The following is a 72,089-nucleotide window of genomic DNA, read 5'->3' as shown; positions in this document are numbered from 1 at the left end:
TTCCACTTGTGCTGTATACCTGGGTGACTCCTGCATTCCTCTCGTGCTAGACACAGGAGCAAAGGTGTCGCTCCTCAACATGGCTACCTACGAGCAGTTCTTGTCCCATCTGCCGCTCCATCCATCCTAGCCTGTACGGATATGGGCGCTCAGTGCTTGATATCGTCAGCTTTATACACTCACCTGTGCAGTATGGCAACAAGGCCCTCACTCAGTTCCCCTTCCACATCACATGGCAGGGCACTAATATCTTAGGTCTAGACCTGTTCACCAGCCTGGGGTTCTCTCTGTTGGACAACAGTGGCTCAACAATCCTGCACGTCGCCTCCCCATGGCAAGAGCAATGGCTCACCCTCTTCAACGGCGTAGGTGCCATGACCGTGTTCACACATAAGCCCCTCTTCGACCCTACTCTAACTCCAGTCATTCAACCTCTACTCTGTATTCCGCTGACTTTACGCGAGGAGGTAACTAAGGATCTACACAAGCAGCTGGAGGATGGATTCATTGAGCCGGTGGATGCCTCCCATGGGGTGCAAATACAATGCAAATAGTCTGGGTAGCCATTATTAGCTGTTCAGGAGTCTTATGGCATGGGGGTAGAAGCTGTTAAGAAGCCTTTTGGACCTAGATTTGGTGCTCCGGTACCGCTTGCCGTGCGGTAGCAGAGAGAACAGTCTATGACTAGGGTGGCTGGAGTCTTTGACAACATTTAGGGCCTTCCTCTGACACCGCCTGGGACAGAGGTCCTGGATGGCAGGAAGCTTGGCCCCAGCGATGTACTGGGCCGTACGCACTACCCTCTGTAGTGCTTTGTGGTCGGCGGCCGAGCAGTTGCCATACCAGGCGGTGATGCAACCAGTCAGGATGCTCTCGATGGTGCAGCTGTAGAACCTTTAGAGGATCTGAGGACCCATGCCAAATCTTTTCAGTTTCCTGAGGGGGAATAGGCTTTGTCATGCCCTCTTCACGACTGTCTTGGTGTGTTTGGACCATGATAGTTTGTTGGTGATGTGGACATCAAGGAACTTGAAGCTCTCAACCTGTTCCATTACAGCCCCGTCGATGAGAATGGGGGCGTGCTCAGTCCTCTTTTTTCCCCTGTAGTCCACAATCATCTCCTTTGTCTTGATCACGTTGAGGGAGAGGTTGTTATCCTGGCACCACACGGCCAGGTCTCTGACCTCCTCCCTATAGGCTGTCTCATCGTTGTCGGTGATCAGGCCTACCACTGTTGTGTCGTCTGCAAACTTGATGATGGTGTTGGAGTCGTGCCTGGCCATGCAGTCATGGGTGAACAGGGAGTACAGGAGGGGACTGAGCATGCACCCCTGAGGGCCCCTGTGTTGAGGATTTTTATGGCAGATGTGTTGTTACCTACCCTTACCACCTGGGAGCGGCCCGTCAGGAAGTCCAAGATCCAGTTGCAGAGGGAGGTGTTTAGTCCCAGGGTCCTTAGCTTAGTGATGAACTTTGAGGGCACTATGGTGTTGAACGCTGAGCTGTAGTCAATGAATATCATTCTCACATAGGTGTTCCTCTTGTCCAGGTGGGAAAGGGCAGTGTGGAGTGCAATAGAGATTGCATCATCTGTGGATCTGTTGGGGCGGTATGCAAATTGGAGTGTGTCTAGGGTTTCTGGGATAATGGTGTTGATGTGAGCCATGACCAGCCTTTCAAAGCATTTCATGGCTACAGATTTGAGTGCTACGGGGCGGTAGTCATTTAGGCAGGTTATCTTAGTGTTCTTGGGCACAGGGCCTATGGTGGTCTGCTTGAAACATGTTGGTATTACAGACTCAGTCAGGGACATGTTGAAAATTTCAGTGAAGACACTTGCCAGTTGGTCAGCGCATGCTCGGAGTACACGTCCTGGTAATCCGTCTGGCCCTGCGGCCTTGTGAATGTTGACCTGCTTAAAAGTCTTACTCACATTGGCTACGGAGAGCGTGATCACATAGTCATCCGGAACAGCTGATGCTCTCATGCATGCTTCAGTGTTGCTTGCCTCGAAGCAAGCATAAAAGTGATTTAGCTCATCTGGTAGGCTCGTGTCATTGGGCAGCTCGCGTCTGTGCTTCCCTTTGTAGTCTGTATTAGTTTGCAAGCCCTGCCACATCCGACGAGCATCGGAGCCGGTGTAGTACGATTCAATCTTAGTCCTGTATTGACTTTTTGCCTGTTTGATGGTTTGTTGGAGGGCATAGCAGGATTTCTAATAAGCGTCCGGATTAGTGTCCCGCTGCTTGAAAGCGGCAGCTCTAGCCTTTAGCTCAGTGTGGATGTTGCCTGTAATCCATGGCTTCTGGTTGGTGTATGTACGTATGGTCACTGTGGGGACGACGTCATCGATGCACTTATTGATGAAGCCAGTGACTGAGGTGGTGTACTCCTCAATGTCATCGGAAGAATCCCGAACATATTCCAGTCTGTGCTAGCAAAACAGTCCTGTAGCTTAGCATCTGCGTCATCTGACCACTTCCTTATTAACCTAGTCACTCATACTCCCCGTTTGAGTTTTTGCTTGTAAGCAGGAATCTGGAGGATAGAGTTATGGTCAGATTTGCCAAATGGAGGGCGAGCTTTGTATGAGTTTCTGTGTGTGGTATAAAGGTGATCTAGAGTTTTTTTTTATCTAGTTGCACATGTGACATGCTGGTAGAAACAAGGTCAAACAGATTTCAGTTTTCCTGCATTAAAGTCCCCGGCCACTAGGAGCGCCGCCTCTGGATGAGCATTTTGTTGTTTGCTTATGGCCTTATACAGCTCGCTGAGTGTGGTCTTAGTGCCAGCATCAGTTTGTGGTGGTAAATAGACAGCTACGAAGAATATAGATGAAAATCTCTTGGTAAATAGTGTGGTCTACAGCTTATCATGAGGTACTCTAACTCAGGCGAGCAAAACCTTGAGAATAATAATATTAGAGATTGTGCACCAGGTGTTGTTGGCAAAGAGACACACAACATCCCCCGATCTTACCGGAGGCTGCTGTTCTGTCCTGCCGATGCACGGAAAACCCAGCTAACTGTATATGATCCATGTCCTTGTTCAGCCACGACTCGGTGAAATATAGGATATTACAGTTGTTTCATTGTCTGTGTATCAAGTTTACAAACTATCACTGTGGTCAACAGAAGCGCTGGCGGTTTCTGAAGGCAATGTGGCATGTTGAATTTATTTTCTTCCTATGTATTTGGCTCTAGCATTTGAACCATTTTAGCTATAAACTATTATGACCCCATTCCTGAAAGCTAAGACTCTCTGGAATATGGATATGCCTTCTGTTCGCCTCTATGATGATCACAGGCCTCGTTAGAAGGGAGTGACACAAAAACAACAATTTGGCCAAGATAAGAATATATACTGAACAAAAACAGTAACGCAACATGTGTTGGTCCGATGTTTCATGAGCTGAAATAAAAGATCCCAGAATTTTTTCATACGCACAAAAAACTTTTCTCTCAAATTTTGTGCACAAATTTGTTTACATCCCTGTTAGTGAACATTTCACCTTTGCCAAGATAATCCATCCACCTGACAGGTGTGGCATATCAATAAGCTGATTAAATAGCATGATCATTATACAGGTGCACTTTGTGCTGGGGACATTAAAAGGCCACTCTAAAATGTGCAGTTTTGTCACACAACACAACGCCACAGATGTCTCAAGTTTTGAGGGAGCGTGCAATTGGCATGCTGACTGCAGGAATGTGCACCAGAGTTGTTGCCAGAGAATTGAATGTCGTTTTAGAGAATTTGGCAGTACGTCCAACAGGCCTCACAACCACAGACCATGTGTAACCACGCCAGCCCAGGACCTCCACATCCAGCTTCTTCACCTGCAGGATCACCAGCCACACGGTCAGCTGATAACACTGTGGGTTTGCACAACCAAATAATTAATGCACAAACTGTCAGAAACCGTCTCAGGGAAGCTCATCTGCATGCTCATTGTCCTCACCAGGGTCTTGACTTGACTGCAGTTCGGTGTCGTAACCGACTTCAGTGGGCAAATGCTCACGTTTGATGGCCACTGGCACGCTGGAGAAGTGTGCTCTTCAGGAATGAATCCCGGTTTCAACTGTACTGGGCAGACGGTGTGTATGGCGTCGTGTGGGCGAGCGGTTTGCTGATGTCAACATTGTGAACAGAGTGCAGCCATTATAATGACCCCTCATCCTATAGCTCCTCCTAACAGCCTCCATTGGAATATAGGCAGAAACTGCTTCTTCAATAGAAATCCATGATCATGCTTGTAGGCGATGTCATGGCGACGTTGGCTAGCTAAGCACTTGCGCAGAAACACGTCATCGGGTCTAACGGTCGTCTCGTGCCGAAGTGCGCATGTGCAGGCGTCAAATCAAAAGCACTCCTTCGACAAAGTGTTTGATGAAAATGAAAACGTGCCAATTTGTCACTTTCACGAAGTTGGAGTAATAACATGTTCAACTACTTAAGGTTGTGGCTTTAGATTTCGAGAAAATTACGGAATCATTTTTCACTTCTCTCATTGACTTCTAAAACCCCAAACCCCGGCCTGGTCTGGTTGGTCTGTTTTGCAAGCGTTCCCAGAAGTCTTATAATGTTGCACCTCTGGGTTTAGAAATGTTGCACCTCTGGGTGGCTAAATGGGAAATGAAGGTTATATACAGTGCATTCGGAAAGTATTCTGACCCCTTTACTTTTTCCATATTTTGTTACATTACAGCTGTATTCTAAAATTGATTAAATTGTTTCCCCCCCTCCCCCCCATCAATCTACACACAATTCCCCATAATGACAAAGCAAAAACAGGTTTTCAAAATTTTTTGCAAATGTATTTAAAAAAAACGGAAATATCACATTTACGTAAGTATTCAGACCCGTTACTCAGTACTTTGTTGAAGCACCTTTAGCTTTAACTGAAGCAGCGATTACAGCCTCGAGTCTTCTTGGGTATGACGCTACAAGCTTGGCACACCTGTATTTGGGGAGTTTCTCCCATTCTTCTCTGCAGATCCTCTCAAGCTCTGTCAGGTTGGATGGGGAGCATCGCTGCACAGCTATTTTCAGGTCTCTCCAGAGATGTTCCATCGGGTTCAAGTCCGGGCTCTGGCTGGGCCACTCAAGGACATTCAGAGACTTGTCCCGAAGCCACTCCTGCGTTGTCTTGGCTGTGTGTTTAGGGTCGTTGTCTTGTTGGAAGGTGAACCTTTGTCCCAGTCTGAGGTCCTGAGCGCTCTGGAGCAGGTTTTCATAAAGGATCTCTCTGTACTTTGCTCCGTTCATCTTTCCCTCGATCCTGACTAGTCGCCCAGTCCCTGCTGCTGTAAAACATCCCCACAGCATGATGCTGACACCACCATGTTTCACCGTAGGGATGATACCAGGTTTCCTCCAGACGTGACGCTTGGCATTCAGGCCAAAGAGTTCAATCTTGGTTTCATCAGACCAGAGAATCTTGTTTCTCATGGTCTGAGAGTCCTTTAGGTGCCTTTTGGCAAACTCCAAGTGGCTTCCGTCTGGCCACTCTACCATAAAGGCCTGATTGGTGGAGTGCTGCAGTGATGGTTGTTCTTCTGGAAGTTTTTCCCATCTCCACAGAGGAACTCTGGAGCTCTGTCAGAGTGACCATCGGGTTCTTGGTCACCTCCCTGACCAAGGCCCTTCTCCCCCGATTGCTCAATTTGGCCGGCGGCCAGCTCTAGGAAGAGTCTTGGTGGTTCCAAACTTCTTCCATTTAAGAATGATGGAGGCCACTGTGTTCTTGGGGACCTTCAATGCTACAGAAATGTTTTGGTACCCTTCCCCAGAACTGTTCCTCGACACAATCCTGTCTCTGAGCTCTACGGACAATTCCTTCGACCTCATGGCTTGGTTTTTGCTCTAACATGCACTGTCAACTGTGGTACCTTATATAGACAGGTGTGTGCCTTTCCAAATCATGTCCAATCAATTTAATTTACCACAGGTGGACTCCAATCTAAGTTGTAGAAACATCTCAAGGATGATCAATGGAAACATGATGCACCTGAGCTCAATTTTGAGTCTCATAGCAAAGGGTCTGAATACTTATGTAAATAAGGTATTTCAGTTTTTTATTTTTAATAAATTAGTCCCGTGTACCGGGTAGTGCTGCGGCTGACCCCCTTAAATAGCTGCCACCGCACTACTCCCACCTCTTGTCCTTTTCGAGGCGCCATAGATCACCGACAAGAGGATTGGAGTGATCCATCAGCTCAAATAACCATGGTTACATACGTAACCTTCGTTATGTAGACCTAAACTCAGCAAAAAAAAGAAACATCCCTTTTTCAGGACCCTGTCTTTCAAAGATAATTCGTAAAAATCCAAATAACTTCACAGATCTTCATTGTAAAGGGTTTAAACACTGTTTCCCATGCGTGTTCATTGAACCATAAACAATTAATGAACATGCACCTGTGGAACGGTCATTAAGACACTAACAGCTTACAGACGGTAGGCAATTAAGGTCACAGTTATGAAAACTTAGGACACTAAAGAGGCCTTTCTACTGACTCTGAAAAACACCAAAAGAAAGATGCCCAGGGTTCCTGCTCATCTGCGTGACCGTGCCTTAGGCATACTGCAAGGAGGCATGAGGACTACAGATGTGGCCAGGGCAATAAATTGCAATGTCCGTACTGTGAGACGCCTAAGACAGCACTACAGGGAGACAGGACGGACAGTTGATCGTCCTCGCAGTGGCAGACCACGTGTAACAACACTTGCACAGGATCGGTACATCCGAACATCACACCTGCGGGACAGGTACAGGATGGCAACAACTAATGCCCGAGTTACACCAGGAACGCACAATCCCTCCATCAGTGCTCATACTGTCCGCAATAGGCTGAGAGAGGTTGGACTGAGGGCTTGTAGGCCTGTTGTAAGGCAGGTCCTCACCAGACATCACTGGCAACAATGTCGCCTATTGGCACAAACCCACCGTCGCTGGATCAGACAGGACTGGCAAAAAGTGCTCTTCACTGACGAGTTGCGATTTTGTCTCACCAGGGGTGATGGTCGGATTCGCGTTTATCATCAAAGGAATGAGTGTTACACCGAGGCCTGTACTCTGGAGCGGGATCGATTTGGAGGTGGATGGTCCGTCATGGTCTGGGGCGGTGTGTCACAGCATCATCGGACTGAGCTTGTTGTCATCTCAACGATCTGCGTTACAGGGAAGACATCCTCCTCCCTCATGTGGTACCCTTCCTGCAAACTCACTGTAAAGTCCATGGAGAATAAGAGCACTTCCTCCCAGCTGCCCACTGCACTGAGGCTAGGAAACACTATCACCACCGATAAATCTACAATAATCGAGAATTTCAACAAGCATTTTGCTACAGCTGGCCATGCTTTCCATCTGGCTACCACTAACCCGGCCACCAACTCTGCACCCTCTGCTGCAACTTGCCCATGCCCCCCCCGCTTCTCCTTCACACAAATTCAGACAGCTGATGTTTTGAAAGCGCTGCAAAATCTGGACCCCTACAAATCAGCTGGGCTAGACAATCTGGACCCTTTCTTTCTAAAACTAGCCGCCGAAATTGTCGCAACCCCTATTACTAGTCTGTTCAACCTCTCTTTCATAACGTCTGAGATCCCCAGAGATTGGAAAGCTGCCGCGGTCATCCCCCTCTTCAAAGGGGGTGACACTCTAGATCCAAACTGCTACAGACCTATATCCATCCTGCCCTGCCTTTCGAAAGTATTCGAAAGCCAAGTTAACAAACAGATCATCGACCATTTCGAATACCACCGTACCTTCTCCGCTATGCAATCCGGTTTCCGAGCTGGTCACGGGTGCACTTCAGCCACGCTCAAGGTCCTAAACGATATTATAACCGCGATTGATAATAGACAGTACTGTGCAGCCGTCTTCATCGACCTGGCCAAGGCTTTCGACTCTGTCAACCACCGCATTCTTATTGGCAGACTAAATAGGCTTGGTTTCTCAAATGACTGCCTCGCCTGGTTCACCAACTACTTCTCAGATAGAGTTCAGTGTGTCAAATCGGAGGGCCTGTTGTCTGGACCTATGGCAGTCTCTATGGGGGTGCCACAGGGTTCAATTCTTGGGCCGACACTTTTCTCCGTGTATATCAATGATGTCGCTCTTGCTGCTGGTGACTCTCAGATCCACCTCTACGCAGACGACACCATTTTGTATACATCTGGCCCTTCATTGGACACTGTGTTAACAAACCTCCAAACGAGCTTCAATGCCATACAACAATCCTTCGGTAGCCTTCAACTGCTCTTAAACACTAGTAAAACTAAATGCATGCTTTTCAATCGAACGCTGCTAGCACCCGCCCACCCGACTAGAATCACCACTCTCGACGGGTCTGAACTAGAGTATGTGGACAACTACAAATATCTAGGTGTCTGGTTAGACTGTAAACTCAACTTCCAGACTCACATAAAGAATCTCCAATCCAAAGTTAAATCTAGAATCGGCTTCCTATTTCGCAACAAAGCCTCCTTCACTCATGCTGCCAAACATGCCCTCGTAAAACTGACTATCCTACCGATCCTTGACTTCGGCGATGTTATTTACAAAATAGCCTCCAACACTCTACTCAGCAAATTGGATGTAGTCTATCACAGTGCCATCCGTTTTGTCTCCAAAGCCCCATACACTACCCACCACTGTGACCTGTACGCTCTTGTTGGCTGGCCCTCACTACATGTTCGTCGTCAAACCCACTGGCTCCAGGCCATCTATAAATCACTGCTAGGCAAATCCCCGCCTTATCTTAGCTCATTGGTCACCATAGCAGCACCCACCCGTAGTCTGCGCTCCAGCAGGTATACCTCTCTGGTCATTCCCAAAGCCAACACCTCCTTTGGCCGCCATTCCTTCCAGTTCTCTGCTGCCAATGACTGGAACGAATTGCAAAAATCTCTGAAGCTGGAGACTCTTATCTCCCTCAATAACTTTAAGCATCAGTTGTCAGAGCACCTTACCGATCACTGCACCTGTACACAGCCCATCTGAAATTAGCCCACCCAACTACCTCATCCCTATATTGTTATTTATTTTGCTCTTTTGCACCCCAGTATCTCTATTTGCACATAATCTCTTGCACATCTAGCATTCCAGTGTTAATACTATTGTAATTATTCTGCACTATAGCCTATTTATTGCCTTACCTCCATAACTTGCTACATTTGCACACACTGTATATATATTTTCTGTTGTATTTCTGACTTTATGTTTTTTTACCCCATATGTAACTCTGTGTTGTTTTTATTGCACTACTTTGCTTTATCTTGGCCAGGTCGCAGTTGTAAATGAGAACCTGTTCTCAACTGGCTTACCTGGTTAAATAAAGCTGAAATAAAAAAATAAAAAATAAAATAAAAACTCATCCTGACATGACCAACCAGCATGACAATGCCACCAGCCATACTGCTCGTTCTGTGCTTGACTTTCTGCAAGACAGGAATGTCAGTGTTCTGCCATGGCCAGTGAAGAGCCCGGATCTCAATCCCATTGAGCACATCTGGGACCTGTTGGATCGGAGGGTGAGGGCTATGGCCATTCCCCCCAGAAATGTCCGGGAACTTGCAGGTGCCTTGGTGGAAGAGTGGGGTAACATCTCACAGCAAGAACTGGCAAATCTGGTGCAGTCCATGAGGAGGTGTTGCACTGCAGTACTTAATGCAGCTGGTGGCCACACCAGATACTGACTGTTACTTTTGATTTTGATCCCCACTTTGTTCAGGGACACATTATTCAATTTCTGTTAGTCACATGTCTGTGGAACTTGTTCAGTTTATGTCTCAGTTGTTGAATCTTGTTATGTTCATACAAATATTTACACATGTTAAGTTTGCTGAAAATAAACGCAGTTGACAGTGAGAGGACGTTTCATTTTTTGCTGAGCTTATATTGGATCACTCCAATATGGTATCACAATACCAGATTAATCGGTCAACTAGGCATGGCCACACAAGAGCAAAATCCAGTAGGACTGAGCTCAGGGCAATCATGGTTGCTGTGTCCCTCCATCCCCCTCCAGGGAAGTGGACGCAACACCCAACACGGCCGTCCCGACCTGGTTGACGGCAGCAACATTGACTCGATAGTACCTAGCAAAAGTGCTAGACGACGCCTAACTGGCCGAGGCGCAAATTTCACCAAGGGGAACTCCTCGGAGCAGGGCCCACGATGTAGTTACTCCTCTAGTAGAATGCACTACCACAGCTAACGGCAAAGGCCGGCCAGCCAGCTGATATGCTGTAGTAATAGTGTCCACAATCCAATGTGAGAGTCTCTGTTTAGATAGGCTCTTCCCCAGAACTCTCTGTCCATAACCCACAAACTGCTGATCCGACTGTCGTATTGTCTTAGTCCGTGTAACGTAAGTGTCTCGTGCCCTCACCGGGCACAGCACACTTGGGGAAAAACCCAGCCCACTCTCAGCCATGGGAGGTGCGTATGCGGACAAATGTAAGGGCCGGTTCACATGTCTGTCAGACAGGACCTTCGGCAAGAAAGAGGGGTTAGGCCTGAGGATAACACTCCCCTTGTCTGCACCCATTCGGAAACATTCAGCGCTCACTGAAAGAGCATGAGGTTCGCTAACCATCTTAGTAGAGGTAATAGCCAACAGCTATTCCACCTTCATGGATAGGTGCTTCAAAGACGCTAACACCAGGGGCTGGAAGGGTGGCCTAGCAAGTGTTGACAGCACCACGTCAAGGTTCTAGTTTGGCACAGAACGGGCCTTCACTGGACGCAGACGTCTAACTCCCTTCATAAACTTGGAGAGCAATTGTCCTAATGCCTAGACTTGCCCGTTGACGCCTCTCAGGGGCCAAGCCCAAAGCTAGAGGCAGCGTGGGTCCGGATGCCAGAGCGTCTCCCGAGCATGAGAGAGCAGGGCGGGTCTCAGCGGCAGCTGCCATGGGGTCCCAGAGAGGAGGGACAACAGGAGGCTGAACCATGGTCGTCTAGGCCAGTATGGGGCTATTAGGAGCAGCAGGTGGCTCTTCAAACTGACCCTGTTTAGCGTAGCTGTGATCAGGGGAAATGGTGGGAACACATAAAGTGTTGTTGCCAGCCAACCGTGGTGTTGTCTGATCTGACCAGGACATGCTTCCCCTCCAAGTAGGGCAGGAACTGTTGGAGTGCCAGGCGAACCGCCCTGCGCTCCAGCACATTGATGTGCTTGCCACTCCATGGGGGGCTCCAGCATCTGCTCGCTGCCATGCCTCTGAACACTGCCCCCCAACCCGCTAGCGAGCCATCGGTGCACACTAGCTCCCTGCGGTGGACTCTGTTCAGTATCACTCCCTCCAACAGGAAGGAGTGAGAGTGCCATTTCAACAGAGTCCTCACACATGCGTTTGTCACCGATAGCTGACGATGTCTGTGTTATCTCTGGTGTAGATGGTGAGAGTTGAACCATTGCTGGAGTGGCCTGAGGTGAAGAAGGCCCAGCGGAATCAACAGAGAAGCCGACGTGAGTAACTTCTGGCACTCTAATACGGACACAGCTCGTCTAAGCCGGAAACGGTCTAGGTAGGCCTGTATCTTCTCTGATCTCACCCGAGGGAGACGTGCCCTTATAAGAGTTGAGTCGATCAACATTCCCAGGAAGACCACCGGCTGTGAGGGAGTCAGGCTGCTCTTCTCCATGTTTAGGGTGAGGCCCAGGTCTTTAATGTGCTTCAAGATGATCCTTGCGCTCTTGATTGAGCACACACCAGCCAGTCGTCCAGGTAGTTCAGCACTAGAAAGCACACCCAAAGAGTCCAACGGGGTGCTGCCGCGACGATGCATCACCCCAGAGGGGGGAATACGGTCATCAGATGGGGAGGACTGTACTGTGGCCCTCATACCCTCCAGGCGTGCTAAGCGCATGCGTTCTCCAAAGGCGGGGCAGGCCAAACAACTATTGGGTTCTCTAACTGCTCTCTGTGCGTGATCTAACCCAAGACAGGTCATGCAGGCAGAATGTGCATCCCCTGTAGGCAGGGGTACCTCGCATCTCTCGCAATGAAACACCATAATAGTTATGTAGTTTCTCTGTGAAAGTAAAGCCAACAGTGTGATATTACTATGTGCCTATAGTATACACTGCGCAATACTGTAATAGTCAGATACTACAGTCCTACAGTACCAGCCTTAGTCTCATATACTATCTGAAGGAGAAGAGACATGAACTGGGTGTGAACTACCTGATCGTGGGGGAGGGGCAGAGCACACAAACTCACACACAGGTTGGCTCAATCTTTGCTTATATGTGTGGGTCGGCTGTAACTCACTCCAGGTTAAAGTTTATTCTACTATACGTGGGGGTGTTGGCAGGATGTAAGGAGTGTGCCTAGACCTGCAGTGGTCTGCTCTTGTTAAGCTAGCTACTGCATAGCTCATTTACCGTGGAACACACAAGAGTCTAGGCAAGATGGCTGCGCCCTGTGAGAGATAAGCGTGGTGCACCTAGCAACACGTGACTCACTCTCAGAGTAGAACTGCAAGCCCGCCGGAGCGAAACATACACAGACTCCCGATCTTGCGGGGTTAGGCTGTCACAAGTAATTAAATACAAGGACAAAACCCAAACGAGATGGCACAAGCCAAACAGAGTGGGAGGACAGCAGAACACCCAGGTGGAGAGGCTAGCTAGCTAGCTGCTCCAAGCTATTGAATAGCTGCGGGTATATTTCTGCGCTTATACATAGAGCTCTTACCAATCGAATCCTCTATGGAATGTGTTATATCTAGCCTAGTTGTAGAAGAACGGACATCTGCACAGTTTCACATTGAACATCACTCTGTCGATTAATGACATGTGCCACGCATTCTGACAACCCATTCATCCGTAACGCAGCACACTGTCGTAAACCATAACAACGTACAGTACGACGTACAGCACGTCGTACCATACATAACATTTCCCCCCCCTTTCCAAAACCAGGGACTGGTACCATATATAAAATGTCCATAGGGCAAGAACCTAGAGTGATACCTGTAAGAAATAAACATTAACCCTTAAACGGATGGACTCTCCAAACTAGCCAGTTCAGTCCATTAACCTGGAGGTTGACTAAGACACCTAACGGAGCCTAAGAATGAAAAGAGGTTAAGTAGTCCCCCAGATAAGCAGGGCGAGTTCGTGCCCGCATAGGCCTTTCTTCCACCGCCACCGCTTGTGGCTCTGGCCCTTGGGGAACCCACAGAGGCTGGGGCTCAGGTGGTAGTGGTGGAGGAGGTCCATCCGGTGGCGTCTCTGGCCTGCATGTCTGTTTTGTGTGCCTTCGTGTTCCTTGAGGGGCAGGGACTTTTCTGAGGCGGCTGGCGTGCCAGCGTGATCCATTGCTCATCATGAATGTGGCGGGCCCCAGTTGTCGACTGACCTGCAAGGGGTCCGACCAGAATGAGGCCATTTTGTTGCACCACTGAGGCCGTCGGGCTCGGACCCAGTCTGACACTTGAATGATCGACTTCTTCACTCTGTGTGCCTTGTCAAAACGCTGTTTCATTGCTCTTTGGTGCCTGGTCACTGCCTGCTGTTCTTGGGTGCGCCTAGTCGCCGGTTCTGCTACTCTCTGTGTTCTGAGTCTGTCCAGTGGCAGTTCCATCTCACGACCTAGCATGAGGGATGCCGGGGAGACCTGTGTTGATGTGTGTTTGCTTGCTCTGTAGTGCATTAGCGTTTGATTCAAAGCAGTTTGGAACGTGCACCCCTGGACCAGGTGCGCTCTGATGCCGTTCTTCAGCGTTTGGTTGAAGCGTTCCACCCCTCCGTTAGCTTGTGGGTTGTAGTAGGCCGTGCGGATGTGTTTGATTCCCTTGTTGCTGAGATATGAGGAGAACTCGGCAGAGGTTAGCTGGGGCCCATTGTCCGTGGTAAGGGTGAGGGGTAGGCCCCACCTTGTGAACAGGCTGTCTAGGATGTCCACGATGGCCTGTGCTGTGACAGTTCCGACAGGAACCACTTCTGGCCACTTAGAGTGGAGGTCATACACCACCACCAGGAAGCGCTGATGGTGAGGGACTGCGTGTCCATGGATCTCGCCACAGATGTCCAGTTGGATGTGCTCCCAAGGGTGGGACGGCCATGCGAGAGGCTGCAGGGGGGGTGGGGCGGACTGTCCTGTTTTCCCACTGAGGAGGCATGCAGCACAATCCCTGACCAGGGCTTCAATGTCGTGGTCGATGCCTGGCCACCACACAAGGTCTCGACATCGCTGTTTGACCTTGACTATGCCCAAGTGACCCTCGTGCGCCATGGATAGAACACGCGCACGCAGGCCACTCGGGACCACAGTGCAAAACCCTCGAGAGACACAGACTTCTTCCCAGCAAGAAAGTTCGTGCTTCACTCTGGCGAAAGTCGCCAGCTCTTCCGGCACATGTGCTGGCCATCCAGTGCGTATGTAGGTGCGCAGGGTAGACAGTGTGGGATCCTGTTCCGATGCTTGCTTCAGCTCCTCCAGTGAGACGACTGACTGAAGAGGAGCGTAGAGCATTTGTACAAGCTCTGTTTCGTTGTCGTCTGGCAAGACGGTCGGAGTAGGAGCGTCAAAGGAGCGTGAGAGGAGGTCTGCCACCACGTTATCCCTCCCCGGAGTGAACTTCAGCTGATAGTCATACTGTCTGAGGCGGTCGGCCCATCTGTGCAGCCGAAGTGGCTTGTGGCCAGTTCCTGATGCTGACAGTAGCGTTGTGAGGGACTGGTGGTCGGTTCGGAGTGTGAACAGACGGCCATATAGGTAGAGGTGCCACATTTCGCACGCCCAGACACAGGCCAGTGCTTCTCGTTCGCCCACAGAGTACCGTTGTTCTGTGGGGCTCAGGGCCCTTGAGGCGAAGGCGACGGGCCTCTCAATGCCATTCTGCAGCTGTGAGAGGACAGCTCCTAGTGCTCCAGCTGAGGCGTCACATGTGACAATGGTGTGGCAGACGGGGTCAAAGTGAGCCAAGACTGGGGCTGTGGTGAGCTGGCTCTTCAGTGAGCGGACCGCGTCTGAGCAGGCTGCCGTCCAGGCCCATGGCTCATCCTTCTTGAGGAGCTGGCGAAGGGGCGCTGTGGTCTGAGAGTAGTGGGGCAGAAACCGGAGGTAGTAAGCTGTCATGCCCAAGAATGAGGCCACCTGAGAGGCTGAGGTCGGTTCCGGGATCCGGTGGACGGCTTCAATGTTCGACATGAGTGGGGCAATGCCTTTGGCCGACAGGCGGAAGCCCACAAACTCGACGGCTGGAGCTGCAAAGGTGCACTTTCCACCGTTCAGGGTCAGGTTGTTCCGCAGTAGAGCACTGAATACTCGGTGGAGTCGATAATCATGGATGTGGAGGTCAGGGCCGTGGACCACAATGTCATCCAGATAGACCGCCACCCCAGGTATTCCAGCGAGGATGGTGCTCATCACCTTCTGGAAGCAGCTGGGGGCGGAGCTAAGTCCAAAAGGCATGCGTGTATATCTGAACACGCCAGCATGTGTGACAAAGGCTGTGAGGTCTCTGCTAGCTGCATGGAGGGGTACCTGAAGATAACCCTGACGAAGGTCAAGCTTCGTGAAGATCGTGGAGCCATGGAATTGTGCGGTCAGCTCCTCAGCTGTAGGCAAGGGGTACTTATCCGGGACAACGGCCTTGTTCACAGCACGGAGATCCACACAGGTCCGGATTCCACCGGACTTTTTGGTTGCAATGACCAAGTTTGAAATCCAGGGGGCAGCGTTGACTGGCTCAATGATGCCTGCATCCAACTGTGACTGGAGATCTTTTGTGACGTCATCACGCAGTGCAAAGGGAATGCGCCGCAGGGGCTGCATGACTGGGGTCACTTCCGGATTCACTAGGGGCCTGTGAGTAAAGGCTGTGAGGCAGCCCAGTCCATCAAACAGAGTCAGCCAGTTCTGTTGCCATGTGCAGGTAACCTGGTAGATAGCTGACCCACTGTCATCTCTCAGTGTGAATCCCAAGCCTGTGAAGAGGTCGAGGCCCAGGAGGTTGGCACCCCGCTTTGCAACATGAAATGTGAATGATGGCAGATGTTTGGTGCCGTAGTGTACTGGGACCTGGAGGGTGCCTACAATGTCTATTTTAGATCTACCGTACCCACACAGGGCAGTGGAGGGCTGTTGGAGTGGTAGGTGACTGAAAAACTTGTAGTAAGTGGCAAGGTTGAGCAACGACACCGCAGCGCCAGTATCCAGCAGCAAAGGCAAACCCACCTCACCCAGCTGCACAGTGCATGTCCTGAATGACACATGGTTGGTGGAGACGGTTCGGATTTCCGTGTGTTCATGTTGAGAGTGAGATGAAACGAAGGGCCTGTTCTGGGTGGAGCTAGTAGCAGGGGCAGAACGACACACTTTCGCAAAGTGATTGTATTTTGAACAGTTCTTGCATATTTTCCCACGGGCTGGGCAGTTTGAAGCCCTTGAATTGTGAGAGCTAGCCCCACAGTTGCCACAGCTAGTTCTGTTTGTTTGTCTGTGTGCCTGCTGCACGGGCATGTCGGTGTCTGTGTCCATGCAGCTATCGACGCGGGAGGGCGTGCGCAGCGCGTGATCGTTGTAGTGCGCCTGCTCGGGCTGAAGCTGCTGTGTGAGAATGGCTGGGGGCCGAGTGTATGCTGCAGAGCTGTCTGTTAGCATAGAAGAGCATTCCAACGCCGCTTCAACCTGGAGTGCTATTTCAATAGCTCCATCTAGTTGTAAATTATCCGATTCCAAAAGCAGTTTCTCCCTTGTCTTTTCACATAACGTCCCCTCTATCAACTGATCCCTGATGATCTCGTCCTGAAGTGTCCCGTAGTTACAAGAGCTAGCCAAATCCCTCAGATTAGCCACGTAGCTTTGAATGGACTCACCCGGCCGTTGGTGTCTCTTCCGTAGCCGGTAGCGTCGGAGGAGCACTCGCTCTTTCCCGGCGAAGTGGTTCCGTAAGAGGCTGACTGCAGCAGTGAATGTAGGAGCCGATCCAAGCGCTCTGAAAATCCTCTGTCCCTCTGTACCAAGGCAGTGACGGAGCAGTGCTGTCCTCCGCTTGTCGAGATTGTAGAAAAGTCCATAGCTTCTAGATAAGTGTTAAAACTATCAAGCCAGTTATTCCACGGGACTGGAGGTTCGCCAGGCACGGCGAGGAATGGTGCTGGCGGTGGTAAACTGAATTCAGCCATCTTCGTCGCCAATGTTATATCTAGCCTAGTTGTAGAAGAACGGACATCTGCACAGTTTCACATTGAACATCACTCTGTCGTTTAATGACATGTGCCACGCATTCTGACAACCCATTCATCCGTAACGCAGCACACTGTCGTAAACCATAACAACGTACAGTACGACGTACAGCACGTCGTACCATACATAACAGAATGAACTGAGAAAATGAAGAGATGGGAATGGGAATAGTGCAGCGGCAGCTATTTAAGGGGGTCTGCCGCAGCACTACCAGTGACTAATCTGAAATTCTTACTCAGAATGTATCCTGCGGAGTGGAAGGATACGATATTGGAGTGATCCAATATAGTGCTACATAACACTTTTCACGCCTAAACAAAGATTAGGGATAAACTGACAAGATACATGTCTCTCCGCCCTAACAATGGGAGTCGTTGTCCACAAAGAGGCACGGCGGGCTGCATGGCTCCGAGGGTTGTTGATGTCAACTGCCGAAGCTATGTTACTAGCCTCATGCAATGAATATGCATAGCCATCTCGAAACAACTCCGATATAAAGTGTTTTTTCTCAAAGTTGGTGGGCGAAACAACGAAAAAACGCCATCTGCTGGAGGGAGACAGATTTTCTGCGGAGTTGGGCCTCTCTCTTCCTCTATCCGCTAACTTCCGGTGTATGCATTATGTAAATTGTGATCAGGGACTATCTATCAATTCTTAACTTTTGTCACGGGACTCGGACTTTATCCCTCTGTGGAAGATTCAATTTGTAAGCTTATACTGGTTGATTCTCAAGATAATAAGTCTAATAATTTACCAATAAGAAATGTGAAGTCAGACAAATACAGTAGGCTTTTTCCCCTTTCTGAATAGCACCATACAGTCTTAGACACTCCCTCGGTGTGGCGCATTGCAAGACTTGACTCGCAGCTTCTAGTTAGGACTCTATCGACGCATAAGAAACCTCTGTACATGGGGTTAAAGACGAAGCATGGATCCAATTCAAGAAAAACCGAGCAAGGAGGTCGACATTTATCGTGACACATGGGTCCGCTTCTTAGGTATGCCATAAAAGTGTGTTGTTTTTGGATGTCTTGAACCAGGGGGATGTCCCCGTCTAATCCCTCTCACGCTAAGAACAAGCGTAAACTAGTACAAGATATAGCTAGCTCGAGCTGGGTTGCTAGATCGTGAGCTAGCCAGTTTTTGGTCTGAATTTGATCTACTTATAAATAGATGCTCTATACTTGATATTGTTTTGTAATGGTTGCTTTCGACCAATTCAAAGCTCAGCAACACGATCAAATACTAATGTAGTCAAATAGCTACCAATCTAGTAGCTGCCTTCAAACAGCTAGCTAGTTAGGTTAGTGGGTTGGGTAAATTGCATGGTACTTCCTAGTAGTGATTTAGGATTGACAAATAAGTAAACGCTCATCACATATTTAAGCACCAGTTCCATTGAAATGATACAATGTCTGGAATCTCAGTGTAGTAGGCCTAATAGCTACATTAATATAGCTGTCCCTGCATTGCAATAACATTTATCCATACTGACCTTAGAGTCAAAAGTGTACAGAGGATATCTGTTCCTCCTTCACATAAGGCAATCGTGTTGATTTCTAACTTTTTAGTCATTTAGCAGACGCTCTTATCCAGAGCGACTTACAGTTAGTGAGTGCATACATTTTTCATACTGGCCCCCCGTGGGAATCGAACCCACAACCCCGGCGTTGCAAGCGCCATACTCTACCAACTGAGCTACAGGAGGGATCAATAACACTAGCCACTGTGCAATGCATTTACATTTTCTGCTGGGTTCTTATTGGCTGGGGGTGACATTGAAATGTGCTATGTTACTCAAATAACCCCAGGGCCAGCTGCAGATCGGTGCTGTTATTTTAATTTATTTTATTTGACCTTTATTTAACTAGGCAAGTCAGTTAGAACAAATTCTTATTTACAATGAGGGCCTACACCGGCCGAACCCGGACGATGCTGAGCCAATTGTGTGCCGCCCTATGGGACTCCCAATCACAGCCGGTTGTGATACAGCCTGGAATCGAACCAGGGAGTCTGTAGTGACGCCTCAAGCCCTGAGATGCAGTGCCTTAGACTGCTGCGCCACTCGGGAGTTATGGCCTGCATGCACAGCTCTCTGTCTATCTCCTCTACCACTGACTCTCACTCCTCTCTCAGACCGGCTCTCTCTCTGTCGTAAACATTTAGCATGAAGCATCTTTATAGCATTATAATCAACACCAATCAATTATCGATCAGTGTATTGTAAAGCACATTCAGTAGCCTACGTAGTTAGAAATGAACATAAATGACAGTGTTACAGAATCTGTTCAGAATGTGCTGTTGTTCTGCCATATGAGTAGCATAACCTTTCCCAGAAACAGATTCACTGAAGTAGCAGAATTGGACTGTGCATTGAATTGTTTTTGTTTAGTGCTGCCAGTGTGTTAGTAGAAGTACAAGCAGGGCTCTAAATTAACTTTTTCTTTGGTAGCCTGGTCCCAGATCTGTTTGCGCTTTTGAAACCTCTTACACTATCATTCTAACTCCTTTTGATACCAAACATGACATTGGCATGATAATGAGTGGCAAGGACTAGAATGTTAGAAAAAACAGACTGGGGTACCCAGGCTATAGCACTGGTGTTCCTAACTTATAGCACTGGTGCTGCCAACTTATAGCACTGGCGCTCCCCGCAACAAACAGTATAGGAGCACCGGAAAAGGAGATTAGGCCTATCCTACCTTTGAAACACATCTCCTGGAGTAGCTATCCAGCACCTTTCCTTTCTTCCAATATCATCTTAAACCATAGCCTACTGGTCGTTGGTCACGTTACCAGGTTGTAAGCCAGCTAAGTAACCTGACTGGACGAGGTACCAGGTAAACAAATACACTACATGACCAAAAGTATGTGGACACCTGCTCATCGAACATCTCATTCCAAAATCATGGGCATTAATACGGAGATGGTCCCTCCCCCCCCCTTTGCTGCTATAACAGCCTCCACTCTTCTAGGAAGGCTTTCCAATGGCAGCGAGCTTTACACCACTCCAGCCGACACTTGGCATTGCGCATGGTGATGTTAGGCTTGTGTGTGGCTGCTCGGCAATGGAAACCCATTTCATGAAGCTCCCGACTAACAGTTCTTGTGCTGACGTTGCTTCCAGAGGCAGTTTGGAACTAGGTAGTGAGTGTTGCAACCGAGGACAGACAAGATTTATGCGCTATGCTCTTCAGCCCTCGGCGGTCCTGTTCTGTGAGCTTGGGTGGCCTACCACTTTGCGGCTGAGCCGTTGTTGCTCCTAGACGTTTACATTTCACAATAACAGCACTTACAGTTGACCGGGGCAGCTCTAGTAGGGCAGAAATTTGATGAACTGACTTGTTGGAAAGGTGGCATCCTATGACTGTGCCACGTTGAATGTCACTGAGCTCTTCAGTAAGGCCATTCTACTGCCAATGTTTGTCTATGGATATTGCATGGCTGTGTGCTCGATTTTATACACCTGTCAGCTATGGGTGTGGCTGAAATAGCCGAATACACTCATTTGAAGGGGTGTGCACATACTTTTGTATGTAGTGTATCGCTCATATAACCTTGTGTGGTGTGTAAAGGCCTACAGACCTGACGTTAGCATAATGTTTGCCCACAGGGTGGCAGTACAGGTTCAGCAGCAGCCAACACAGCAGGAGGAGCTGTGTAAGCGTTCTAATGACAGACCAAGGGCATTATTAGTCATTCCAACCCTGTTGGAGCGGACCGTGCATATTGCTCCAAAGGTCACCGCCCATTCTATGGACCGAAATGTGTCAGGGGGGTTATTGCTACTAACCACAGCCCCAAACAAAAGTGAATATTAATGTACCCCCCCCTTTACATGGCAGAGGTCCAAGAGGGACATTTGAATTATTATTCTAATACATTTTGTTTTACCTCAGGCCCCCAGCTCTGATCCGGTGGGGGTTGGTCATGATTTGTTTAGAGGCCTCTCACAACAGACGAGGCAGTTAAAGCCTTAATTGCGCTCATATCTTACCCTGGCATGTCGTCTTGTGCCCACAGGCTATGCCAACGAGGTGGGAGAGGCCTTCCGTGCCCTGGTGCCAGTGAGTGCTGTATGGGCCACATATGCAGTTGCCACCGTGTATGTTTCCGCTGATGCTGTGGACAAGGGGAAGAAGGCTGCCGTGGTAAGGAAGGAGGACATTTTGTAAAAGCAAAGCTCTATGTTCTCATTCTTATCCTATGTCTTCATTTGAATTGATATGAGCTACCATTCTTTTAAGGGGTCGTGGAATTATTGCCCTGTGAAGCATTTATATTATGAACTTCCAAAAATGTAGTTAACACTCTCTGAATACTGCCAAATGACATTATTTTTCAACACATGCAAAGTAAATGGAACTTTTCCAGAAAATCCAAAGAGAATGTTTCATAGAACACAACTCAACTCCCACACTGAAACAAAGTGGTCTGAAGCACAGAATGTCACACTCTGTGTCTATCCCTGTGCTGTAGGAGCATGGTGACAACCCAGGGAAGACAACCAAAGTGGCTGTAGCGGTGGTGGACACGTTTGTATGGCAGGCCCTGGCCTCGGTCGCTATCCCAGGCTTCACCATCAACCGTGTGTGTGCTGCCTCTCTCTACCTCCTGGGCAAAACAACACGCCTGCCCCTCTCCGTACGCAAGTGGACCACCACGGCCATTGGCCTCTCCACCATCCCCTTCATCATCCACCCCATCGACAGGTGTGTGGGTGGGCGGTTAGATAGTGAAGGAAATGTTTCCGTGTGTGTGCCCGTTATGTGTCTGGGAGACAGTGAAGGAGTGTGTGTTCGAGAGACAGAGAGCGAGCATGATAAACGTGTGTGTGTGTGTGTGTGAGAAAGAAAGAAGATAGAGCGAGAGAAACCCTGAATGTGAGCGGGAGGAAGAAATAAGAGTAGCGTGTGTACTTTGGCACGTTTGCACATCAATGTTTATGGTCCCAAGTGTGCCAAGGTATTAGCCTGCAGTTAACCGTCTCAGCCTGCCTGTGTTTCTGTTCACCAGCCCACTGAGAGGAAAAATCCACACATTACCTTAGCAAACAGCATTACATTTTTTAAATGTATGGATCATTTTAAGTGTCAAATTAGGAGTTGCACACCATAATGACCTTTATTTTCGCTTTCTGTAGTGTTAAATGTGTAGCCACCATTCTTATTTATCTGAATCCATGTGGTGTCGTTGAAGAGAGGTGTATTCAGGGTGCTGTTTGTAGGGAGGGATGGGGGATTCCCCCTCTCTGCTTCTGCCATCCCCAGCTCTGAACGGTTGGTTATATTCCGTCCCCGGTTGGGATGGAGTTCCCCACCTCTGGTATGCATTACATTTATTTACAGATTATAAATAACGGATCATTGGCTTCTGAAGACTGTTATGTTTGATCACATAAATGGTTTGATTAGTCGGGAAGGCCGCAATTTGGGCAGCACGTGGCTTTTCTCAAACGGCTGATTGTTGAGTTGCACGGTTGTCAGTGAACAGCAGTTTAAATAGGCCAACATGCGATTTCTGAAAATATGGGATATTTCAACTCACAATATTGACTCCACCGTTTACAACCTGAGTATCTTACATGGCTGTGCGATTTGCGGTGAGTGCATAGCACATTCATATCTATAGGCCTATATGTACTTGATGACGCCTGTAGGGAGCCAGGACAGTTTCTTAAACCTTAAAGCCCTTCTCCTTCTTTGTGTTCCACAGGGGAGTGGACTTCCTGCTGGACTCCAGCCTGCGTAAGGTCTACGGTCAATCTGCAGGAGAGAGGCACGACTAATAATCACCACGACCACCCTGCAGCCTGGTCCTAGTGTCCCTGGACAGGTTAGCTCCACCAGGAAGTTTACCCTCCCACCCTCTGACCCAGACAGGACTTCCTCCCAAGCCATCTGAAACCTCTGCTGATCCCACTACTGTAACATCACTGTGAAGCACAAAGCCAATACAGCAGGGTTCCTCTACTCCAGACCTCCAGGGCCACTGTACTGTCTGCCACTTGTCTATGCCCCTCTGTCTATTCTCATCTTTTCATTTTAAACTCCAAGTTAGGGGGATCTATGACCCTTTGGCCAGTCAATGACTTTGTATAAGGGGGAAAAGGGATCCAACAGACAGTGTTGCCCTCCAGGACTGGAATTGAATACCCCTGGCTGCAGAGCCCACCTATTCATTTTCAGACCTCCACTTGGCGCATATACAAGGTAACTCTTGATGTTAGCCATATTTGGGAATATTTGGGTCAATGTCCTTAGACCTGGCATTAAGACCCTATTTTCATTACATGTAAACATCTGCCTTTGTTTTTGTTTGTTGTTTATTTCTGCCTCAAAAAGAAGGTCTTATGTACGGTTGTCTGTCACTTTGAATAGATCTTTACAGAGTATATTGTGATGCACTTGTCAATGTTCAGTCTTTAGATTAACCTTAGCTCTTTTTTGCCCCTTGTCATTCATTACCGAGGTGAACAGAATAGATGTAACAATTCTGGAAATGTTGGTTAGCACTAAAGATTCAGTTACTTTGGTAGCATCTAAGGTATAGAAAGCACTGTAATTATTGTGTAACATGCCCTATGCAGAAAGCATATGAAGGGAATATGCATAAAATACTGTAATTATTGCCAAAGATTTAGGCTACTCTAGAAGAGGAACCCATCAGTAGACAAAGCTGTGCTGCACTATGCAAGCAATCCAAGTGATCTTATACAAAAATGGGAATTGCTATTGGAATATATAAATCAGGGTGCTCCAACCCTGTTCCTGGAGAGCTACCGTTGTGTAGGTTTTTGCTCCAACTCTAATCTAGTGCACCTGATTCTAATAATTAGCTGGTTGATAAGCTGAATCAGGTTAGTTACAACTGGGGTTGGTTTGAAAACCTACATGATGGTAGCTCTCCAGGAACATGGTTGGAGAGCCCTGATGTAAATTAATGTAACATACTGAATTGGGAAATGTTGCCAATTGTTCATTCACCAGAACTAACATTTAGCAACTTCTCAGTTATAAGTCCATTTGTGTTTTTAATATATTGATTACTTTTTAGTGAAGTGAAAAATGCCAAAGTCACCAAAACGCAAAATGTTTGTGATAGTTTGAATGTTTTTTCGTTCTAATTATTTGCCCACATAATCAATTTCATATTTCGATATCAATATATTTTCATGCTGGAAACATAAGGGAATGTTTATTTTATAACATGTTTGTTTTAGCCTAAAAATTCAAATGTGTTCAAACCTGCTACTGATGTACATTTACATTTTCTTTTAGTAGTCAGAGAAATTGAAAGACATTTTCTTTGACAAAATGATAGTAATTTATCATTGAAAGTGAAAGTTATACTACAATGGGCAGCTATTTAGCTATCCCCCTACTCTGAAACTGTTTTTAAATATACTGTAGAAAAACAACACCCTGTATTGTATACATTTTTATGAATGAATCTTTTTTTCCTTCCAATTTAACATATTCAACATATTTTAAGTTTCTCGGTGAGAATAAGATTCTTCATGTGTATTCATTTCACACTTGTTTAAATGAATGGGCAACCCCTCATACGCAGCCAAAACACTGTCGCACATACAAGTAATGTACTTGAACCTTCACAAATCCATATCACAGTACAACATTTCTCATGCTGTGGTGTCAGGAAAAAAAGGAGTAACTATGGATGTGTTATGACAACACACTCATTGGCAACAAGTAGCACAGAATTGTCTCAGTAGCGTTCCTCTGGGGAATTATGATTGACAACTCTCACCAAGAGATATTGTTGCGTAATTGTGTTTGTGGTTTGACAATAAGGTCTGACAAATTGCTGTATTGATTTTAAACAACATTGGCTGCATTGAGAAAAAATTTGCAGTCACAGCTTTCATTCCCTGCAGATTGTACTGCAGCAACACAACACAACATAGATTAACCAATAAAATGCCTACAGTGCCACTGTCAAAGCCAATCACATCAAAGACCTCAACGAGCCAAGTGTCTAGTTTCAGTCATTTGTCGTAAGCGATCCACAGCTGACAGCAATTATTTTGATTAGCTGCATTAGCTCACATAAAAAGTCCAGGTGACCTGAGTGCTGGCCTATAGTCAGAATTATGTTGTTTATCCACAGTGTGCTGTTCTTGATGCTTGTGGCCACAATTGTGGCCCAAACAGGTATGCCAACAAATTTGATAACTTGCTAAATGTATGTGTAAGGTCTGGCTTTATCATTTTAAAAGTTTGGATTCATTTACATTTTGCTAATATGGAAACAAATTAAAAGTTGGACGATATTCTAAATGGCTAGTTAAAATGGCTTTTTCAGTGACCCTCTTTCCACCTATAGGAGTTCCACGAATAAGATACAGGGTAGACCAGTGGACCATCTCTGTGGAGACTCCACAGAGTTATGAATCAGATGAGATTCATCCCTATGAATCAAATGAGATTCATCCCTATGAATCAGATGAGATTCATCCCTATGAATCAGATGAGATTCATCCCTATGAATCAGATGAGATTCATCCCTATGAATCAGATGAGATTCATCCCTCTGAATCAGACAAGAAGTCTCTTGGTGCAGATGAACAAGGTGAGCTGACGTCTTATCAATCATTCAATAATCACCTTTAGTGTGTTTTTGCAATACTTTGGTTTGTAGTTTAGGCCATTGACTCATTGAAACTGCATTGTATCTTTCAGGTGAACTGACTGAGTCTCCAGTCTGGTTTCTGTTCCTGGTGGTCCCTATGGTGTTGTTGACAGCTATGGGAGCTCTGGCTGTGGGTTACTACCTGTGTGTGTGGAGGGGAGGTAGAATAGGCTACCGGCCCAGCAGAGACCTATTGACAAACTTTTAACCAATTTACTTTCTGCCCTGCTTGAAAATAAAAATTGCTAATACATGTTAGTTCCCTGGCTCCTCCTGCCTTTTGTAAAAATCATATACTGACATATGTCCATTACATGAAACATCCACAAGAGGCCCTCGTGGTTTACTGATGAATCGATTGCTACTGGGACTGCTACATGGCACAATGCATGCCAAATCTGGACCTAGGAGATTCTAGGCTGTCAGAATGGATGTTTCTTTGGGATAGACTAGTTCATATTTTATGTTTCTCCCCTGTTGGTAAGCTGTCATTTAGGACAAAGTAATTGATTATTCTTGTTTTGGCGATACCCATGGTGACTGACCTGGTGGTGCGCCTGATTGTTTAACACTTCTTCAGAAACACACTACTGTCCTAGATAACCTTTGGATTGCAGTAGTTTTTTTCTGATGCTGTTTCAGAACAACTTAAAAAAGACCCTTGCATACCACCAGGGGTCATATTGACATGTTTTGTACTCCCAATATGTGCTAGTATCACTAAGGTGTTGGCATTTAAACCATCTGCATATAATTAGAACAGATGGCATAGGAAAGCATCAGACAACCAGTACCTGTTTCTCCTTCCGTCTAAAACCCTGCTCCCATTTTCCCACTGTGGTCTTGTCATAATCATAACTATGTTGTGATTGGCAGGTTGGAGAGGGGTGTGTCCAGGTGATGGTAATGTTTTTATTTTTTTTATTTCGGGTTTGTGAGAGGAACGGCCCCACATCAAATCCGCAAACATTTATCATGAGGCTCCCTTGACCGATATCAGGTGGCGTTAGGAGGCCCAAGGAGAAAGAGCGCTGATGAATTGAATTAATCTCCCCATATGTGATGGATGAGGGTGCTGGGAAAAGGGAGCATTGTTCATCTGTCACTCTGATAGCCACATCCCTCTTTGATTTGTTCCTGGGTAGTGAAGGCCACAAGTGGCTAAGAGAACTCCTCCCCTTTAGCTCTCACCCCATCCACATACCTCAGTCGCTCCCCTCATAATGCATTCAGGAATCAACAGTGCCTAACATTACTTAAGAATACACAGAGCAGAGATGCTGGCGTTTTGTTTTTACCAAATGTTACATTTACCACAGACCTACCCTGACACAAAATACTAAATAATTAAATGGATTAGAGTAGGCTAAATAACATTTTGTTCACGGTAGATTTATAAATGGGTAAGTTCATGGTCGGATCATATTAAGGGCAATAATTGAAGTTACCCACGGTGGTTGATTTATTGAGGTTTGCAGAAGGCTACGTTTGGGTATCAGTGTATGTGTAGATTCATTCATGAACATCATTCTCCCTCAGACCAAAAGTGAAAGCAAAAAGAAACTGATCATATAAAATCAGACTGGGAAGGAAATTAGAGAAAATTATGCTACCTGTCATACTGGCTGCATTTACACAGGCAGCCCAATTCTGATATTTTTTCCACTAATTGGTCTTTTGTCCAATCACAGACCTTTCACATCAGGTCTTTTTCAAAACTGATCTGATTGGTCAAAAATATCAGAATTGGCTGCCTGTGTATACACAGAACACTAAGCTAATACACTTTCAGCTGACCTTACAAGAACCTTCAACTGGATAAGGCTACTTTCACAGTACGTTGCTTTGTCAAGCAGACAAAAAATCTAATATGTATATTAAAAGTCCAGCACAGTCATCCTATTTCCCAAGTAAAAATTGCCTTTGAATGACCAAAACATCACCCATAATATTTGTACACTATTATAATACTCAGAATTGTTACCTTTTCCCTCATCTCTAACTTCCAGGAAACCTGAAAGAATAGGGTGAGTGGGTGAGGAGCTTATAGTAATGAGCTCACCTTGACTGACAGCTCTTTGAATTGCCCTTGTGGTTGTTGCCAGTTAACTATGGGCCACATGTCATTCCAAGCCTAAATAGTATGCCGCATCCTTATTTTCTCTGCAAAATGCTCTCATGGTAAACAGAGCTGATTATGGAGTGTTGGATATCAGACAAACAGCAGGAGAACACACTTGCATTTCTATTGTTTTGTAACTAATTACAGAATACAGTTAACTGATACACTTCTTCACAATAATTAGTTAAGCCTAAGTCACCATAGGATCCTGTGCACTGTATGTATTGTTTTGGGGGGTGGGGGGAATGGACCGCGGACCTATAAAAGGGGCCGCAAGTTGCCCATCCCTGCCTTAGAAACGTAGACATAAGGGAATGTGGGTGAAAACGGCATACAATAAGTGTACTGGACAATTTATTGGTGCCTCTGCATTAGCATTATAAATGACAATATGTTCAGAATTGTACGTATTGATCAGACATTTATTGGATCATTTACAATAGGCCTGCATAGCCGAAATATTGATCAACATTAACATTCATGAGAAATAAAGGTGAGAAATATAGGCACCCGGCCGCCCGAAAGTGTGCAGGACCCATTGTATTGTATAATTTGTAACACTCATCTCCTGTCCAAATACTTGAAAAAACAATACCAGGTAATAAAATGTGATACCATATCACGTAAAAGTGTATTACTTAGGCTTTAGGAAATGAAACCAACTACAGAGATTGATGGAGAGGGAAGGGGAGGGGGAGAGGAGGGGGACCCATGTACCCAGCTTCAATCAAGCAGGCTTCAATCACCCCCAAAATTGAAGCGAGAGACAAATCCAGCTATGGCCTCCTCCTTGTCAGGCCTCTCACTCTGGGCAGACAGTGGTCCTGGGTTGGACAGCTTGCACAGCTTCACCACATACGGCGCTGGATCAAAGGTGACCTCATTAAGAAAGAGATCCAGGAGCCTGTCTACGTACCCTGTAATGTTTTTGAAAAGGGAAATGTTTATTAAATGGTTTGTGCATTTAATTTCCTTATGATGCTATCAATTAGTTGATGTAGTGATCTACTCGTTCTACAATGTGTTTTCTGGTGTTTTTAAGAAGTACTTCATTTTAAATATGCAATATTTGGTTGTGCACTTTTCTGTATAGTTTTTTCATGTTTGTATTTGGAATTTTTGTGTGCATGAAATCAGGGGCACAACTTTGGTTTTAGAAGTAAAAAAATAATAATCCAGTTGGATAAACACTCCAAACAGCCTACCCGACCGTTCGGAGGCGTCGTTTGGATCACATTCCAATGATAAAACTGCCCCCCCAAATCCCAAGTGAAAGTTGCGCCCCTGCCTGAAATGCGCAATTGATGCAGATTTGAAATGAATAACTATGACTTACAGTATGTTGGGTCTGTCTTCACAGGCTTCACAGCATATCCTTCCTTTTTGCATTGGGAAAGCTGCATTCCTGATGAGGTGGTTGCCTGGGAAAGTGTGCAGACGGAGTAGACGTTGAATCATTACAGCTTGATGATAAGATACACTACATGACCAAAAGTATGTGGACACCTGCTCGTCAAACATCTCATTCCAAAATCATGGGCATTAATATGGAGTTTGTCCCCCCTTTGCTGCTAAACAGCCTACACTCATCTGGGAAGGCTTTCCACTAGATGTTGGAACATTGCTGCAGGGACTTGCTTCCATTCAGCCACAAGAGTATTAGTGAGGTCGGGCACTGATGTTGGGCGACTAGACCTGGCTCGCAGTCGGCGTTCCAATTCATCCCAAAGGTGTTTGATGGGGTTGAGGTCAGGGCTCTGTGCAGGCCAGTCAAGTTCTTCCACACCGATCTCGACAAACTATTTCTGTATGAACCTCGCTTTGTGCACGGGGGCATTATCATGCTGAAACAGGAAGGGCCTTCTCCAAACTGTTGCCACAAAGTTGGAAGCACATGCTGTATGCTGTAGCTTTAAGATGTCCCTTCACTGGAACTAAGGGTCCTAGCCCGAACCATGAAAAACAGCCCCAGACCATTATTCCTCCAGTTTGGAACTCGGTAGTGAGTGTTGCAACCGAGGACAGACGATTTTTATGCTCTACGCTCTTCAGCACTCGGCGGTCCTGTTCTGTGAGCTTGGGTGGCCTACCACTTCACGGCTGAGTCGTTGTTGCTCCTGGACGTTTCCACTTCACAATAACAGCACTTACAGTTGACCGGGGCAGCTCTAGCAGGGCAAAAATGTGACAAACTGACTTGTTGCAAAGGTGTTGGATGAAAATAGTTTAACGTAATATTTACACTATGGCATCCAGTCACAACACAGTGTGCTTTTGCTTGCATGCTGGTAAGTAGCTTGCTAGCTAACAGTCACAACACAGATGAAAGGTCGTACGTATTTTTAGTAAACAAAGCCAAAGCAAGGCGTAGGCACACGTAATGACGGTTTTAAATTTGGTAAGATAAGACACTACCATTAGTGTATTACATTTCGGAAGTAAATCCTTGGTAATGCCTGCCCCCTGAATCCAAGTGTTTGACATGGGTGGGAGGGGACCAGTAACTTTATGATCAAACTTATCAACGTACCAGCTACAGTCATTTTTCAGACTTTGGTCACACTTCTTTAAACTAGTTTCATCCAAATATGATCCAATTTGATGAAAAACATGATTTTCATTGTTCGGATCCTTTAAAAGGACTGTCATTGTGAGCATACAGTCAGTTGTTGCAATTGTAAAATACTGTACATGAACACATACAGTGCATCAACAACAATGGTACCGGACAGAATATCCAGTACAGTACATTTAATCTGAAAATATGATTTGTATCAGTAAGGAATACAACAATTAACTGCTTAGTAGAGAACAGAATAAAACATAGACAAAGTGCTAGGAGTAATAATTCAAATGCAGGTGGATCAATATGTGAATACATGTCCTCAGAGGTTAGAGAAAAATAGCCGCTGCAGGGTCTTCTACAATCGGATGTTCTGGTTTTCAGGGGAAATGGAAAATGTTAACAAGGCCGACACTCCATCTGAACAGTGCAAAAGAGAACCTACCCCAACAGTTTAGTAATTGTTGTCAAGACCAGAATGTGGGAGATCTAGTTTCTGTCATGAGGTGAGGTGTATGTGTGGTGGAAGTCAGGCGCAGGACACCGAGGCTCAGTCCAACAGAGTTTACTCAAAAATTCCAAAAGGAAACGGTAAACAAACGACCTCCAAACATAAGAGGCGAGCATTTACGCAAAAAGCGTAAAACACTAGAATAACAAAACAAGAAACAAAACACGCAGCACAAAGACAGGCGAACAACAACACACAATCCTACCAAGCAAAAAGACGGAACTTATAGGACAGGTGATGAATACACAATAGGACACAGGTGTGACAGACAGACAAAAGCAATCACACACAGAAACAAAGATCAGTGGCAGCTAGTACTCCGGGGACGGCGACCGCCGACGCCTGCTCGTACCAGGAGGGGGAGCAGCCTCGGCAGAATCCGTGACAGTACCCCCCCCTTGACGCGCGGCTCCAGCCGTGCGCCGACCCCGGCCTCGGGGACGGCCAGGAGGACGCGGACCCGGGCGCGTGGGATGCCCACGGTGGAAATCAGTCAGGAGGGATGGATCGAGGATGTCCCTCCTGGGCACCCAGCACCGTTCCTCCGGACCGTACCCCTCCCACTCCACGAGATACTGGAGACCACTCATCCGGCGCCTCGAGTCCAAGATGGTCCGGACTCTATACGCCGGGGCCCCCTCGATGTCCAAAGGGGGCGGAGGGGTCTCTCCTATCTCATTATCCTGGAGTGGACCAGCTACCACCGGCCTGAGAAGAGACACATGGAACGAGGGGTTAATATTTTTGTACTCTATAGGCAGTTGTAACCTGTAACACACCTCGTTCAACCTTCTCAGGACTTTAAAGGGCCCCACAAACCGCCGACCCAGCTTCCGGCAGGGCAGGCGGAGGGGCAGGTTTCGAGTCGAGAGCCAGACTCGATCTCCCGGTGCGTACACCGGCCCCTCACTGCGGTGGCGATCGGCGCTCGCCTTTTGTTGACGGATGGCACGCTGCAGATGGACATGGGCAGCGTCCCACGTCTCCTCCGAGCGCCGAATCCACTCGTCCACCGCAGGGGCCTCGGTCTGGCTCTCGTGCCATGGTGCCAGGACCGGCTGATACCCTAAAATACACTGGAAAGGTGTTAATCCGGTGGAGGAGTGGCGGAGAGAGTTCTGGGCCATCTCTGCCCAGGGGATATACCTCGACCACTCCTCCGGCCGGTCCCGGCAATAGGACCTCAAAAACCTACCCACATCCTGGTTCACACGTTCAACCTGCCCATTGCTCTCTGGGTGGTACCCCGAGGTAAGGCTAACCGAGACCCCCAGGCGTTCCATGAAAGCCCCCCAGACTCTGGAGGTGAACTGGGGACCTCGGTCGGACACAATATCCTCGGGGACCCCATAGTGCCGGAACACGTGGGTAAAGAGGGCCTCGGCGGTCTGTAGGGCAGTAGGGAGACCCGGCAGTGGGAGGAGACGACAGGCCTTAGAAAACCGATCCACAACGACCAAAATGGTGGTATTACCCTGGGAAGGGGGTAGATCGGTCACAAAATCTACCGAGAGGTGGGACCATGGTCGTTGTGGAACGGGCAGAGGATGTAACTTACCTCTGGGCAAATGTCTAGGTGCCTTACACTGGGCACATACCGAGCAGGAGGAGACATAAACCCTCACATCCCTGGCTAACGTTGGCCACCAGTATTTTACGCTAAGGCAGTGCACCGTCCGACCAATACCAGGATGTCCAGAGGAGGGTGATGTATGAGCCCAAGAAATAAGCCGATCACGAACCTCGAGCGGAACGTACGTCCGCCCCACAGGACACTCGGGGGGAGTAGGGTCGGTACGCAGCGCCCGCTCGATTTCCGCATCGACCTCCCATACTACCGGAGCCACCAGACAAGACTCCGGCAGTATGGAAATAGGCTCAATGGACCTCTCCTCTGTGTCATACTGCCGGGACAGGGCGTCTGCCTTACCGTTCTGGGACCCAGGGATGTAGGTGATCTTAAAAACAAACCGGGTCAGGAACATGTTCCACCTAGCCTGACGAGGGTTCAATCTCCTAGCTGCCCGGATGTACTCCAGGTTACGGTGATCAGTCAGAATGAGGAAAGGGTGTTGAGCCCCCTCAAGCCAATGCCTCCACACCTTTAGGGCCTGGACTACAGCTAACAGCTCCCTGTCCCCAACGTCATAATTGCGCTCCGCCGAGCTGAGCTTCTTAGAGTAGAATGCACAGGGGCGGAGCTTAGGTGGCGTGCCGGACCGTTGTGACAGGACTGCCCCAATACCGGTCTCGGACGCGTCCACCTCTACTTGGAAAGGCAAAGAGGGATCCGGATGCGCCAGCACCGGGGCCGAGGCGAACAGGTTCTTCAGCTTGACAAATGCCCTGTCCGCCTCAGCTGACCACTGCAAGCGCACCGGACCCCCCTTTAGCAGGGACGTAATGGGAACTGCAACCTGTCCAAAGCCCCGGATAAACCTCCGGTAGTAATTAGCAAAACCCAAGAACCGCTGCACCTCTTTTACGGTGGTTGGAGTTTGCCAATTACGCACAGCCGATACCCGATCTACCTCTATCTCCACGCCAGACGCGGACAAACGATAACCCAAAAAGGAGACGGACTCCTGGAAGAACAGGCATTTCTCTGCCTTGACATACAAGTCATGCTCCAACAGTCGTCTCAATACTCGGCGCACCTGGGCTACATGCTCGGCTCGTGTAGAAGAGTACACCAGGATGTCGTCGATGTAAACTACTACACCCTGCCCATGCATGTCCCGGAAAATCTCGTCAACAAAGGATTGGAAGACTGAAGGAGCATTCATTAACCCGTATGGCATGACGAGATACTCGTAATGACCCGAGGTGGTACTAAATGCTGTCTTCCATTCATCCCCCCCCTTAATGCGCACCAGATTGTACGCGCTCCTGAGATCTAACTTTGTGAAGAATCGCGCTCCGCGTAATGATTCCGTCATCGTCGCAATCAGTGGCAGTGGGTAGCTGTATTTAACTGTAATCTGATTGAGACTACGATAATCAATACACGGGCGCAATCCCCCGTCCTTCTTCTTCACAAAGAAGAAACTCGAGGAGACTGGGGAAGTAGAGGGCCGTATGTATCCCTGTGCCAAGGACTCGGCTATGTATGTCTCCATAGCCGCTGTCTCCTCTTGAGACAGGGGATACACATGACTCCTGGGAAGAGCTGCTCCAGTCTGGATATTTATCGCACAGTCCCCCTGTCTATGAGGAGGTAGCCTTGCTGCCCTCGATTTACTAAATACCAGTGCTAAATCCTCATACTCGGGGGGAATGCGCAGTGCGGGCACTTGGTTCGGACTCTCTACCGAGGTCGCCCCTATGGAAACACCTAGACATCTCCCTACACACTGGGCAGACCACTCCATAAGAGCCCTCTGTTGCCACGCTATGGTAGGATCGTGGGTACTTAACCAGGGAAGCCCCAACACCACTGGGTACGCAGGAGAGTCAATCAGATAGAACTGAATGATCTCCTCATGACCCCCCTGCGTAGTCATCGTCAGTGGTGCTGTGACATCCCTGATCAGACCCGACCCCAACGGCCGGCTGTCTAATGCATGGACAGGGAATGGAACTTCTACCGGCCGAAGGGGAATTCCTAACCTAGCACAAAATTTACGATCAATAAAGTTCCCAGCTGCGCCTGAATCTACTAGCGCCTTATGCTGGGAATGAGGTGCCACCTGTGGAAAACGCACAGGAATACTCATGTGACCAACAGAGAGCTCTGGGTAAGTGGGGCGCCTACTCACCTGAAATGACTCCCCAGTGCGTGACCTGTTGTCCCCTCTCTCAGAAGACCCTCCCCAGCACCTGACCGTGGTGTGTCCTCCACGGCCACAGTTGGTGCAGGGGTTGGCCCTCCTCGGGTTCTCCCTCCTCCTCTCTCTAGCGCCAGCACCCCCGAGCTCCATAGGAATAGGCTCGGAGGTGCTGGAGGATGGAATGGACGACCCCCACTCGGGACGTCCGCGGGTAGCCAGCAGGCTGTCTAGACTGATGGAGATGTCCACCAGCTGGTCGAACGACAGGTTGGTGTCCCTGCAGGCCATCTCACGACGGACGTCCTCTCGTAGGCTACACCGATAGTGGTCAATGAGGGCCCTCTCATTCCATCCCGCATCCGCTGCTAGTGTCCGGAACTCCAGTGCGAACTCCTGTGCGCTCCTCCTCCCCTGTCGGAGGTGGAATAGACGCTCTCCCGCCGCTTTCCCCTCAGGTGGATGATCGAAGACAGTCCTGAAGCGGCGGGAAAACTCCGCGTAGGTGATGGTGGCGGCGTCTATTCCCCTCCATTCGGCGTTGGCCCACTCCAACGCCTTCCCGGAGAGACAGGAGATGAGGGCGGAGACGCTCTCGTATCCCGAGGGCGCCGGGTGTATGGTGGCAAGGTAAAGTTCTACCTGTAGGAGAAAGCCCTGACACCCGGCTGCAGAACCGTCATATGCCCTCGGGAGCGAGAGCCGAATGCCACTGGGTTCCGGTGCTGAGAGAGGAGGACTGGCCGTTGGTGCTGGGATGGTGTGAGACGGCGTGGGCACCTCCCGATTCATCAACCGGCGCAGTCTGTTGGACACCTCGTCCATGGCGACCCCGAGTTGCCGGATCATGGCGTCCTGGTAATTAATCCGGTCCTCCAGGGAATCGGGTATCGCCGCTGTTCCTGCTGACTCCATGGAGATGGTGTGTTGTTCTGTCATGAGGTGAGGTGTATGTGTGGTGGAAGTCAGGCGCAGGACACCGAGGCTCAGTCCAACAGAGTTTACTCAAAAATTCCAAAAGGAAACGGTAAACAAACGACCTCCAAACATAAGAGGCGAGCATTTACGCAAAAAGCGTAAAACACTAGAATAACAAAACAAGAAACAAAACACGCAGCACAAAGACAGGCGAACAACAACACACAATCCTACCAAGCAAAAAGACGGAACTTATAGGACAGGTGATGAATACACAATAGGACACAGGTGTGACAGACAGACAAAAGCAATCACACACAGAAACAAAGATCAGTGGCAGCTAGTACTCCGGGGACGGCGACCGCCGACGCCTGCTCGTACCAGGAGGGGGAGCAGCCTCGGCAGAATCCGTGACAGTTTCGGGCGTTTCCTTTACACCTGCTACATTAGGTTAGAGCAAAAACAACAGAAAGGGTCAAATGTCAATAATCTGGTTTGAGCTGATAGGGTTAACTGTATTGGCTTCATTCCAAGGTGTGAAAAGTGTAACAGATTTGTGATACTATAGTGATGGTTGATTTGATCCTGTATAGTGTGATGTGGGCTGGAATGGTCTGCAGGCTCCCAGTGTTTCTCTCTTTTTTGAAATTTGTCTGGAGAAGTTAAAAAGTGAGCAGGCCATCAGCAATACATTATGTATGAGGAACTCCTGCTGGATTTTGTTCAGGTGGCATCATATGGGGCAGCCAAGTGGAAATGCTGCCCGTTCACTTAAGGCCCACTATCTGTGGTAATCTCTCTACATGAAAGCAGCACAGCCATGGTTATCATTGTACCTGCTATTTGAGATGGGGATTTAGCCTTTTTTATGTTGCTGTATGTATGATGTGGTTATATGACTACAAAACATACATTGGTTATACCATCTCATCTGCAGATACTGTTGACAAATTGTATACTTTGGGGTTATTGGGTTGTTTTTTAAATGAATGTCCTAATCAATGGAGAAAATATGTTTGACATACTGTAAATAACAAAATCACATTTTCTTTTGAAGTCCAATTTTCTTTTGAGGGGTTTATCGAACAGCTCTTAATTTTCTAAATTTCTGTTGGAATCTTAAATACTTTTAACTAGCCTGGAGAAATACATTTTCATAACATATTTCACTACTTTGCTGCTTATCTTCAGCCAAATAGGGATTAAAGGAATAATGAAGGGCTTCGGGGAAAAACATTCATGAAGTTGTCCATTCTTTGTGAATATGAAAAATACATGCGTAGTTAGAATACAACAAATATATGCCTAGTTAGAATATGGAACATACATGCCGAGTTAGAAACTTCTGCACATGTGAGGCTGAAACTATGACAGTATGTTCTATTTTAATTAATTATGTAAATAAAATAAAAACCTAACAAAATAAATTGACATCTCCCTCAAATTAATCAAGGGTCACATATTTTAAGTAAAATATGAAAAAGCCTGCAAGCCCTGTCTAGGTAGTCCTCCTAAACCTGGAAACTCTTTCCTGTAATACATCTAACATCAATTTTGATCAACATAGCTGTTGTCCTTGAGCATGACATGAAATAATGCTTGATAGTGTTTTGAATGAACTATCACATAACAGAACCTACAAAGCCCTTTGAGCTTATCCCAGCAAATCACAGAGGAGCACATCGACACCACAGCCTAGGGCCTTTTCTGATACAGTATGTTGCCATAAGTCAAACACAGGGAGATGTGTAGCAAACCTTAACGCTAAAACAAGGCCAACAAATTCCTCTAAAGCAGCGAATGAGTAATTCTACTCAATGTAATTAAATTGTGTTTCAGTGCCCAGAGACTAAGCTTTCTAGCATTAGAGAGGCATGTGGAAAGCACATCAAATCAAGTAAGCGCCATAGGCTGGAAAATAATGCCAGATCAGGATCAATTATATTGGGCACAGTAGACTCACTCACACAGGGAGAGAGGACCTTGGCGAGGGGACTACATTCTTCTCACAAACATAAACACACATCATACTAATTAGCAGCAGTGCCACAAACTATAGGAAGGGTAGAGGAAGCAGGCACACACAACAAAAGAAGAACAGTCACAACACATTAAAGATGATGGAACAAATACTGAAAGAACTACAAACATAATTGCATGATGAACATGAGATTAAAATATATATTGCAGTAATAAATTGACACGACCAAACAATCAGGCAGGTCCTTGTAGATAATACAGGAGAAAACAACAGGGTGACGACAGCCTGCAGAGAAAGCAGGAGACCTGTAGCCACAGAAGTGCTTTGGTGAAGTGGCTTGAAATCTCTCTCTCTCGCTCTCTCTCTCTCTCGCGCGCTATAATTTTCCTGGGTGGAATGATGGATGAGCTGGTGTCAGCCTGTGTTCATTATAATGCAGACCATCTATTCTTCTGTGAGACGCCCTGTGCTCCAGGAAATGCCAGAGAGGTATTGCGCTCCGGAGGGAAGAGAAACTCACGTCTGATCATAGAAGAATCTGCTGGGGCTTTTGTTGATTTACCACCTAGTGATGATCAATCCATCAGTAATGAAGATAGTGTTCTACTGTGTTCTTTTAGAGCACTTAACGCACACTCACTATGCCATGATTACAACCCTTTTCAGGGCTCGCTTTGCACACCGTGTCACATTCAACTAACATGGCCATTACACTGTTTTGTGTGTCTGTAGGTCATGCCTATAAAACTATTGAAACGATAAATGATTCAAGATGGTTTCTCCTCCTAAAGCAAAGCTTGTCCAAGAGGGAACGTTTGCAGGGACACAGTGAAGCATTTTATTTGGAGACACAGGTTGTTGGCTTGATGTACTACATTTATCTAAACTAAACTAAACTAATAGCAGTTCCGTTCCAATGATTAGAGTAGCTGTTGATGGCAGTGAGAGTCAAAGGATTTATGTCCACTGTCTGTGCAGATGTTTGTGGGTGTGACTGGGTAGAATGCTACTGCCACACCAAGGGACACACAAACACACCATAACAAGACTAACCACAGAGTCTAGACACAGGCATTAGACCTAATCATTACAGTAATGCATCTTTCCCTTCTAATCTAGCTCAAGCCACTAAGATATGCTGTGAGGAGGAATGTATTGTATTGAAATAGATTGATCTAAGTGGATAGCACTTCACTGTATGAGCCATCTAGCTTGTCACCACAACGGTGTAATGCTGCATGGGAGAGTATAGAGGACTGGAGGGGGTATTGAACATGGAGTAAAATGAATTCTGGCTTGTTCCCTGAGCAGGGGGATCAATGACAGCGAGGAAGCTGAGCTCTCAACCATCTGATTCATATCTTAGTTTTTTCTGCTTTTCAGCTCGAAAAACACAGGGCAAGATGCCAGCCGTATATTTGCAGGCATATATAGCAGGTGTTTCCTCAATACATGCAGAAAGAATAACAGCATGAATTGGCTATTATAATGCGATAGCTATCACCATCTCGTGACGTATGTGGCGCGCAATGGTCTGTGCTGGTCTTTTTCTAAAAAGCCCATAGGACTTCATGAAAATGTTATTCGATGAATAAACCTGCAATGAAGGTCTCGCATGGACATAATGTGCAGTATGTGCACAAAAGTCACATAATAATTGTCAGATTGCGATGTGAATGGGGTAGGCGAAGTCAAACGCAGGACACCGAGCTACTGGAAATGATACTTTACTAACAAAGTAACCAGAATACAAAACAACCTCCAAACAGGGAGGGGAAATACCCGCACACTAGCAACTGCCGAAAATGACGAGAACAATCACACACAACACACAATGAACGACAGAGGGTTAAATAGGGAATACAATACAACATAATAGGAAACAGGTGTACACAATCAAGACAAAACAAGTCAAACACAGAAACATAGATCGGTGGCAGCTAGTACTCCGGGGACGACGAACGCCGAAGCCTGCCCGAGCAAGGAGGAGGAGCAGCCTTGGCTGATTCCGTGACAGTACCCCCCCCCTTGACGCGCGGCTCCAAGATGGACGCAGAGCAGGGCGAGTCGGATGACTCCGGTGGAAGTCCCTCAACATGGAGGGATCTAGGATGTCCCTCCTGGGGACCCAGCACCGTTCCTCTGGACCGTACCCCTCCCACTCCACGAGATACTGCAGGCCCCCCGTCCGACGCCTCGAATCCAAGATGGAACGGACTGAGTACGCCGGAGCCCCCTCGATGTCCAACAGGGGCGGAGGAGCCTCTCGTACCTCACTCTCCTGGAGTGGACCAGCCACCACCGGCCTGAGGAGAGACACATGGAACGAGGGGTTAATGCGGTAATTAATGGGCAGTTGTAACCTATAGCATACCTCGTTCAATCTCCTCAGGACTTTAAATGGCCCCACAAACTTCCGGCAGGGCAGGCGAAGGGGCAGGTTTCGGGTCGAGAGCCAGACCCGATCTCCCGGTGCATACACCGGAGCCTCACTGCGGTGGCGATCGGCGCTCGCCTTTTGCCGCTTGATAGCCCGCTGCAGATGGACATGCGCAGCGTTCCAAGTTTCTTCCGAGCACCGAAACCACTCGTCCACCGCAGGGGCTTCGGTCTGGCTCTGATGCCAAGGTGCCAGAACCGGCTGATAACCTAGCACACACTGGAAAGGCGTAAGGTTAGTGGACGAATGGCGGAGTGAGTTTTGGGCTATCTCTGCCCAGGGAATATATCCCGACCACTCCTCTTGCCGGTCCTGGCAATACGACCTCAGAAACCTACCCACATCCTGGTTCACTCTCTCCACCTGCCCATTACTCTCGGGGTGAAAACCTGAGGTAAGGCTAATCGAGACCCCCAGACGTTCCATAAATGCCCTCCAGACTCTAGAGGTGAACTGGGGACCCCGATCAGACACTATATCCTCAGGCACCCCATAGTGCCGGAAGACGTGTGTAAACAGGGCCTCAGCAGTTTGTAGGGCAGTAGGGAGACCTGGCAGGGGAATGAGACGGCAGGCTTTAGAAAACCGATCCACAACGACCAAGATCGTAGTGTTCCCCTGGGAGGGGGGAAGGTCCGTGACAAAATCCACCGATAGGTGAGACCACGGCCGTTGTGGGTAGGGGTTGTAACTTCCCCCTGGGCAGGTGTCTAGGTGCCTTACACTGGGCGCACACCGAGCAGGAGGAAACATAAACCCTCACGTCCTTCGCTAAAGTTGGCCACCAGTACTTCCCACTAAGGCAGTGCACTGTCCGACCAATACCCGGATGACCAGAGTAGGGTGACGTGTGAGCCCAGTATATCAAACAATCGCGAACCTCGAGCGGCACGTACCTCCGACCCTCTGGACACTGTGGAGGAGTAGGATCGGAACGTAACGCCCGCTCGATTTCCGCATCAACCTCCCACACCACCGGTGCCGCCAGACAAGACTCCGGGAGTATGGGAGTAGGCTCAATGGACCTCTCCTCTGTGTCATATAGTCAGGACAGAGCGTCTGCCTTAGCGTTTTGGGACCCTGTGTCACGATCGTTACAGGAAGCGGACCAAGGCGCAGCGTTGAACGTGAACATATTTATTTAATAAATGATCACACGACCAAAACAACAAAACGATGACGTGACAGTCAATGGTCAATAAACAAACCAAACACGAACAAGAAACCACAACACAAAGTGAAAAGACCGATAGTTAAATATGGCTCCCAATCAGAGACAACCAGCTGACACTCGTTGCCTCTGATTGGGAGTCACTCAGGCCAACATAGATTTACCAACATAGACTTACACACCCTGGCTCAACATACCATAGTCCCCAGAGCCAGGGCGTTACAGTACCCCCCCCCCAAAGGCGCGGACTCCGGCCGCGCCAAACAACCACAACAGGGGAGGGACCGGGTGGGCACTCCGCCACGGCGGCGGATCCGGCTCCGGACATGACCCAGGCACGGGTTGTGCTGGACTGACGACGCACACCCCTGGCTTGATGCGTGGAGGAGGAACGGGCCGGACCGGGCTGACGAAGCGCACCCCTGACTTGGTGCGGGGAGCAGGAACGGGCCGGACCGGGCTGGCGACGCGCACCACAGACTTGGTGCGGAGAGCAGGAACGGGCCGGACAGGGCTGACGAAACGCACCACAGACCTGGTGCGGAGAGCAGGCACGGGCCGTGCCGGACTGACGACGCACACCACTGACTTGGTGCGGGGAGCTTGGATGGGCCGGACTGGGCTGGCGACGCGCACCACAGACTTGGTGCGGAGAGCAGGAGCGGGCCGAGCCGGGCTGTCGAAGCGAACCCTGACTTGGTGCGGGGAGCAGGAACGGGCCGATCCGGGCTGACGAAACGCACCACAGACTTGGTGCGGGGAGCAGGAATGGGCCGGACCGGGCTGGCGACGCGCACCACCGACTTGGTACGGAGAGCAGGAACGGGCCGGACAGGGCTGACGACGCGCACCACAGGCTCGGTGCGAGAGGCAGGAACAGGCCGAACCGTACTGGGGACACACGCCACTGGCCCTATGCAGGGATCAGGAACGGGCCGGACCGGACTGGTAATACACCCCAGTACCTCTCGCCGTGCCTCCACACTTTCCCTCTCCTCTGTGACCAGTGGCCCCCTTAACCTGGCGGCCTCCTCTTCACACCCGCTGGACCGCTCCATCGCGGCCTCCTGCTGCCCCGTCGTCCACGTCGTGAGCCCCCCCCTAAAAAATTTCTGGGGTTCTCTCCTCCCCGTGGACCAGGCCTCCCTAGCTCTCGCCAGACTCTCGATCCATTGCTTCATAGACCAGCCTCTCTCCTCTTCACTTAGCGTGGCCCAGCCGAAACTCCTACTCCCCTGATCCCAGGTCCTTCCTCTCTCCTCTTCATGCTGCTTGGTCCTGTCTTGGTGGTTTCTTCTGTCACGATCGTCTAATGAGGGAGACCAAGGCGCAGCGTTGAACGTGAACATATTTCTTTAATAAATGATCACACGACCAAAACAACAAAACGATGACGTGACAGTCAATGGTCAATAAACAAACCAAACACGAACAAGAAACCACAACACAAAGTGAAAAGACCGATAGTTAAATATGGCTCCCAATCAGAGAAAACCAGCTGACACTCGTTGCCTCTGATTGGGAGTCACTCAGGCCAACATAGATTTACCAACATAGACTTACACACCCTGGCTCAACATACCATAGTCCCCAGAGCCAGGGCGTTACACCCTGGTCTATAGGTGAGCTTAAATACAAAGCGGGAGAGAAACATAGACCACCTTGCCTGGCGAGGGTTCAGCCTCCTCGCTGCCCGGATGTACTCCAGGTTACGATGGTCAGTCAGAATGAGAAAAGGGTGTTTAGCCCCCTCAAGCCAATGTCTCCACACCTTCAGGGCTTGAACCACAGCTAGCAGCTCCCTGTCCCCCACATCATAATTGCGCTCCGCCGGACTGAGCTTCTTAGAATAGAAAGCACAGGGGCGGAGTTTAGGTGGCGTACCCGAGCGCTGAGACAGCACAGCGCCGATCCCAGCCTCGGAAGCGTCCACCTCCACCTGGAATGCCAAAGAGGGATCCGGATGCGCCAGCACCGGAGCCGAGGTAAACAGGTCCTTCAGACGTTTAAACGCCCTGTCCGCCTCAGCTGACCACTGCAGGTGCACCGGACCCCCCTTTAGCAGAGAGGTAATGGGAGCTGCTACCTGTCCAAAGCCCCGGATAAACCTCCGGTAGTAATTGGCAAAACCCAAGAAGCGCTGCACCTCCTTTACCGTGGTGGGAGTCTGTCAATTACGCATGGCAAAAACGCGGTCAATCTCCATCTCTACCCCTGACGCGGACAACCGATGTCCCAGGAAGGAGATGGACTCCTGGAAGAACAGACATTTCTCCGCCTTCGCATACAGGTCATGCTCCAACAGTCTACCAAGCACTCGACGCACCAGGGACACATGCTCGGCTCGTGTAGCAGAGTATATTAGAATGTCATCAATATACACCACAACACCCTGTCCATGCAAGTCCCGGAAAATCTCGTCCACAAATGATTGGAAGACTGAAGGAGCATTCATTAAACCGTATGGCATGACGAGGTACTCATAGTGACCCGAGGTGGTACTGAATGCTGTCTTCCGCTCATCTCCCTCCCTAATGCGCACCAAGTTGTACGCGCTCCTGAGATCCAATTTTGTGAAGAATCGCGCCCCGTGTAATGACTCCGTCATACTAGCAATCAGAGGGAGAGGATAGCTGTATTTGATTGTGATCTGATTTAGACCACGGTAATCAATACACGGGCGTAAACCCCCATCCTTCTTCTTCACACAAAATAAACTTGAGTACGCAGGGGAAGTGGACGGCCGTATGTAACCCTGTCTCAGAGATTCGGTTACGTAGGTCTCCATAGCGGCCGTCTCCTCCTGAGACAGAGGATACACGTGACTACGTGGAAGCGCAGCGCCTACTTGGAGGTCTATCGCACAATCCCCCTGTCGATGAGGTGGTAATTGAGTCGCCTTCTTCTTACTGAAGGCGAGTGCCAAATCGGCATACTCAGGTGGAATGTGCAAGGTGGGAACTTGGTTCGGGCTTTCCACCGTCGTTGCCCCTACGGAAACTCCGCATAGCTGACCGTAGCGGCGTCTATCCCACCCCACTCGGCGTTGGCCCACTCCAGCGCCTTGCCGGACAGACAGGAGATGAGGGCGGACACGCTCTCGTATCCCGAGGGCGCCGGGTGAATGGTTGCTAGGTAGAGTTCAACCTGGAGTAGGAAACCCTGGCACCCGGCCGCTGTGCCATCATAAGCCCTCGGGAGCGAGAGCCGAATCCCACTGGACCCCGGAGGTGAAACGATGGGCATCACCGATGGTGGTGGTATCGTTGGAGGGGGTATAGGTAGACCCCCTCTTTCCCATCGATCAATGGTGTACACCACCCGTTCCATGGCGGTGCCGAGATCCTGGATCATGGCCGCTTGGTGTTCAACGCGTGCCTCTATAGATCCAGCTGGCACCGCCTCTCCTGCTGACTCCATGAGAGGTGTGTGATTCTGTCAGATTGCGACGTGAATGCGGTAGGCGAAGTCAAACGCAGGACACCGAGCTACTGGACACAATACTAACACACAATGAACGACAGAGGGTTTAATAGGGAATACAATACAACATAATAGGAAACAGGTGTACACAATCAAAACAAAACAAGTCAAACACAGAAACATAGATCGGTGGCAGCTAGTACTCCGGGGACGACGAACGCCGAAGCCTGCCCGAGCAAGGAGGAGGAGCAGCCTCGGCTGATTCCGTGACAATAATACAAGACATTGTCATATACACTGAGTGTACAAAAATTTAGGAACACCTGCTCTTTCCATGACTATGGAGTGGTTTCGCGGAAACAGATTAAGCCTAATCCTAAACTAAATTGTACTTTTAAACTGGACTAACTGAAATTGCATTTCTCAGACATGGTTTAAAATAGTCTCAGACTTGCCCTAGTCTAGATTTAAAAAGTCTGATTTCCAGAAGGATGATTAGAGTTAATCTAGATCTAAGTGAAGGCTTAAATTAAACCTGGCCAGAGGAGGTTTAACTTCAGATTAATGGATGTTGGCCCCTAGGTTGACCTTGGCAATGGAGGAAAATTGATTACCTGGACTAGTTTAATGATGATCAAAGGCCAGACAAAAGGGTGGTTATAGACAGGAGAAACCCACTCAATGATTTTGATTAAATCAATTTCCATGATCGTTTCCGTGTGTACAAAGAAAATGCTACTGACATTATTTGTTTGCTTGAGCCAAGGCTTTTATCTGACTCTCTTCGGGGAAGGCCCATCCCTCCTTCCCTACAAGTACTGATCCCCTTTAGGTTTTTGGCATCTGGACCCTTCCATCGTGAAACAGGAGATTTGTGTGGTGTAAGTGAACCGTCTAAATGCAGAATAGTCCACAAAGTCTGCAATGATATATGTGAACTGAAAGACAATTACATCAAGTTCCCTGATGCTGCTGCCCAAGCCAACTACAAGGTAGAATTCTATGAATATGGGAACTTCCATGGAGTCATTGGCTGTATAGATGGATGTCATATTCTCATCAAGTGTCCCTCTACAGCAGATGCTGAGGAGTACAGGAATCGTAAAAACTGGTTCTCAATAAATGTACAAAGTGTGTGCACTCCCAATTTGCAGTTCTCCAACATTGTTGTATGTTGGAAAGGTACAAATCATGACTCAAAGACTTTCCAAAACTCCTCTTTGTATGCTCAGCTTGAAGGAGGACAACATAGTGGAATCATACTTGGTGACAGTCGGTATGCATAAACCAACTACTTGTTCTCCATCTATCTTCATGCAATAGGACCTGAGCAACAACGGTACAACCAAGCCCATATCCGCACCAGAGGTGTAGTGGAGCACATGTTTGGTGTATCAAGAATTGTCCACCACCCAAAGGACATTCTGCCAACTTGACACAACTGTGGGAAGCATTGTAGTCAACATGGCCCAGCATCCCTGTGGAACACTTTCGACACCTTGTAGAGTCCATGCCCCGACGAATTGAGGCTGTTCGGTGGGCAAAACAAAGGAAGGTATTCCTAATGTTTAGTTTACTCAGTGTATACTATAGTTTTTCTCTTTCAGGCTTGCATGGCTAATAATATTGATTGGGTCAAAATAATCATAAAGGAGTATTAGTTGTGTAGTATAGTGGACAGAATGCATGGACCTAGGCCTACTCTATTAAACTGAACACTGAGTAGGATTTCTGACTGTGAGTATGGTTAACATTTATATTAATTTAATTGACAATCGCATGGGGGAAAATGCAACAGACTTCACACAATGACTGATAGTTTATTGATTTATTGGACTAAATATGTTGTCAATATTTTGTATGTTCACATCACAATGCCTTTGCTGTCATTGCACAATTCACCTCGGTGCACAACCTCAGAAAGAAGCATTGTGTGGTTGTTACACTGACTATTACATTGTCACTTCATTATTGTTACACTGTGATGTCATATTGCTACAGTGTAACAATGTTGCATTGTGTACCAATAAAATAGTTGCAAAGATGACAAGGTGTAGTGACACTTACTGTGTCACTCTCATGGATGTCATTGATTCTGACTTCCTCTCATTGATTATGACATCCCCTGGCCCCGGGGACACTGTAGATATGATCTACTGTGACTGGTTACATTATGTAATAATCATAATTCAACAGTCTATTACCATTTAACAATGAAGGAAATGCAACCGTGATGTAATAATAACATATGTAGGCCTGGTAATAATTCCACTGATACATTTATTGCAACAGTTCTACTGTTAGGTGAAACAATTTAACAATGCAACACTCATATGAATAGCCTACACTGTAACAGTTAGGGAGATGATGTGTGATGTGCTTCGATGACAGCTGATTGTCAGTGAGAGCCACTGGCGCCTCTAGCGTCGCATCAAAGCCTGTATCAAAGATTCTAAACAGTGCTGTAATCCTTTGCTTTGATCACGTGAGAACTCTACTTGGCCAAATGGGAAAGCGAGTCTCTCGTATCCTGCCGGCCGCCATTACATTGCTATGCGTGGTGGGCTGGCAGATAGTGCGCGAGGCTGCTAGCGGCTGTTCGCGTAAGCACTCAGCACGCTCACATACACACACAGAGTGAGAGCCACACATATTTATACATAGCCTACACACATACGCTTACTTACGAATATTACAGAAAATACACTGACTGAGACATAAACAATGCCTGGAAAGGGATTCGTTGCTTCTGAATTCCTTGATGAGAAACATCGCATATAATCGACGTTTTAATATATATTTTTTAATCAATCATAAATCTTGCCTTAAGAGGGAACACGTTTTAAAAATTTGTATGATGTTTTTTTAAAGGAGATAACGAGACTGGACTCCTCTGACCAGCGTGAAACATTTATTTGATAATCATAACGTCAGACAAGGATTGTCACCATTGCTGGATTGTCAACGTTTTCTTAGATACATTATTGCAGTTACTGTTATTTCAAGCTAAACAAATATTTTAAGGTCTAATTGCTGGGAGAATGGGAGGACATTTCGTAATGATATAAAACAGAAAGGAAGGAAGGATTTTTTTTTTTGCTCGGTCTGCTGCTGTGGTTTTCCTGCTTTTGGACCGAGCATTTTTTTTTTCGTTTGAAGAATACGAAAACGTTTAACATTGACACATTTAATAGCCTTTTTGGTTGCAAGACCATTTACTCCCTTGCCGTCCACCCGACGAAAGAGCAAGCTTTATTTTTTAGCCTCGCTTGTCTGCAGTCTGATGTTATTTGCAAAGTGAAACAAGGATTAAACATTCCTGTTCACAGTTGCCTGTTGTATGTGGTAGGCTACATTGTGAGGGGAACCGTGGTGTTAAGAACGAAAGCTATTAATAGCTCATGCAATTCTCGAAAACTATCACAACTGGTGCATCAGCTTGCCTTGTGGGGGTTGACGGAATCGAATTCAGATTTCTTGCATGCAATTTGCAACAGACTGGTCTTCGACACCTAAACGGTCCATTTAGGGGATAATAAACGCGTAATAAACTCCAGTGTTTTTCTATAAGAAGTTCTCGGACTAACCACGCATTTTGATGGATTTTTGCGCTCTGGAAGAAAATAATAGATCTACTTCGCATGGATTACACTATTATTTAATAATTAAAGTATCATCGGAAAGACTGGCATGGAAACGGATGGACATTTCTCTCCATGGATTAAGACACGGATACATTTTAGCCTAGCCTACATGCTTTCTGCGTTTTACAATGATCAGGTTTGGATCGACTGAGCTAGACTGTAACAATGTTCTGATCTGAGAACACACTTGGATGTACAAAAACAAACCATTCGTTTTGGTAGGCTATACAATCAAAGGGGGTTATTGATACAATTATAATTCTTTCTTTGAACACGCCCTCTGTTCAACCGGGTTATTTTTATGACAGTTGACCAAATATTTGGGCTACTTTAGGTTAGCCATTGATCTGCTAGACAATTACCCGTGTTTTGGCGGTGGCGTGGCATACTTGTGAGGGAACCGATTTGCCACCACTGCTCGGTCTTGATACCGATCAAGGATTTCGACATGCCCAGTACTGACGACCCGATCGGCGGACGATTATGACTACAGCAGCGAATTGGGTGGCTAACGGGGCAAGCCTTGAAGACTGCCACTCCAACCTCTTCTCTCTGGTACAGTAAAACAAATAATGGGTGCACATAAAGACACACGAACGAGGCGTGAGACCGTAGTAAGCACGCTTAGATCTGCACTCGCGGTACAAAGGGGAACCAATTGTCGGTGCCGTTATTAGCCAATCATTAACTCGAGCTACTGGGCCGGGAAAACTACCATATTTTATCACTAAGCGTGTTATGATAGTAGATAATCATTCAGAGGCTTTAACACCACATTGTTTTGTAGCCTGTTCAAATATATACAGCCTCATAAAAATAGTAATATTGCCAGTTTATTGTTCATGTCACACTAATTTGTAGGCCTGTCATATATTTTAAATTATCCAAATTATGTCACTATTGCTTTTTTTCTTCTTAGCCAACATCAAAGGCAGCATAGTGATATGACAATGTGTAAAGACACATTGAACTAGTAGACATAGGCCTACTTAAAAATCAAGACAGACCGAATAATGAAGAATAAGCTTATTAAGATGTACTCTCAAATCTGGAACACTTTCCCTTTGACTGCACTTTTCAACAACTGATTTGGAAAGAGCATTTCCACTGTAGCCTCTCAAGGATTTTTTGAGTTGGAGGAAAAATGTGAGGCATTTCTTGATCTTCTGCAAATAATTGTGTAATTGTAGCAATGCATAGGCTACTGCTCAAACACAACACAGCAGTCAACAGTAGCAGGTTATGACACAGAAGGGCAATTATTATATCTGGATAAATGTGAAATGAGAGGCATCCAAAAACAGTTCATTAAACCCTTAACCCCCTGCTCAAAGTGGAGGTGAAGTCATGTGTTCCATACTAGAAAGGAAACATGAACATGTCAGCCAGACAGTAGCACCTCTCAAGTTAACAACAGAATGCCCACTTTCAAAGTCATTTTTGGAAGAATATATTAACTTTTGCTCAGATCACCAAACAAACCTTTCATCTTACATGCATTAGTGGAATTCAAAGTTTTCTGCTATTGCCTCGAGGCTGTCCCAATCCTCCATATCCCAAATGTTCCTCAACATTGTTTTTCACTGAGGGGGACCTTGCACTCACTGAGTTAACTGCATTGCACTACTACTGCATGCACTGAAGTGGAAAGGCATGTGGATTGGATTGAGCTTGGGCATGGGGTCAGGAGCCACAACAACAATAAGGGGTCCTGGGGGCGTTTTAGGTTATGATGCTGGTAGTCATGTTCAACTATAGCAGCAGTGTGCCTCTGACACTACACTGTTTACAGTCAAGCTCTCAGTGTGGTTTGTGAGGGTTTGCGGCAGCAGGTGAGCCATTCCACCAATTCAGCCAGCGAGTGTGGGTGGAGAGGAGGGAAACCTTTGCGGGAGATTTATCCCATGCCGTGCAAATTCAGAAAAGCCCTCCTGATTGATTTACTGCTCTCTGTTGGTATACATGAATTTTAATCCGAACAAATCTCAGTGCTTTTAGTGTAGTCAACAGAGCTCCCCTGTCAGGCTCGCTCTCTCTCAGCGCAGCTGTGGAAACAGAGTAAAACAGTGATTATGTTTTCGTCAACTTTCTAAGCACTATGTTTTCCCTCCAAAAGACTCCCCCCTCCATTATCATGCTGTGCAGAGGGCTGGCAAGGCTACATGCTCTCTGTCTGTGTAAACAGCTTTAGAAAGGTGAGAGAGAAGAGCTTCATCCGCTTGTTGTTCAGTTAGTCACTGTGATGGCTGTTAGATAGTCACAGTCAGATGAACACGAATGACAAACCAGTGTCTTGTTAATGAGGGAGAGAGATATATTGCTACTAATACTTATATTATGGCTATTGTGTACAATCATATTTGTAACTTGTGTGACTGTTTTCTGTAGATAAGTTATGCTTATATATTTTCACACCTCGGTCTTAGGGTGCTTTACCAGCGAAAGCCCTTTTCTGACAGCCTGTTGAACAGAATTCCACTGTGCAGTAACCTTGTCTGAATTATTTACTACATGTTATCACGTCAATAGAAAACCTAACAAGTATAGGACTAGGCAGCATATCTTTATTAAAAACAGATTACTGTCAGCCTATTTTGATTGCACTGTAAGACATTTCACATTTACGTTTTAGTCATTTAGCTGACACTCTTATCCAGATCGACTTACAGAAGCAATTAGGGTTAGGTGCCTTGCTCAAGGGCACATTGACAGATTTTTCACCTAGTTGGTTCGGGCATTCAAACAAGCAACCTTTCGGTTACTGGCCCAACCGCTAGACACCTCTCTTTCACATTAATCTCAGCATCATTAATAGCTGGTAGGACAGAAACAGCTGAGATCTCAGAGAAGAAATGAACTGGGAAGCCAGGAGCATAAGAAAGAGGGATGAAAGAAGTGAAGCAGTCTAGTTTGAAGCAGAATAATGTGTCTTTCTTTCTATTGCTGGAAAAAAGCAGTTTGAGAGTGAGAGAGTGAGAGAGTGAGCGGAGCAGGGGAATCTGTTTTCGTTTTAGGAAAGTATTATGTGTGATGTGCATTTCCTGAGCACTAGCCTCGGCCCATTTGAGAGAGAGAAAGAGAGAGAGAGAAAGAGAGAGAGAAAGAGAGAGAGAGCATGACCGTGACTCTGTAGGCTGGGCAGGTTCTTTACAATGACTCATGCCCGAGTCACTGCTGAAATATGAAATGCAAGGAGTGCACAGCATGTGCACACACATACAACCTAACACACACACACAGGGGGAAGCAAACACAGAGACAAGCTTGCAAAAACACACAACAACCTATCATATTATGCTCATAAACATATTCCCAAACACACTAGGACATACACACAGGGACATGTACGCGTGTACAAAGAGGTTGGATTCTCTTGCTTTAGTTAAAAGAGTCTTCCTGTCCCACAGACAGGGCTGCGGGGAGTGAAACACTGGTAATTAAGTGTCGTCAAGTGGAGTTATAATGTGATCAGATAAGAGGTGCTCATTAGACAAACTGTATTCCAATAGAGCTCCATGCATGAATAATAATAACCAACTGCGAAAGATGGAGAGAGAGGGGAATAAAATAAGGAATGGGCTGGGTAATACAATTGAACAGGAGGACCCACTATATTTAAGTTACTTAGTGGCCCTGCTCATAAGGAGCTATGATAGTGGCCAGTATTCAAATGTTAAAGGATTACTACTACATGCTCAACCGGGACTTTGTCCTTTAAGGACTAAAAGAGCATCCAGCCAGGAATTCTGTGACGCCAACTCTAGATCTCTAGTCGAATGCCCTGTGGTCTTTCTCCATCTGGCCAGCAATAGCTCTCCATCTCTCAGGGCTCTAGTAGCCAAAACACAACCTCCTCCAACCCTCCTTGGCTGGTCTCCCTGCTAGCGTAGTGACAGTTAGTGCAGGTCTCACCTGGAGAGGCTGTTTGTGGAGCTAGCTAATCTCCCACTGTCACTGCATCATGGGGATCCCTGTCATCGCAACAGGGCTCAACTCAGTAGGGGCTTGTCCCCCTATATCATCCTTCGGGGATAACATCCTGAGCTCAACAGACCCACTTTACCCCACCCCACAATATACTCTCTCTCTCTCTCTTTCCCGCTCTTTCACACACACACACACATCTCCCCACCTCAGCCCAATAAATTACTCCACTACAAATCGATCTATTAACGAGCCTTGTCGCTTCCCAAGTGGGCGAGGCACAATGATTGAGGGAGGGTAGGGCAGAGAAAGAGGCCTCTCTTTGCTACCAATCCCTTGATATAAATCCTGGGTGGTGAGCCATGGATCTTGTCTGAGCGGGACCTGTCTCGGCCCTGCCAGAGAGGTGAAGTACGGCTAAAAGAGAAGGGACAGGGAGCCGTCCTGGTCCTGGAGTGGGACAGGGATGGGGACGGAGATGGGGACGGCATGGGATGGGGTTGGAGGGAGATATTTTGGAGCACTGTGGCTTGAGTGTGAAATATGTAAGTCCTGCAGTGCCAGCTGTGTGCTATTCTTAGCCCTCTGGTGTTCCTGCATTCAGGGCGACAGAAGGGAGAGTGGGAAAGGGGAATTGGCAGGAATGAGCAGTAGCAAGGCCGCTGCCGTGGCTGCTACTGAGGGGATGTCTAGCATTGTGACTCTCCTCATTCAGGGCTGCCGCCTTATCTCCATTACAGGGACTCTAACTGTTCGAGTGACACTTTTGAGTTTTCCCTCACACTCTTTTTCACACGACTTAATTGAATTTCACCACTCGGTTTTTCCACCATAACGCTAACTTTTGTAAATATGTTATCATAATTTCCATATTGTGATTTCTCATATGTGAACTTGACACTGTGTTTTAAAGATTCCTTGTTTCGATATAAACACACTTTGATTGTGAGAGGATTAGGTGTCATCCATAGATGCTCTAGAGACGTCATACAGACGTTGTGGTCTTTGTTACTGCAGCACTGAAAAGCCCTTTGTAATTACCATAATTGACCCAACGATCTTGATAGCGAGAGCTTTTCCTTTTAAAGGAGCTATCTCTCTCAGCTTGTATGTTTTCTGTTCGTCTGACAGCTTAGCCGATATAGTAGTTGGCTGAGATTCAATAACAGTTATACTCAAGTTAAAGGCTGGTTAAAGCAAAAGAGTGTCTGGAATAGAGTAGCTAAGCTAAATACTTGTTGTTGTGCGTTAGTGAATTCTAATCAGGATGCGGTCATGTTTTATTGAAAAATTATCCCCAATGAATCAGCCGTGCACTCTCGTTAACAAACACTCTAGGCCCAGATTGTCGATTTGATAACCATTGCAGGGCATTGATTTGCGCCGTGCTACTGCCACAAGTGTGCTCTCATCATTAATTAGCAGACATCCGGCCTTTTCACATGGTAATGAACATTTGCACCTTTTCAATCTCAGCCCTGGCAAACACAAGGGATGAGATTTCCAATATGATGTGGAGACATGTTTATGTCAATATAGTCAACCATGCCAACCACCAAGATGTTGCGTTATGAACAAGACAAGCTACTATATCTGTAAGAGAAGCAGCCCTGAGTGAATAGGAGTGGTACTTTAAGGTCATGTTAGGCTGTGTTAAGATGTGAGAGACTGGAAGTCAAGGCAGTCAGTCAGTGCAGTCACTTCTCTGATTCTTCTCTTGAAGGACTCTCCATGCTGTCACTCCCACTTGGTGTCAGGGTAAAGTTGCTGCAGGGTTCTGTACTGCCAGCACTGCAGACAGAGAGAAGAGGGTTACTGCTGTCTGCTTCTGCTGTTCTACCTGAGATTGACTTTACTTAGAGTAATGAAGCAAGTCATGTTAAATGCATGGACTTTTGTTCAGAAGTCATTACATTTTAATTCACTTTTAATTACATAGCTAAATCCAATTATTTATATCATATGTCAGACATTTATTTTGCATTTGTCCAATTAAATTGTTTTAAACGTTTCTGCTGCCTCCTTCTAGTGTCAGTAAATCTGCATAATGTCAAATTGTTCATAACAAACGCACAGTCATAATCTTCAGACTGATCTTGTAGTTGGATATGAATGTGTTGCTTCTGGTAAGTCAGGGGCTTTCCTGACATGCATTATATGCTGGATATAGTAATTATTTTTATTCCAATCAGGGTCTGTGAATTCCAGGTGCATGGTTGCAGACAATGGAGGTATTACTGGAGAGGGAGAGGGAGGAGGGGAGGGGAGAGATGGATAATTACATTCCTTTGTAAGAAAAGACCCCTAAACTGCTTGAAATGTTATCTTTCCACCGTAACCCTGGAGACAGAATCTCGAAAATTGAATAAGTTGCCAAAGTCTTACGGATGTTGTATGTTGCCTAGCAACTGTTTTTACTTCCCTCTTTTTTCCTGGTGAATTTCTTTGGGTCTGTCACAGTTAATTAAGTTGCACTGGAGACACGCTGCTGGTAATGGAGGGACTGGTTTATTTATTTGCCCATTAATAATTCACGTTAAGCAGGGCCACTGTTTTAGGTTGGTCCTCCATTTAAGAGAAAACCCAATGGCATGACTCCATGTCTTTGTTTGCCATTGGAGTGGGATCTTGTCAGCGTTGTCTGTCACAACAATCACCAAACACCCTTCTTCATTGGTCTTCCCCCTTGTCATGTCCCGCCCCCCTCCCCTGGCATCAGGTGAGAAATCAGAGGTTCATTGTAGCTCTCCGCAGTTTGAGCCACAGCTGATTGGCAGGCGCATCCGTCACTCTGCCCCGGGGAGGGTTGCAGCTCTAATTAGGTGACTTGGCTTGCCTGCCTCCCAGGGCCAGATCCTACAACAGACACACGATAAAGACGGCCCTTCCTTTGTAGGGCCTTGTAGAGGTGCCGGCAGAGGGTAGAATAAAAGCACCTGTTTAGTTCCGAGAGCCCCAGAGGCCATTTCCTGCACCTGTTTTGGTGCTTTTGTGTCCCTCTCTGGTCCCCTCTGCTATACTGTTATGTGCAGAGCTCCTTGTGCATTGTAAAAGGCCAGAGGGGGAAAAGCAGGAAGTAATATGGGTTAATTTGATTTCAATGGGCTAACTGAAGAAGGGGGATCTAGCCTGTTCTGATTTCTCTAAGTCAGTCAGACTGGTACGTATAGGCTCTCAGCACTTCCAGTGCCACCCACCCTGCCCCATGTGGAAAATAGGTTATTTCTGGTTTTCATAGTAGTTACATTTTTCAACACTGGGCTAATATAGAACAGGCTGGTTCTTAACAGCAAAGGGTAGAGGTTATTTCAGTTTCCAATTCTAATCAGTTCAGGAGCTGAGCAATAATTTAATAAAAATAATAAACATTTTTCAATTAATGTGAAATCTATTTATGACTTGAATTTCAGAAGATTTTTTGAATTTGAGCTAAATGGATTTGACTCATGTTGCTGTAGAGGCTTTTGGGATGATATGTGAGTCATGTCTACAGTACCGCCTGTTGAACAAACCCCAAATATTGGCAGCATGTCAAGTGTCTTCAGATATTTGACTGGCTGAAAATGCCACCCTGACAGAAAGGGTTTCACAGAAGCCGTGATAGGTAAAGCTGCTGATATAAGCTGTCTCTTCATTGCCTAAAGTGCTCTCCTCTGTCCAACACTATTGCTCTTACATTGCTACAAGAATCCCAGAGTGGCATCTCTGTTCCACTCTCTTATCATTCAGCATGAGACGCTTTGATACCAGGTTCCCATCTCCTAACTGGTGAGGAGACCCACCTGTTCAAGTGACCCACATTCTTAAAGACTTAAAGGCTTTGATAGTGAGTAAGTGAGTTTTTAGAAACTCAAGCTGTTTGCTAAACTGAACTTAACATTCAGATGGAAAAGATAGCATTGTGTGTTGATAGTAAGTCATAGTGTACGGTGAAGTCCTCTGGGCTCCTTGAGAACTCCAGACTACTCTGTGCTTTATGTTTCTGTCGCTGCTTACAAAAGGCAGGGCTGCTTTTTATGAATGGCTAACTGCGGGTTGGCGTGTGTAAAGAAACACTTGAGTGCCCTAGCAATGTTGTTTGTCGTGTAACGGGAAGGAAGGAAGTAGGTTTGGGCGGTATACAGTATATACCATATACCGGGGGATTTTGAAATAGCCACGGGAGGTTTTTTCAATACCGTCAATACCGCTGAAACTATTTATTTGAAGTTTTTCAATACATTTTAATTTTTGTAAATACCTGCAGTCAACTTGTGCAATGCGTTGGGAGATAAAGCAGATTGCGTTCTTATTTCACCTGTCACATTATTTTACATTATGAAGCTTACTTACCCAGCACAGTTGAGCCAGTCACATGTTTGTTTGTAAATAGCACAACAGGAGAAAGCGGGAGCAGGTGTGTCCAGCTGTGTATTGACAGGGGTCACGTTTTATATTGAAAGTCAACAGTGATTTTTTGCTTCAATAGAGTGATCAGGGGCGTGCAACTATAGTTTTCCTTCACAGAAAATACATTAGTTCAACACATTCGGCGGAAAATAGCTTCATTTTCATCAGATGACAACAGAAGTGCAACGCTATTTGGCTGGCAGCCACACAAGTAAATGAACTTACAATGAAAAAGCAATATATTTTTAGCAAAAACTGTGCATTACCATCATATTTCTAATGTTTAGGCCTATCATAGAAAGAATGTAGCCAGCTACATTTCCTAATGTTTTGCTTAAAGTTAATCTTGCATTTCACCATAGTACTGGAGAAAATAAGCTACACATCAGTTGGAGCGCTGTCTGCTGATTGAATGCCTGTTCGTGAATTCTTATCCGAGTTTAGAAGTGCAACTGAAGCACAAAATTAGTCTGATGCCGAGCAGAAATTACAATAAGAAGCATTTTAGATCTGCGTTTACAAAACGCAGCAAGATATTTCTTATAATAATAATAATAATAATATGCCATTTAGCAGACGCTTTTATCCAAAGCGACTTACAGTCGTGCGTGCATACATTTTTGTGTATGGGTGGTCCCGGGGATCGAACCCACTACCTTGGCGTTACAAGCGCCGTGCTCTACCAGCTTATGTGTTTTATCTTTTTTTCCTGTGTGAAAAACACAGAATTCTGCATTAATACGACCCCTTTAATTGCTATCTAAGTAAGTGGCTGTATTAATAAGGTGACAGGGCATCATATTGTGTTAGCTTTCTGCCGTTTTTGAGAAGTCAAAGCCCTTTGGATGAGTTATTTGTACAGCTGCCACTGTTTTCTTGATTTCCTTGCGTTTGTTCTCTTCTCAGTTCTCGGCCATCTGCTCGTCCACCCTCTTCTCCAAGCAGGCAAGCCCGTTGCCCTAGTGACTCCAGACTCCACACAGACACAGTGTGTAGACATGCTGCTGGAGAGGCAGTACTGCATGCGTCAAAACTTTGATAATTTGCACAATGTCTCTCATTCCCGTTCGCTTGTAAATGTCCTCACCAAAAATGACATTCGGTAGCTCCTACCTATATATGTATAACTTTATGAGCTAGATTGCCTGTCTTTGCAATTTGTTTATTTTCGTTTGTGCTCATTAGCATATTTAGCTAGCAGCCTCCATGGAAATGTGCTATTACTTGTGCTAATTACTTGTTAGCATTCTGGTAATAGACGCCCAATGGGATTTTTTGATTTTTTTGGCACCCCGTTGTGTACTAAGCCGATAATACCGTAAATCCCGGTGTGAGAGAAGGATGGTATGACGATTTGAAAATCTGGATGCCGCCCAATCCTAGAAGGAAGTGCTATGCCCTCTATACAGTCATGTCTCTGGCTGTGTTGTCATGCATGACCTTGTGTGTCAATGCACTGTCTATTTGTCTATTTGTTCCAATTATTATTATTTATTTATTTGACCTCCTTTTTTCTCCCAAATTCAATTACGATCTTGCTTTTGCAGCACCTTGCGCTCACGTGTGTGTGTGTCTCTGTGTGTGTGTCAGTCTGGAGGGAAAATTGCATTTGCGGCATGGAGGTAAAATACAAACAATCCATTCACTACTACTTGTGAAGCTCTCCCCCAACACCCCAAGTTGTTAAGGCAGGACAATAAGGTGAATGTTTTCTCACTCCACAAGCCACTGACCTCAAAGGTGAAGACTGAGTCAACTGTGCTTTCCTGTCTGTGCAGAAACCTTGTAAACTATATTATGGGGGTTTCCCTGTTGTTATGTGTCTCCTGTTTAGAGTCTATGGGTTTTCTATTGGGTTGTGTGTTAAGGCTGTTTACAGTAGGTGCACTATCACCTTACTGAGATGTGCTGGTTTGCTGAGGCTCTGCATGTAACATCTACAGTGTCTTACTACATTATAGAAGTGTGCCTGTATTGGATGTGCCTGACTTTTATCCTCACTAAGTTATGTGTCTGACTCTGGCCGCAACTTGCAATTCCAGCTATGTGTGTGCCAAAGGTTCACCAGAGGAGATGCTTTGACTCCCATATGCGTTTGATTACAACCAGATGTCGAGTGTTTTCTGTTTGACCCTTTTGCAGGATATTGTATTGGTTGATACCTGAACACAGATACTGTAGTGTAGTCAGTCACCTGTCTGTATACTAACACATAGATCCAATGAAAGCTCACAGTTAGATTATCTCTTCTTCTCTACAGACCGGGGAGAGATCGCGCTTCTCACTTGTTGCTGTTGTCAATCACAGGGTGTAATAATACAGTAGACAGCCACACAGATAAGCGAGAGATTGAGTGCAAGAGAAGAGAAAAGTGAGATAATGGAGATCAGAGGAAGGTCAGACCTCCGGATTCTTTCTGTGACTGAAGGAAAACCCTGTTTTTGGCATTGTGTTCATTCAGAGATGAGAGAACCGAGGGCCAGTAAACAAGGTGCTTGAAACAGTGTTGTTTTTATTAGCCATAGTAAAAACAAAATCTAACTGACTGGCAGTGGAGTGAAAGAAACTCTAGTTGTTTTCACGTGTTGTGAGTGATTTATGTTCCCTCGTATTATGAGGGATAAAATGGCACTGGCCCTCTCACTATCTCTGTCTGTGTTGTCATGACTGGGCGTGACTCAATGTAGGATGAGGTTGTCCCTAGACACTGATCTAAGGTCAGTTTGGCATTTTCCCACTATTAGTAAAGGCCAGGATTTGGAGAGGTTAAGCTGATCCTAGATCTGTGCCTATGGGTAACTGGAACTCACCCGTAGTTCACAAATGACCTGTAGTATAGACTACAGTAGGTTGGCCCCTACAGGGTTAGTTGATTTCAGCTGATCCTAGATCTGTGCCTATGGTCAACTGGGAGTAGTTTCTGGCCTTTTAGGCTAGCGGTAGATAGAGCAGCTGCTCCTTGGCTCCCAGGCTGCACAGAAACCTGCCCTGGGCCTGCAAACACACACCTCATTATCACATCACGCCTGTTATCATTGGATACAATTACTCTTGCCGACCGTCAACCAGAAATTGGGCCTTCGGATGCGAGGCATTGCTTTTAAACACTCTTAGTCTGCATCACAGCTCTGGTGTATGTATACACTGAGTATACAAAACATTAAGAACACCTACTCTTTCCATTTATTTAACTAGGCAAGTCAGTTAAGAACAAATTCTTATTTACAATGACAGCCTACACCGGCCAAACTCAGACGACGCTGGGCCAATTGTGCACCGCCCTATGGGACTCCCAATCACGGCCGGTTGTGATACAGCCTGGAATCGAACCAGGGGGTCTGTAGTGACACCTCAAGCACTGAGATGCAGTGCCTTAGACCGCTGCGCCACTCGGGAGCCATGACGTAGACTGACCAGGTGAATGCAGGTGAAAGCTATGACCCCTTATTGATGTCACTTGTTAAATCCACTTCAATCAGTGTAGATGAAGGGGAGGAGACAGGTTAAAGAGGATTTTTAAGCCTTGAGACAATTAAGACATGGATTGTGTATGTGTGCCATTCATAGGGTGAATGGGCACGACAAAATATTTAAGTGCCTTTGAACAGGGTATGGTAGTAGGCGCCAGGTGCACCAGTTTGTGTCAAGAACTACAACGCTGCTGGGTTTTTCACGCTCAACGGTTTCCCGTGTGTATCAAGAATGTGGGAAGCATTGGAGTGAACATGGGCCAGCATCCCTGTATAACACTTTTGACACCTTCTAGAGTCCATGCCCCAACTCAATATTAGGAAGGTGTACCTAATGTTTGGTATACTCAGTATACGTGTGTGTATGTGCGTGTGTGTGAGTGTGTGAGGTAGGGGAGAGTGGGGTAAGTTGAGAGTTTTTTTTATTTTTACATTCAGCATAACTCCGTCAAGGGAAATATAGTATTCTTTCTAACAAAGATATCTACGTATATTTCAGGATGTTGAGTTTCCCTGGAAATAATCAGAATTCATGGAAAAATTACAGTTTTGAAAACATAGCTTGTCCAAAAAAAGTTGTCTCTTGGCAAAACGTACCCCTGGTATGGGTCAGTATAGCCGCCTACACATTTCTTTACTGAATGAAATATTAACACAACCTTTTTCAAACCATTTCTATCTTTATTTCCCAAACACAATTCAACACAATCACAATCACTTTTTTGTATTTTAATCATTTTAAGCATCTTTTAACACAGGCTTAACACCTAACAAACACTTTGTACTTTTTTTAAACACTTACCTCATATCCCAGCAATAATGCCTTGCATTATGCCTGGGAAGAAAACACTTCAATTTGCTCAACTTGCCATTGGCTCAGCCATTGGCTCAACTAACCCCATGGCCATTGGCTCAACTAACCCCAAGGCAAACATTTGGACTATATTAGACCACACAGCTATAAGGATGCACGTTCATGCTAGGTTTAGGACCTCATATTGAAGCTTATAGAGACTTCAACTGATGTATAGAACAATCTTTAAATGATTTACTTTGGTTCAGATACAAGCATCATGAAACCTCTAACACAATACATTCATTTGACTTGGTGAAAATACTTTTCTGGGACCTAACTTGCTTGCCACTTTTTTATGTGGTTTCTTCCTTCACACACTCCATGAAATGATGAACACTTCCTAAATATTTGGTCACATGATACAGCACATTTTGTGTATGGTTTCCTAGAAACCAGGGTGTCTCAATTGACCCATTTGGCTCAACTAACCCCACTCTCCCCTACTGTGCTACTTTCCATCAGGGTTCAATGGGGTCATGGGGGTAATAGAAACGGTCATTTGAAATGTAGCTACAGAGTCCAGCTACCTTAGTGATGCTAGGGGGGGTATAGTGCAGTCTCAGCCATACAGATACCCTACATGGCCTCCCAGTGAACCTGTTTCAGGTTTAGAAGTGACCCCTGTCAGATTCTGTGTCTAAGGTTTTCACATTCACAGAGAGTGACTCCAGCGGATGGTGGATGTCTGCTCCTTTGCTTTGGGAGAAGCACATCCTTGACCTCCGCCGGGCCTATTTTTAGTACAGATTATCGACGTGCCAATGTTTATATCTCAGATTACACATACTCTGTCATTATGGAAGAGTGGCTTTGTAATTACGAGGCATATTTTTCACAGGGGCTGTTCCACCAAAAACACTTGTATGTTATACTGTACAGACTACAGACAGACAATCACACACACACACACACACACACACACACACACACACACACACACACACACACACACACACACACCCTTCTTTAAAGCTGGGACCCTCCACCCCATCTTTCCAACCACATAAGCACATTGAGATCTATTTTTCCAGCAAGGTGCCCTCTTTTGCTGCGTGTTTCCATGTAGCCTGTTCTTCCATAAAGCTCCAATGGGACAGACAGTATTATTTTCTGAAAGTTGGCGAGGGGTGGCATGGTGCCAGCCAGGAACGCATGCCAAGCTAGGCCCTCACAGCTGGCTGAACACAGGAGAGGAGCCTAGGCAGCGTGACTCTCTGAGAGGTCTCCCTTATCCTGCCAAATCTGCCTCAGTGGGTATTGAACGCAGCCTTTGTGAGATGTTCATTCTCAGCCTTTTTCTTCATAGACACCGACACTAGAGCCTAATTTGAAGACTCTGTGATATTGAGTTGCATTCAGAAGCAAAATGTATGTCTTTTGTGGAGAGAGACATAACGGTTTTCAACCATAATTTCCTAATGTGGATCAACGGCCCGTTGTTTATTGTATATAAATAAAACCCACAGAAGTGAAATGACAGACTCTGTACACATGACGGCAATATTTCACCCCGGCCAGACTGTTTTTCTGTCTGAGAAAATATATCCTCTGTGTCCTTGGTGTGTCTTCGCATCTGTTTAAAGATCCCTCTCTCTGGTGCAGTGGGGTTGTCCTTTTTACTGCTCATCAATAGATTGAACAAACGTCCTATTTGACAAGGTTGTCGACTGCCTCGCTCCCCCAGCCCTCTGATAGGCAACATAAATGCGTTCCATTCCATCAAATGAAATTGAGAAGATGTAAGACACTGACTGTGCTCCAGTGATTGACCCTGACACAATTTCTCCCCCTTCTTCTCTCGCTCCTTGTCTTCCTTTCTTTTTCTCTGTTGCTCTCTCTTAATCTCTCCCTCCCTCTCTCCGTTTCTCTCTTTCTCACACATGCCTATTCAGTGTCATACTATACAGTATATTCATTTTTACAACGGCTATGGTGAAGGTAATATGATTCATATGAATAGAACCGATACTGCACTGCCTAGTAGCAAGGCAGAAATCAGAACCCTGTTAGCAGGAATGCCATAGAGCTCTAGGTTACAGTATATTTAACATAATGTAGCAGCTCATTAATCACTTAACATTGTATACAACTTTATTTGACGGGAAAGAGCTACGAACAGTGCTTCAGACATGACCTCAGTTGTCTCAGATTACAAGGACATAATATGGTCTTATAATGAACTTATCATGTCAATGTCGTTCAATGCTAAACATTTTCAATAATGTTTAGAGGGCATAGTCATTGAGGTGAAAATTTTAATTTATAGTGGGATCAATCCTAGTGTATTAGTTTGTGGTTATGTCATATTGAGGCCACTCTTCTCTTTCATTACAGTAAACCACCACTCAATGACAATTCAACCAACTTTATTGATACTAATTACGATAATACAAAAATGATTACAGTATACAGATATAATAACACGCTCTCTGTCTCTCTTTGTGTATTGTAATTTAATGAACTTTATTGATACTAATTATGATAATACAAAATGATTACATTATACAGAAATAATAATAGCACACTCTTTCTCTTCTTCTGCTCCAGGCAGAGCTGACGGGCATCAAATGGCGGTGCTACAGCTTCCGTGGCGGGGGCGAGTACGGGCCGGTGATCTCGGCGCCAGCCCAGGACGACCCGGTGCTGCGCAGCTTCATGCGCTGCGTGCAGGCCAACCTCCTGTGTGTGTGGCGCCGCAAAGTCAAGCCTGACGCCAAGGAGCTGTGGATCTTTTGGTGGGGCGACGAGCCCAGCCTCTCTGACGTCATCCATCACGAGCTGGAAGGTGAGCCCGCCGCTGCTGAGAGCCGCCGAGAGCCGCTGCACATTCATATGCTCATCTTCTACCCCCTTCTTCTTTCCTCCCTTGCTCCTCTTTCTATACCCCCACCCCCCCATTAGGCTACCCTACAGGTTTACCTGTTGTGGACCTTGAGGGTGAAGGTTAATTAGGCTCTTTAGTGCTCATGCATACGTCCAGGGCTGTGCTTTGGGGGAAAAGGGGCGTTATGTTTAGCAGTCTTAACCCAGAAGTAAAATCTTGCGTAATTTGGTCAGCTGTGTGATAAACTTCTGGGTCTATACGTTTTAGAAATTGAGACAGAATCTGTCCACGAGAGATTTTATGTTTAGTATTGTGTGTTGTGTGTTGTGTAGCATTGGTTTGTGTGGTGTGATGTTGTACTGTGTTGTGTTGTGTTGTGAAGCATTGTGCTGGCTCAGGAGAGTGTCTGTGATGAAGAACACAGTAACAGACTCCCTAAGTGGATTTGTCTTGCCGTTGTTCGGATCCTCGTGTGTCTGTGTGTGTGTGTGTGCATTACTCAGAGATATCTCACCTGAATGAGTGCCACTGTCAGCACTATCGCCTCTATTTATAGAAACATTTGCATTATCTGGCTGCACACGTGCAGCAGGGAACTAGCTTATTGACTAAGCCAGGGGAAGAGGGCGAGAAGAGAGGGAACGAGAGGAAGGAGAGAAGCATTGGTTTATGGAAAGGTTTGGGTAGTATAGCAGAGAGCGGGGAGAAGGTAGAGGAGAGGAGGACAGAGGAAAGCAGAAGAGAATAGAAGAGAGAGGAAGAGAAGTAGTAGAACGGAGAAGATAAAGGGTGGTGTAGAGGAGAGTTAGAGATGTGATGAGAAGGCAGGAGCAGATAGAAGAATCATCCCTCTTTCTCCTCTTCGTTTGCTTATGAAAGGTGACATGAATGAATGGTGATGCTTTTGTATGGATCAATGTTGCTGGATCTTGTTTAGGAATTTGTTGAACTTGTTTGGGTGTATGTTTTCCCTGCTGTAGTGGGAAACAGACTGTATATAATGAAATCACAGATTTGTAACCTCTACTGTTTCCATTGTTGTTGGCTATCTCAACACTAGGAAGTGAGTTTATTTTGAGATACATATTATCCCAGAGATATTGATTGACAACGCTTCAGTAGATCAAAACTTCAGAAAATGTGTCCATCTTTGAAAAGTAGTGAAATGCATTAATATGTGCAAAGTTACAGCTATTGATATTTCTGAGCATCTGGATTATTAATAAGAATTTCTTGTGACCCTCTTGACATGCCTAATTAAACAAAGGTTCTGTTGTTTCAGGAGGATTGTTTATAAAATCGTCAAAAGCAACAGAGAGAAACATTCACACTGCATCACATTATTATAATATTCTTTGCAACATGTCACACGTCTACCCTCTGTTACAATATTTGCCTTGTGTGAGCCTTATTAATAGTAGACAATACAGCACTTTAGAAGTGGGGAAATGAATTGCTAATTAAGGGGTAGACTCATTCTTTGCTAATTAATTTGCAGTTAAAATGTGGAATCTGTTCAAGTGTGTGAGGGGGGACTGGAAGAACAATCGTAGTGTCCCTTTTGGTATCTGAGGTGTCGTCATATCCCTGTTTCTCTGGGCTGCATTGACTTCTCTCTCTCTCTCTCGCTCTCGCTCTCTCTCTCTCGCTCTCTCTCTCTCTCTCTCTCTCTCTCTCTCTCTCTTTCTCTCTTTCTCTCTCTCTCTTTCTCTCTCTCTCTGAGGCTGGGCCCAACGCCTGATCCGGAGATTACGTAAAACAACAGCATCTACGTGTCTGATGCATTTCATGAAATGAGAGGGAATGCTGAGAGGAGGAGGAGGGCAGCATGGGGTTAGTCCACTAATCTCCAGGCTTGTCGTTCCTCGCCACTGGGCCACACTCATCGATTCTCGTCATTGGCCAAAATAGTGTATGCAGGAGAAAACACTGTGGTGCTGCTGCTGATTGCATAACCTCTGTAAGATTTCACCGCTGCTAATGTTTCTCTACTACTGCAGAGGCAGTCCACCAGCACAGTGAATGCGCTCAGCATGGGAGGCCTGGGTCCTCTCTCTGTGTCTGTGTGTGTGTGTTTTTTATGGCAGGGAGCAGGGAGGGAAGGCAGGGCTTCCTGCTTATCAGATGAAGCGTGGGAGAAAATAAAGCAGAGGGTTTAGGTGTGTGACGAACGGTCAGTGCAGAACGTAGGACTGCTATACTGTGGCCTCAATTGCCAAGAGATCCAGTCCCCCCTCACTCGGTCACTCACAAACCAAACATGCTTTCCCCTTCATCCCTCCACAGCTCTGAAATGAAGGGTTTCCAGACCCTGGTTGCCCCACCATCCCCTCTCCCCTCCTCTAACCTCCTCTCCCCCTCTTCTCCCCCCTCCAATTCTTCCTGCATTTTTCTCTGGCATGTCTCCACACAGGGACTTCTGTGCAGCTGGCCCGGGAGGCACAGGGAGCCAAAGGTCGAGGGACCTGAATAGAGCGCAGGACAAAAACATTGTAATGGGCTGGCTGTGGACCCCTCTGTCTCTGGGAGGGAGAGGCCCTCAGACCAGGAACCCAGGACCAGAGATAATGCTTTAGAGGGGGGAAAACCTTTTAGCTCTTGTGTTTTGATAGGGTGTAGCTAAAGATGAGGAGATATGGTGTAGCTAAAGATGAGGAGATATGGTGTAGCTAAAGTTGAGGAGATATGGTGTAGCTAAGGATGATGTCATGAAATAATGTCAATTTCCTTGGCTGCCTTTTTTTTAAATGCAATATTATGCAATAATTTTATGCAATATTAATTACAGTGATACCATTGCATACTGTATGTCTACGTTTAGATTTTTTAAAGTGGTAATCAGGTTGATGATGTACTGTATTTCACGATAATGGCATTATTGATGACTTGTATTTTCTGTATGGAATATCTGGTTTTCAGAAAACATGTAATTGACAAAAGAGCTCCAGTAATATAATTTATCTGTTTAATCCGGATTATGCAATCCGCCACTAGAAGGATTGTCCTCTGACCTAGCCCATGGTCACTGTGTGGTGTGCAGAGAGCTGCCATCTCCCCCTGAGCACTAAGGACTGATACATACTCATTGTGAGCCAGATGTACTATGCTGTTATACCGCTGCAACATTTACACAATTTTCCCTTCAAGGAGTACATAATGGGGAATAAGGTGAAATAATATTTATTAATCTGCTTGCACCAAATCTTACTCCGCATTTGAATGTTTTTATAGGGATAAAAAATTGGCTATTATTATTACGGTAATTAAGGTCATTATTAAGATAATGTGTTCAGGTATCACTGTCTCAGGCTCTCTCTCAGCCCCGGCTCTGTATGCCATTGTCATTGGCTCAATGTCGAACCAGTGGAGTGTTTAAACATCATGCCCAATACATACAGCTGTGATTAGCCTCCCCAGGGTCCTAAGACCTGGTGGAATTACCCTATATTTTCACAATCTCAATAATACTGCTTTATGAGAATCTCTTATTTCTTTTTTCTTTTTTTTGGAAGCGTGGGGAGGGGGTAATCTGATCTAGAAATGGATAGTGGTGAAGTGGCAGTCAGAAGTAGTTCCGGCCCTTTGCCTGTGGAGGAGAAGTGATTTTATCAGTATGTGCTGTGCCCTACCGTGTGGGTTGTGTCATGCATGAGCAGCCTGAGAGGCTGTGATGCGCCGTACTGTGAAATGAGTCACTCTGTGTCCACGAACATACGGTCAAGACCTCGTAGCACCCTGACTATCTTAACCTACGGTGCTGCTACTGTAATGATTACATTTGACTTTGTGGTTATTAGATGATTAGGACTGTTTGTGTTCATTGTGGGACTATTGATTTTAGTGTTGTCATGACTCCCATAACCCAGTTTGCCCTGTCTGTGGGCTCTGCTTTGCCATACCTTGGACTCACATTGTAATATCTGATCCCCTTCACTGGGCCAGGGTCAGATTGTTTAGCTCATAATGGTTGACAATGGGAGAGTGGTGTGTAGATGATCCTAGATCAGTTTTCAAGGTGAAGTTTGATAAGAGTGAGTGTCTATGGAAGGTACACAGTATGACAACATGGTGGGCTCCACTGTGTTGGAGGCTCTGGCAGCCTGCTGAAGGGCACTATGACCTGATGGTTGACGTTGAGCACCAATCAGGGCTGCTCCTGCTCCTCCACTTGTACAGCATGTGGCCAAGGTGAACGGAGAGGGGGAGAGGAACGTAAGGATTCACCTCATCATGTCAGGATCAGGAGCCACATCAGCTTATTCATGAATGTGGAAAGAACATTCAATACATTATTTAATTAATACAGTTAGGCTACTGTAACTTTAACCAAATGTTTATGCTAAAATTAATCTCAATTGTAAAAACACTGTAGTAGACACTACACTTTTCATTATCTGACTAAAACACTTCTTCCAGGCTTACCTGGTCTATTTGTATTTGCCCACCAGTAATGAGAGCAAATGAAGAAAGCAGCAAATGGAAAGTAGGTCATGAAAGGTGTTGATAAAGAATAGGATTGTTATCAGTAGGATGGGATGGGGCACAACAAGTGGATTAGACTGACAATTCTAAGAAAATAATCAGTGATAAGGAAATAAAGAGAGAGAGAGAGGGAATGGACAGAACTGAGACGGCTGGAGGCTTCTCATTCACAACAACAGCATGGAAACCCGTGCCAGATAGCAGACCGAAACGTCTCCTCTGTCAGAGCAGAGCGCTGGGGCTAGGGGCTATGGACCTCAGGAGAGAGCCGCCTGCCATGCTTTGTGAAACCACAGGGGCTGTGTGTGTGTGTGTGTGTGTGCTTGTGTGTGTGTGTGTGTGTGTGTGTGTGTGTCCGTAATTGGCAGGAGTTTCTGTGAGCCAGAGGTCATAAGGTTCCCAGTTAATTGTTCTCTGAAATAAACGATGCCAAATTTGAATGTGTACTTGAGTGCTGGAGGAAGGCTGACCTCTGCCTCCACCTGTCCTGTCTCACTGTGATCACATAATCTCCTGTGTTCAGTCTGTACTGTACCAAGGTCCTGCCCACTACTGCCCACTGCTGCCCACTGCTGCCCACTGCTGCCCACTACTGCCCACTGCTACCCACTGCTGCCCACTACTGCCCACTGCTGCCCACTGCTGCCCACTACTGCCCACTGCTGCCCACTGCTGCCCACTGCTGCCCACTACTGCCCACTACTGCCCACTTCTGCCCACTGCTGCCCACTACTGCCCACTACTGCCCACTGCTGCCCACTGCCCACCACTTGCACCACTAGCCAGAATGGCATTAGTGCATATGATTATTATGGCTATATTTATATATTTATCTTTATATGGCTATACTTTTCTGTGCTGGCTAAGATTCTACTAGTAGTTTTATTTTGTTGCTGCCGTCCTGGTCTCCCTTGAAAATAGATTTTTCATCTGTATTTATAAAGGACAAATAAATACAAGATAAGGTTTCTGTTATTTCTCATTGTTGAAAAAATATTCACTTAAATCTACCCAGCTAGTGTCTTTGATTAGATTTTAAAGTTGGTATAATTATTTTAGATTGAGATCATATACAGTATGTTGGGATGTACAGGCGCTTCTCATGTGTCTATAGAGCAGGGGTGTCAAACTCATTTTAGCTCAGGGGCCACATGGAGGAAAATCTATTCCCAAGTGGGCCGGACCGGAAAAATCATGGTATATATAACTTAAAAACAACAACTTCAGATTGTTTTCTTTGTTTTAATACGATCAACATACAACATAAAGCTGGAGCCTGAGGACAGTGTGTCCAAAATAGTACAAGCACAACATCACTATTAATCATAAAACACGTCAAGTTTATTTGAAAATTCTAAAGAAAAAGAACACACAAACACACAATGCCTCAGTGATTAACAGAACTGTTTCACAGATCACAGAACTATATCAGGGTGTCATTTCTCAGGCAGAAATGTAGATAAAAATAATGAAATCCTGTTCCCCAAACAAGTGCAAGAACCACAGAGTCAAGAATAGGTTAAATATACAAATAAAATAAAATCAATTAAAAACAATAGCACATCAACATAAAAACATATAAACATAAAGCTGGAGCCTGAGGACAGTGTCCAAAAGCACAACATCACTATTAATCATAAAACACCTCAAGTTATTTGAAAGTTCTGAGGACAAAGAACACACAAACACACAATGCCTCAGTGATTCACAGAAGTATATCACAGATCACAGAACTATATCAGGGTGTCATTTCTCAGGCAGAAATGTAGATAAAAATAATGAAATCCTGTTCCCCAAACAAGTGCAAGAACCACAGAGTCAAGAATAGGTTAAATATACAAATAAAATAAAATCAATTAAAAACAATAGCACATCAACATAAAAACATATAAACATAAAGCTGGAGCCTGAGGACAGTGTCCAAAAGCACAACATCACTATTAGTCATAAAACACCTCAAGTTATTTGAAAGTTCTGAGGACAAAGAACACACAAACACACAATGCCTCAGTGATTAGCAGAACTGTTTCACAGATCACAGAACTATATCAGGGTGTCATTTCTCAGGCAGAAATGTAGATAAAAATAATGAAATCCTGTTCCCCAAACAAGTGCAAGAACCACAGAGTCAAGAATAGGTTAAATATACAAATAAAATAAAATCAATTAAAAACAATAGCACATCAACATAAAAACATATAAACATACATCTGAAAGCGTTTTGCTCAAACTCCCGTAACAGTCCCGTTATTTTATCTTTGAACCGCTTCATGTCTGCCACATGTTGGGTCGCGCACACATTTTTCAGACAGGGGAAGTGAGCTGCATCACCACCGGCAAGTTGCGTCTCCCACAATGACAGCTTCAACTTGAAAGAACGTATGCTGTCATAATACTGCGTGACAACTTTGTTGCGCCCTTGCAGCTGTTTGTTCAAGTTATTCAGGTGCTCTGTAACATCCACCATAAATGCAAGGTCCTGCATCCATTCTGCGGAATGAAATTCTAACACTGGTTTGCCCTTTTCTTCCATGAACTGTTCAATTTCTTCTCGTAAATCAAAGAAACGCCTCAGCACAGCACCTCGGCTTAACCATCTTACCTCAGTGTGGTATGGCAGGCCATAGATGTGGTCTTTCTCTCTGAGAAGGCTGTCAAACTGACGGTGATTCAGGCTTCTGGATCGGATGAAATTAACAGTTTGGATGACCACCTTCATGACGTTATCCATCTTTAATGACTTGCAACACAAAGCCTCCTGGTGCAAAATACAGTGAAAAGTCAAAAAATCACGTCCTCCATTTGCAGATTGCACTTTCTCTCTGAACTTTGTCACAACGCCTGCTTTTTTCCCGATCATTGAGGGCGCACCATCTGTAGCCAGGCTGACAGCGCGGGACCAGTCCACCCCGACCCTGTCCAGCGCGCCGACGAGTGCGGTAAAAATATCAGCTGCTGTCGTTGTATCTGTCATCGGCACCAACTTCACGAACTCCTCGGTGACGGTCAATGTGTCATCAACTCCGCGGATGAAAATGGCCAGTTGTGCAACATCTGTAATGTCCGTGCTTTCATCAATTGCAACCGAAAACGCAATAAATGACTTTACTTTTTGCTTCAACTGGCTGTCCAAATCCACTGAAAGATCGGAAATCCTGTCTGCAACTGTGTTTCTTGTCAGGCTGATATTTGCAAAAGCCTGCCGCTTTTCAGGGCACACAATCTCCGCTGCCTTCATCATGCATGTTTTTACAAATTCACCCTCACTAAATGGTTTTGAAGCCACTGCGATTTCATTAGCAATGAGGTAGCTAGCTTTCACTGCAGCGTCACTGATGTCTCGGCTGTGAGTAAACACAGACTGCTGTTTCTTCAGACCCGCCAACAGTTCATTCACCTTCTCTCATCTCCGCTGTCCTTGAAAGTTGTCATATTTGTCGGCATGAAGACTCACATAGTGGCGACGAAGGTTATATTCTTTCAGCACTGCAACATGCTCTGAACACACCAAACATACAGCTTTCCCATTCAATTCCGTGAATAAATAGGATGACCATTTTTCTTGGAACACTCTGCACTCTGCGTCCACTTTTCTCTTTTTTGACAGAGACATATTGGGGCAATGAGGGTGCCAAAGCACATAATGTTAAAAGTAGAAGCCGTAATAAATATCGCGGGCAAAACAAAGTAGCTCATTGGCTGCACGTGCTTGACCTACTTGCTCTGCCCCGGTATAAACAG

At 46.3% G+C, this 72,089-nt stretch overlaps 2 protein-coding genes and 1 pseudogene across 6 annotated transcripts in view; all 3 read left to right on the top strand.

Moving 5' to 3' along the window:
• Positions 1 to 17,831: 17,831 nt before the first annotated feature.
• LOC311128163 (mitochondrial fission process protein 1-like) lies at positions 17,832 to 25,197 on the top strand. 4 transcript variants are annotated; one of them, XR_014613191.1, is made up of 5 exons: positions 18,040 to 18,209; positions 21,235 to 21,362; positions 21,691 to 21,923; positions 22,927 to 23,050; positions 24,115 to 25,197. XR_014613191.1 is itself a non-coding variant. In XM_084160151.1 (4 exons), exons 1-4 carry the CDS (start codon positions 18,140 to 18,142, stop codon positions 22,997 to 22,999), a joined length of 504 nt encoding a protein of 167 aa, XP_084016277.1. In that variant the 5' UTR covers positions 17,832 to 18,139; the 3' UTR covers positions 23,000 to 25,197. The 4 variants fall into 4 exon arrangements, 1 of the variants encoding a protein (XP_084016277.1); XR_014613192.1 differs by having other exon boundaries at positions 22,927 to 23,649; XR_014613193.1 differs by having other exon boundaries at positions 22,927 to 23,964.
• A 19,377-nt stretch (positions 25,198 to 44,574) lies between these two features.
• Positions 44,575 to 46,195, top strand: LOC311127461 (putative nuclease HARBI1; annotated as a pseudogene). Its single transcript has 2 exons — positions 44,575 to 44,617; positions 45,423 to 46,195. The product of its transcript is annotated as a putative nuclease HARBI1 (transcript).
• Positions 46,196 to 48,450: 2,255 nt separating this feature from the next.
• LOC311127460 (mediator of RNA polymerase II transcription subunit 13-like) overlaps positions 48,451 to 72,089 on the top strand; it is a 57,499-nt gene continuing 33,860 nt past the window's right edge. Inside the window, exons 1-3 of the mRNA XM_084159295.1 lie at positions 48,451 to 48,958; positions 63,590 to 63,827; positions 64,249 to 64,336. Of these exons, the coding sequence (XP_084015421.1) occupies positions 48,887 to 48,958; positions 63,590 to 63,827; positions 64,249 to 64,336 (398 nt within the window). The 5' untranslated portion in view covers positions 48,451 to 48,886. The remainder of the gene's footprint in view (positions 48,959 to 63,589; positions 63,828 to 64,248; positions 64,337 to 72,089) is intronic.

Source organism: Coregonus lavaretus (assembly GCF_964263955.1).
Source record: "Coregonus lavaretus genome assembly, chromosome: 4".
NCBI classification, from domain to species: domain Eukaryota; kingdom Metazoa; phylum Chordata; class Actinopteri; order Salmoniformes; family Salmonidae; genus Coregonus; species Coregonus lavaretus.
The sequence above is the reverse complement of the archived record's forward strand: the minus strand, read 5'-3'. Positions and strand labels throughout refer to the sequence as shown.

What these genes read in the sequence shown, in the direction of transcription:
- LOC311128163 (XM_084160151.1), top strand. Translation starts at nt 18,140, where the DNA reads ATGGATCCAATTCAAGAAAAACCGAGCAAGGAGGTCGACATTTATCGT. An exon ending in CACATGGGTCCGCTTCTTAG is followed by an intron (nt 18,210 to 21,234) that starts GTATGCCATAAA and finishes TTGTGCCCACAG; the next exon opens with GCTATGCCAACGAGGTGGGA. An exon ending in ATCATCCACCCCATCGACAG is followed by an intron (nt 21,924 to 22,926) that starts GTGTGTGGGTGG and finishes TGTGTTCCACAG; the next exon opens with GGGAGTGGACTTCCTGCTGG.